General features: G+C 42.0%; 1 protein-coding gene across 1 annotated transcript; it reads left to right on the plus strand.

Annotated features, from left to right (window-relative positions):
* Window positions 1–26,197: 26,197 nt before the first annotated feature.
* Window positions 26,198–51,713, plus strand: LOC145409346 (uncharacterized). The gene is made up of 8 exons (XM_080279817.1): window positions 26,198–26,294; window positions 26,666–26,717; window positions 26,873–26,988; window positions 43,135–43,293; window positions 49,166–50,166; window positions 50,463–50,743; window positions 51,122–51,251; window positions 51,432–51,713. The coding sequence occupies exons 1-8, from the start codon at window positions 26,198–26,200 to the stop codon at window positions 51,711–51,713; spliced, it is 2,118 nt and encodes a 705-aa protein (XP_080135943.1).
* Window positions 51,714–72,089: the final 20,376 nt, after the last annotated feature.

The following is a 72,089-nucleotide window of genomic DNA, read 5'->3' on the forward strand; positions in this document are numbered from 1 at the left end:
ACAAAAAGGAGTCTTTAAATATTCAGTCAATTGGTCTAGTGTCCACTCTTGAGAGTTCCCAGAATTCTTTAACTGAGTTAACTGAACCTGCTTTGAGGGGTAACTTAAATTCTCATGATGGAGCTCCTCTTTTGAGCAGTAACGTGGGTGACACTCTCAAGAGTTCATGTGCTAATTTCCTGTCTGATGGTTTTGTCAGTCCTCTGGACAGTAATGACAGGAAATCAGTTAAAATATATCGTGATACAGGTGCTTGCCAATCCCTTATGCTGACCAGTGTTCTAGGCTCTAATTTTAATTCCTCTGATGAAACTGTAATCTTACAAGGTGTAGGGAATAATTACTTCTCTGTTCCTCTGTGCAGAGTGAATTTAGAGTCTGGTTTTGTTAATGGTTCTGTTATGGTTGGGTTGGTTGAGACACTCCCAATGTCAGGTGTAACTTTCTTACTTGGAAATGATATTGGTGGAAGTCAAGTGTGTCCAGCTCCTAAGTTGTCTAGTGAGCCAGTGGCTGTGTCCCAGGATTGTGATGTCCCTGATGTGTTCCCTGCATGTGCTGTCACTAGGGCTAAGTCTAAAGTTACTGGTGATTTAGAGGATAATGATGATGATGATGTTATCCTAGCTGACACTTTTCTTGCTAATTTGGACCACTCACCAGATGAGGCAGTACCCCGTAGTGTTGATAATTTGTCTCGTCAAGAGTTGGTTGAGTTGCAGGTTGCTGACCCTGAGTTGAAAGGTCTAGCTAACTCTGCTTACAGTGAAGAAGAGTCAGCCGGTGCTTCTACTTGTTATTATGTAAAGTCAGGAGTACTTATGAGGAAGTGGAGACCCCCAACAGCATCAGCCGACTGTGAATGGGAGGTTGTACATCAAGTTGTCATCCCTCGTGTTTGTAGGCAGGATATCATTCGAGTGGCTCATGATTCCAGTTTGGCAGGACACCTTGGAGTGAGGAAGACTGTGGCACGCATTTTGAAACACTTCTACTGGCCAGGTATCTTCAGGGATGTTTCTTGGTATTGTAAGTCTTGTCACACCTGTCAAGTTGTGGGGAAGTGTAATCAGACCGAAAAGGTTGCACCTCTAGTTCCCATTCCCCCTTTTGAGGCGCCTTTCACCCGTGTGTTGGTGGATATTGTGGGCCCTCTTCCTAAGACTTCTTCAGGATTTTCTTATGTGTTGACCATGATTGATATGGCTACTCGTTATCCTGAAGCCATTCCACTTAGGAATATTTCGGCAAAGAACGTGGTTAAGGAAATGCTAGGGTTCTTCACAAAGTTTGGTCTGCCCAAGGAGGTACAGTCAGACCGGGGAAGTAATTTCATGTCAAACGTTTTCAAGCAGTCTCTGAAAGAGTTGGGCATCACCCAGATCACGTCTTCAGCTTACCATCCCCAGACCCAAGGAGCGTTGGAGAAATATCATCAAACACTCAAATCGATGCTCAAGAAATACTGTTTGGAACATCAGAAAGACTGGGATAAAGGTCTTCCATTCGTTGTGTTTGCTGCAAGAGAATCTCCAAATGAATCACTGGGCTTCTCACCTTTTGAACTACTGTTTGGCCATGAAGTAAGAGGACCCCTTAAGTTACTCAAGGAATGCTGGCTGTCGGAGGAAGATGACGTCAACCTGCTGGAGTATGTGATGAAGTTCAAAGAACGGCTGTCCACTGCTTTACAGCTGGCGAGGGAGAATTTAGGAGCTGCTCAGGAGAAGATGAAGACTTGGTATGACAAGAAAGTCCAGGTTACGCCACTTTCAGCCAGGAGATCAGGTTTTGATTCTGCTACCAGTTCATGGGCAACCTCTTCAAGCCAAGTTTAGTGGCCCTTATTTCGTGGAGAAGAGACTCAGTGATGTCAGCTATGTCATCGCCACACCAGATCGTAGAAAGAGCAAGCAACTATGTCACATCAACATGCTAAAGTTATATCACAGGCGGGACGAAAATAATCCAGTCTGCACTGTAGCTGTTCCACCCGAGTCTGCAAGTGAAGCTCTCCCATGCAGTATGAGCCTGAGTGATAGTTTGGAAGAATCCTGATATCATGAATGATCTCCAGACTAAGCTTTCTCATCTACCACCCAAGGAAAGGCAGGAGTTTTCGGTATTACTGCAGGAGTACCCGCAAGTGTTCCGTGCCACTCCAGGAAGAACCACTGTGTTGATGCATGATGTCGATGTTGGAGACGCAAAGCCAATTAAATTGCCTCCTTACCGTGTGAACCCAGTGAAAGTTCCTCTCATCCAGAAGGAGCTTGGCTACCTGTTGGACCACAAGATGATTGAGCCCTGTCAGAGCGAGTGGAGTTCTCCTGTCACTCTAGTCCCTAAGCCAGGTGGGTCACAGAGGTTTTGCATCGACTACAGACGTGTTAATCAGATAACTAAAACAGACACTTACCCTCTCCCTCGTGTGGAAGATTGCATAGACAAGATCGGAAAGGCTAGGTACATAAGTAAGTTTGATTTGTTAAAGGGATACTGGCAAGTACCTATGACTGAACGTGCTAGGGAGATCTCATGTTTTGTAACACTAGGAAAGGCTTTTGCATGTTCTGTAATGCCGTATGGTATGAAGAATGCACCAGCCACATTTCAGAAGCTCATGAATGTTGTAACAGAGGGTTTGGCAGGGTGTGTTGTTTATATTGATGATGTATTAATCTTCAGTGACAACTGGAGAGATCATCTATGCCATGTCAGTAAATTTCTTGACCGTTTAGTTCAGGCTAAGCTTGTAGCTAATTTATCAAAGTGTGAGTTTGGTCAAGCTAAAGTTCAGTACCTTGGGTATGTAATTGGTGATGGACATGTTGCACCACCAGGAGCTAAGGTTCAGGTTATAAGTGATCTTCCCAGTCCTAAAAGTAGGAGAGCTACAAAGATTTTTGGGAATGGTAGGTTATTACAGGAGATTTGTTCTTAACTTTTCTATTCTTGTATCACCACTTACAGACCTACTGAAAAAGGGAGTTAAATTTGTCTGGACCGATAACTGTGAATCCTCTTTCAACAAACTTAAAGCTATTCTATTAAGTCAGCCAGTGCTCGCTACTCCAAATTTTGCTAAGCCTTTTAAGATGGCTGTTGATGCAAGTGATACAGGAGCTGGGGCTGTTTTGCTGCAAGAGGATGATCAGGGTATTGAACATCCTGTATCTTATTACAGTAAGAAGTTCACTCCACCTCAAAAGAACTACTCCACTATTGAGAAAGAGCTTTTGGCCTTGATTTTGGGTTTACAGCAGTTTTCATTTTATTTGTGTTCTGGTTTTGACCCCATAGTCATTTATACCGATCACAACCCACTGAAATTCCTTAGTAAGTTTAAAGATAAAAATCAGAGATTGACAAGATGGAGTCTACTTCGTCAGGAGTATTCATTAGACATACAACATGTCAAGGGGAAAGAAAATGTTATTGCAGATTGCTTATCTAGACTTTAGACAGATTGTTTTAGAGTAATAAGAAATTTCCTTTGTAAATTTCTTTTTTCTTTGTGGGGAGGTGTTACATAGCCTATGATTTCATCATCCTTTGTGTAATTTTAACGCACAGTTGCTGCATGTTTGATCACGAGCGTGTTCTGCCTCAGTCCCCCCCTTCTACCGTTATAGTAGAGTAAGTCGTCCTCTCTGTTATACTTTGCGGGATTGTCATCTCTTTGTCCCCATGGCTTCATTTGCGCGTCCTTATTACAAGTTGTATCAGGCTCTGCTGGCCCCTATATAATGAGCTCAGTCTCTGCATCATTGCCACTTAGATCTGCTTCTCATTTTGTTCACATCTCTGTCCTCCCCTGTACAGATATTATTATTGTGAGTGCTCAAGAAGTCTCCAACCATCTAGCAGCTGTGTGTAATTTGAGTATAACTGTTGTTGCATTTTTCTTGTACTGTATAGCATAAGTTTAATTTGTAGGCCTAGTGAAGTTTGTAATTTATGTGGGGTTCTTTGTCAGTCATTTTTGATAATAGTTTGTATCTGTAATTATTTATCTGGCATTCACTGAGTATTATCTGGTATCTCATTTTATCAGGGCTGACTTAGATCAATTTACTCTTGCTAATTTCGTGTTAATAGAGGCTATTGCAGTTAACCATATATTTAACCTGTTTTTACCATTACATTATCCTTATGAGTCCTGAATGTTTTGTTGTTAGTTTGAGCATTAAACTTTAACTTGTAATTTTACCTAACTCTTTTGTTTTGAACCTGGAACTTTACGGGACAGTAGTGACTCTTCGTATTCTCACTTAAAGTGTACGTTATCTTTCTCTGTTCCGTAACAATATATATATATATATATATATATATATATATATATATATATATATATATATATATATGGAGCCTCCGTAGTATAGTGGTAAAGTGTGCATTTTAGTAAAGTGAAGAAAGAGGGTTCGCGCCCCACCAGGGTAATAAACTTTGGGAACGTTCTTCTGGTCACGTACTGAAATTGACGTACACAAGGGGTGCTGTGGTTGAACCAGAGTCGCATACTGTAAAGTATGCTTGTACCCAGTCGGCTTGGGTGGGCCGATTACACTTGGTTCACAGACTACACACACATCCAAAGCCACTCCAACACTACAATTACACTTACAAGCACTTTTCACCCTACATAGTCTCTACCAGACAGCCTAAGCCACTTGGTAGAGATACATTGGCTGTATCGTCCCCATTTCGGTCGGGATAGGCCGGTCCTGCAGTGGACACTCAAACGGCTTATGAGATATATATACAGAGAGAGAAAGAGAGAGACTATTCGTACTAGGCTTCCTTGATTTGACCTTCCTCTTTTTACCTTCGCACGTTGAAATGGGAAGTTGGTTTGACAGTACTAAAGTACAGTGATGATAATCCATGCCAGTAACCTTTGGATAAGGTGTGAATATTAAATTAGAAACAGTATAAAGCGCATCTTTCATTAGTATAATATTTAACTTCGTTTCCAAGTGGATTTCTCTTCATAAAAGTGTGAAGTGTTAGGGCCTAGTTTTTATTATTATCATTTTTCTCTCGCTCTCTTTTTACCATATTCTGATGCTCTTCTATCTCAGGTAGGTGACGGTTCGGCATTTATTTTTCCTGGAATCTGAAACAACGAGGAAATGGTCTATTTCCAGTGCTCGTTCGCCAGAGAGCAAACTGTTCCACAACTTTTTTACGATTTTTTTTTTCTATGTGTTTAGATTCAGCCACCTCTTCCGACTCATAACAGGGATGCCCCATTTCGGGGATGAGCTACCGACGGGTGACTCATCATAAAACACAAATAAGTAAATTTCTTATACAATCAAAACTCCCTCCAATCTTTGATCAACAGAATTCTTTGCTCATCTGTCACATAAACAATGTGGGCATCAAAATTCCTTGCAGTCCTCTTGCAGCAGCTGTAGGTTACTCAAATTTCTTTTCCATATCAAGGGCTTCATACCGCAAGTCACTTTATATCCCTCATTGTCCCTCAATCATTGCTAAAGGTCTGGTCATAATCCTTTGAGGGGTTCAGCAGATGAGCCCACATCCATATGACCTTGACGTTTAACATTTTGACCTTGCTAACCTATTTAGTACATCTTCCCTTCATTCTGTATTACTGACAAAACGTTGATCGAAATCCGTCAATGATTTTAGGAGATATCATGCCAACACCCATGTGACCTCACTCTTTGGTCCCTTGGGCTTGGTGACGTAATCAGTTCATCACCCCTTCATGGGCCACAAAAGGAGGAACCCATTCACTTGACAATAATTTATTAATGAGGTAAGGTACACTACAAATGACTATATTACGTGAAAAGTGACACAATTACAATTTAAAAAGTCATGAGGTGAAGTCTCCGCCACAAGAGGTGAATTTATTTCAACACATGCTCCAAATGACCACCGTCTCGTCTCAGGCACTCCTGGATCCGGAGAGCGAAGTTGTTTATCACTCTGACGCACTCTTCCTTCTTGATGGCTTTAATCTTGGTGGCGATGGCCTGCATCAGTTCAGCAATGGATTGAGGACGATTCTCGTATACATGGTCCTTCAAGAACCCCCACAGGAAAAAATCTGGGGGGTTCAAATCTTGTGAATGCAGGGCCCACTAGGGTTCGCGACGCCTGCTGATTAGTCGGTCAGAGAATCTCTCGTCCAGCCACTCCATCGTGATGTTTGCTGTATATGGAGTTGTTCCAACCTCCTGGAACCATTGCTCATCCCTGTTCACACCACAGCGAGTTCCAAGTCCCCTCCAGAACTTGTTAAGCACCACAATGTAGCGTTCTTTCGTGACCATGACTTCATTGTTGTCGTCGTCCTCAAACCAGAATGGCCCTATTATGCCATGCTTCGATATGGCTACCCAGCCTGTGCATTTGACTGAGTGCAAGGTCCTCAGAAGCACTTCATGTGGGGACTATTTGCCCCAAAACATATTGTTCCTCCTGTTGACATGGCCGGAAAAGAGAAAGTGGGCCTCATCACTAAACCAAACATTGTCGAGAAAGTCAGGGTCCTCTCTAATCTTCTTGTCGAACCACTGGCACATCACAACACGTTTGCACATGTCAGCTGCTGTGAGTTGATGTTTGATCTGGATTCTGTATGGGTAAAGCTGAAGGTTCTTTAGCAAGATTCCTCGCAAAGTGGAACGGAAAATTCCCAGCTATTGGCTGTGCCTTCGAGTGAACTTCTTCGGGCTCCTTCCAACTGAATCTCTCATGGCATTGACATTTTCTGGAGTTCTCACAGTCACCTTCGCACCATTAGGAGGTCTGACACTCTTGTTAAGGTTGTTTACTGTTCCCTTGGGTTTAAATTTGTTCACCCACCGAATGATTTGGTTCTTCTGGATAGTTGTTGAAGTTAAACTTCCTGCGGTATTTTGCTTGGACCATTTTGTATGATTTTGTCTCTAAATAGGTAGTGACACAGAACGTTTTTTGCTCAGTTGTCCAAGACATTTCTCACTTGATTTCCAATTGTTATTGTCTCCTTAGTCTGAATCTGAAACAGAAGAACAAGATTATAAATTTTCACAGATTTTTCAACCGATACGTGGGTTCCACCTATTGTGGCCCACTCTGTACCACACCATTAACGAAAGTTTGGTCTACGTCTGTCGGGGGGTTAAGGAGATATTGCACTTACACCCATATGACCTTAACCTTTGACCCCCTTGACACTGCTGACCTCATCATTTCATTGCCCTTTCATAGCCTACTCTACACTGACAACAGTTTGGTCGAAATCTTTTGAGGGGTTCTGGAGCTACGAGCCAACACCCACATGACCTTGACGTTTTCCCCCTTGACCTTCGTGACCTTATCAGTTCAGTGTCCCTTAATACTGTATCACACACACAAGAAAACTGGTCGAAATTCATATATGGATTAGAAGATATTGCACCCACACCCATATGACCTTGAACATTGTCCCCTTGACTTGTTGACCTAGTCTGTTCATTATCCCTTCTTACTCTGTCACTGACAGTAGTTTGTTGGAAATCCGTCAATGGATTCAGGAGATATTGCACCTACAATAGTTTTATAGACACACACACCAACAGGGCTAAACTAAGTCGACCCCATATGATCTCGACCTATGACTCCTTGATAGTGCTGACCTAATCATTTCATCCTCCCTTCCTATTACACCATTGACGAAAGCTTGGTCGAAATCCGTTGGGAGGTTTAGGAGATATCATGCCCACTGGGATAAACTAAGGTATCCCCATATGACCTTGACCTTTGACCCATTGACCTTGCTGACAAAAGTTGAGTGGGAATCCATCTGTGGATCCAGGAGATATCACACTGAGAAGAGTGTTACAGATGGTTGCCCACAAGGAAAAACAAAGTCGACCACATTTTACCTTGATCATTCATTGCTTGACTTTGCTGGCCTAGGCAGTTCATCATCCTTTCATCCTATATCAGTGAGAACAGTTTGATTGAAATTCTTCATGGGGTTCAGGAGATATTGTGCCCACAAAGATAAACTAAGTTGATCCCATATAACCTTGATCTCTGAACCCTTGACTTAGCTGACCTAATCAGCTCGTCATCTCCTCATACTGCAGGACTGACAAGAGTTTGGTGTAGGCTAATCCGTCCATCGATTTAGGAGATATTTCGCCCACAAAATTGTTATAGACACATTCATGCACCCTAGCACACACACTACCATGCATGCACGGATGGACAAACCAATCATTTAATGCCTCCTGCACCATTGGTGGGCTGAGGGATAATGAACGTACAGCGATATGGAAGCATTAAATACAATTCAGATATAAATATAAGTTAAGCTCGTTCATCACCAAAGTTTGACATGCCTCTGTTTGCTTCTCCTGAGAGTCCATCCTTCACTCAGTCAATAAATCCCTGAACTGTTTTACAAAGATCCTGTTCCCCTACAAGCAAGCAACACCTGATCATCTATGAGCATGCAAAATCGCATCATCTTTATACGTCTTTTTCAATTTTTCCATCCACTACTTTCCATCACCAGCTTCTGTCTCATCTCCACACCTCTTCCTTAGGTGTGTCATAACCCCATTCATATATACACTGAGCGAGGGTAGGGGGTGTTTTCAAGAATACTCCCCCAGTATCCCTGCTTGTCGTATAAGGCGACTAAAAGGGTTGGCGGAGGGTTAGTGCCCCTCCCCGGAAAACAACTAACTAGAGAGACGAACAAGAAGCCTCGGACAAGGACTGACCAAAAGATGACGGCCAAGGACCGGACAAAGGACATGGTAATTGCAACATGGAATGTAAGAGGTGCAAATGATGAGGTGAAAGAAAGAGAGAGATTGTCCAGGTGCTTGAGGGTGCGAAAGTTGATGTATGTGGAGTATCCAACTATCTATCTATTGCCAGACGCCTCAATCCCGTTCGGGGTGGCCACAAACAAATCGCCTCCACGTCGCCCTGTCCCCCGCCATTTCACTGCCCTGCTCCCAACTCACACCCCCCTCTCTCATATACCTCTCCACCCCATCCCTCCATCTCGTCCTCAGCCTCCCCCTCCCTCTTCCCCCCTCCACCTCACTCATATAAATATGTGAAGTAACTAAAACTAAATGGAAAGGTGAGAGTGTGAGAGAATGGGAGTATGGATGGAGTATATGTGCAGGAGTAGATGAGAATGAGAGGGCAAAAGAAGGAGTGTGTATAGTTGTGAGTAACAGATGGAAGAAGAAAATAAGAGAGTATGGATCAGTTGGGTCAAGGATTGTGTGGGTAAGATTGAAAGTTGGAATACAAAATGTGGGCGATTGTGTGCGTGTATGTGCCAACGCAAGATCGTGCAAGCAGAGTGAGAGAAGAGTTCTGGATAAATGTGGAAGTGTGCATGGAAAAGTTTGGAAGGAATGAGAGAGTCTTTTTGATTGGAGTTATGAATGTAAAGTAGGGATTGTGAAGGTGGATGGAATAGTTGGTGAGTGGGGTGTGCCTGCTGAGACAGATGAGAATGGCGGTGCGTTAGTGGACATATGTGCCGGGAGGGGGCTGGTGATAGCCAATACCCTCTTCAGGCATGAAATGATCCACAGGTATACATGGCAAGTGATGAGAAGGGTGGGTGGTGAACTGAATGAAAGGAAGGCAATGATTGATTATGTGTGTATGGATGAAAGGATTCGAAGATGTGTAATGGATGCAAGAGCTTATAGAGGTTGGAGGAGTGGACTTTCTGACCACTACTTGGTGGCGGCCAGAATCAAGGTCTAAGTAAAATGAAGAAATAGAAGAAGGGAAGCACAACAGGACAGACTAGATGTAAGGAGAGTGGAAAGGTTACAAGAGGATGAGAAAAAGGCAGACTATCAGACAGAAGTGGAGGAATGATTGGGTAAATATGAACTGGAACAGATGAGGGACATGGAAGGTGTGTGCAAGATATTCACAGACGAAATATGTGCAGCATGTGAGGTGGTGTGTGGGGTGAAGAGAAGACAAAAGTGGGTGCAAGGAACAGCGTGATGGAATGAAGAGATGAAACAGGCTGTGGCACAAAATAAGAAAGCATATAATGAATGGATGAGAAATAGGGGCATGGAAGAAGGTAGAAAGAGTTATATGTAGAAAGGAAGAGAGAGGTGAAAAGATTAGTAAGAGAGAGTAAGAAGAGAGTGGATGAGGATTTTGGAAGGAATTTGAGTGTCAAGTGGAGGGAATGTAAGAAAATATTCTGGAAAGAGGTAAAGAGTGTCAGACAGGGTGGCAGTGAAGTTAGCAGGGGAGTGAAAGATAAAAATGGTAGATTACTAGTTGGGAACCGAGAAAAAGTGAGCAGATGGAGAGAACACTTCAGTAAATTGTTGAGCATAGAGAATGAAAGTAATGCGAGCATAAGTGGCTGGGGAATGGCTGGGAGAAGGAGAGAGGTGAGAAAACAGGAAGAAATCAGTAGGATGGAAGTTGTGGAAACACTGAAGAAAGTCAAAAAGAAGGAAGCCCCAGGAATTGATGGAGTGTGTGGTGAAATGCTGAAGCCTGAGGGAGAGATACTAGTAGAATGGATGTGGAAGAAGTGCAGATTGGCCTGGGAGGAAGGTAAAGTCCCGGAGAACTGGAAGTCGGGTGTAATTATTCCCTAGTACAAAGGGAAAAGGGAAAGTGTGTGGTAATCAAAGCGGTACTTGTCTTCTTAGTGTAATAGGAAAAGTATACGGTAGGATACTGTTTGACAGAGTTAGGGAAATAACAGAGGAATTAGTTGGAGAAGAACAGGGAGGCTTTACGAAGGGAAGAGGTTGTGTAGATCAGATATTCATTCTTAGATCTTTAGTGGAAAGTTTCTAGAGAAGGGAAAGAATTTGTATGCGGCCTTCATGATTTTGGAGAAAGCATATGACAGGGTGGATAGACAAGGATTGTGGAAAGTATTAAGAATATATGGAGTAGATGGGAAGCTGTTGAATGCTGTGAAGAGTATGTATGAGGGTGCTAAGGCTGCAGTGTGTGTGGATAATGAACGAAGTGAGTTTTTCTCTTTGAAGGTTGGTTTGAAACAGGGAAGTGTCATGTCTCCATGGTTGTTCAATCTGTATATGGATGGGGTTATAAATTTGATACAAGGTAAGGCAGTGGATGCTGCAGTGGCCCTAATGAGAGAGGGTGATGTTTGGAAACACCCTGTACTGTTGTTTGCAGATGATACTGTGTTGTTAAATGAAGACGAAGAGGAGCTACAGGGCTTGGTGGATGAGTTTGGGAGAGTGTGTAAGAAACGGAATTTAAATGTGAATGTAGGGAAGAGTAAAGTGATGGTCTTCGAGAAAGGTGAAGTCAGTGAATGTACAGTGAGGCTGGATGATGAGGAAATGGAAAATGTGAGTACGTTTAAGTACTTGAGTAGTGTGATGAGCAAGGATGGAAGTTTGGAGGGTGAAGTGCTTGAAAGGGTACAGCAAAGAAGAAATGTTGCTGGTTCCTTGAAGGAAGTGATAAGAAACAGGTAAGTGAGCATGGAAGTGAAAAAGTTATTACATGACAGTATTGTGATACCAACTCTGACGTATGGAAGTGAAGCTCGGACGTTGTTAGAGGGACACAAGTCAAAAGTGAGAGCAGTGGAAATGAGTTATTTGAGAGGAGCCTGTGGAGTCACATGGAGAGAGAGGCTGACAAATGATGATATAAAGGAGCTTTGTGATGTGGATATGGATGTGATAGGAAGCATTGGGAGGAATACACTGAGTTGGTTTGGCTATGTGGAGAGGATGGAGGGTGAAAGACTCACGAAGAAAGTGTATGTGAGTGAGGTGGAGGGGGGGAGAGGGAAGGGGAGGCCAAGGATGAGACGGAGGGATGGGGTGGAGAGGTATATGAGAGAGGAGGGTGTGAGTTGGGAGCAGGGCAATGAAATGGCGAGGGACAGGGCGACGTGGAGGCGATTTGTTTGTGGCCACCTCGAACGGAATTGAGACGTCTGGCAATAGATAGATAGATAGACTGCTGGAACATTACGTACCCTTTTTTGGTGGGGTTACTCACTTGTACATCCATATATCCTTGCACGTGTTTCACTCGCTTGATAAAAGCTCTTAAAAACATTCACCAGCTTTCCATCCATACATGACACTGTACATAATCCATATATGTTTATACGTTCATATGCCTTGTTTGCAGATTCATTAATGCCATAAATGTCTCACACGCCTCCTCACATACTTTCTTCCCTTTCTACTTTATTACTATTGTTGATGCCTATACTTCCTGCTGATTTTGATATTACACTTCATCAAACTGAGGATGTCTTTTAACACTTGTCTTACATTTTCATCATTCTTGTTCCATACACCTTGCTCACATTGCCCAACAGACCTATTCTGCTCTAATATTTGCTCTCACTTCAGTCGACGTCACTTTCTACCACGTACTTTTTATGATGTATTTGCTGCTTCATTCATACCATCACCACACAGTATCATTCAGCCTAGGAAAGATGTCTAGCACTGAAAAAACTGATCGCAGCTATTTCTAACACCTTGAGTTTAAAATGTTCTCTGAATTATAATGCAATCGTAAAAAAAAAAAAAAGTGCGCCAGCGTATCGCACGGGTTAAATAAGGAGTTAATCACAGCATTCTGCCAATTCACTGTTACAACTTGACTCATCCTGACAATGTACTTATGTCCCAAAATGCCGGGTATATGTGAGCAACATTAGGTTATGTTATTCTTCTTCGTATTTAAAACGTCGATATAAACCTACACTCCAAACTAGTCATTCAGTATCACCCATATTTACAGGGTATAGTCTCACTCCTCCCCACTCCTTGTCACACTTTCATTTCATTCCACCCATGTCTTTGTCCTTTTTGCTTGTATCTTGACATCATTTACACTTTCAATCTTGAATAAAATTTTTAAGATAAACCTCCGTTTCTCTCAAATCACTGATCTTACATCACTAATCTTTTTGCACCCATTTTCACTGGGCACGTATTCCTTTAGAAACCCTACCGTCCACCGAAATTCCTGTCGATTCAGATGACCCCACTGGCAACCACTCATATATTTTCCTCGTCTCCGTTTTGATGGTTTAATGGGAGACATTGGTCACGCTGTCGAAGGACGCATTTGTTGGCATTTCTTCCTCAAAACACATAATTATAGTCTGTTCACTATGACATTACTTTTGGACATACCAGTCCACATCCTTGGCTTTCTCTTTCTTCATATATTTTCACAACTCTGTTCACTTATACCACTGACAAACTGTTGGGCGTCAGAATTATTTATTATCGCTGTGCTCCTTCATTTCTCTCTCATCATTTTCTCTAAAATGTCCTTCCATCTGCCCCATTTTCACTATAATTAGTTGTCATTCCTCCTTAGGCCTCCCCTGTACTTACCGTAATCACTTTTTCCTTGTACATATTCATTCATCAATTTTCGCTTTTTTTTTTTTTTAACTAGTTTTTTTTTTTCCAAATTAATTTCATATTTTGTGGTAAGTGGGGGCGCCCATCATCCACCCACTTAGTGTAGTGGTACCCTGTTTTTAGGGTAGCTCTACATCGAGTGGCAAGCCAAATGATTTCTGTAAACCAGGAAATTATTACAACGCTGGGTGGTAACCTTATAACCAACCGACACGTGTCCCTATGTGACAGCAAGTGGGTGGGCGGAGGGTTAGTGCCCCTCCCCGGAAAACAACTACCTAAAAATACGAACAAGAAGCCTCGGACCTGGTCTGACCAAAAGATGACGACTAAGGACCATACAAAAGACATGATACAGATGACGACCTGGAATGTAAGGGGTGCAAATGATGAGGTGAAAGAGAGAGAGGTTGTCAAGGTGCTTGAGGGTGCGAAAGTGGATGTATGTGGATTAACTGAAACTAAATGGAAAGGTGAGAGTGTGAGAGAAAGGGAGTATGGTTGGGGTATATGTGCAGGGGTAGGTGAGAATCAGAGGGCAAAAGAAGGAGTGTGTATTGTTGTGAGTAACAGATGGAAGGAAAATATAAGAGAATATGGATCAGTTGGTTCAAGGATTGTGTGGGTAAGACTGAAAGTTGGACTATAAATGTGGGCGATTGTGTGCGTGTATGTGCCAAAGCAAGATCGTGCAAGCAGTGTGACAGAAGAGTTCTGGACAAATGGGGATGCGTGCATGGAAAAGTTTGAAAGGAATGAGAGAGTGTTTTTGAATGGTGATATGAATAATAAAGTAGGGAAAGTGAAGGTGGATGGATTAGTTGGTGAGTGGGGTGTGCCTGCCGAGATAGATGAGAATGGCAGTGCTTTAGTGGACATTTGTGCCAGGAGGGGGTTGGTGATAGCCAATACCCTCTTCAGGCACAAGATGATCCACAGGTATACATGGCGAATGATGAGAAGGCTGGATGGTGAACTGAATGAAAGGAAGGCAATGATTGATTATGTGTGTATGGATGAAAGGATGCGAAGATGTGTAATGGATGCAAGAGCATATAGAGGCTGGGGGAATGAACATTCTGACCACCACTAGGTAGTGGTCAGAATCAAGGTCCAAGTAAAATGAAGAGATAGAAGAAGGGAAGCACCGGAGGACGGAGTAGATGTAAGGAGAGTGGAAAGGTTACAAGAGGATGAGAAAAAAGGAGACTATAAGACAGAAGTGGAGGAATGATTGGGTAAACATGAATTGGAACAGATGGGGGACATGGAAGATGCGTGCAAGATATTTACGGACGAAATATGTGCAGCATGTGAGGTGGTGTGTGGGGTGAAGAGAAGACGAAAGGGGGCGCAAAGAACAGCATGGTGGAATAAAGAGATGAAACAGGCTGTGACACAAAAAAGAAAGCATATAATGAATGGATGAGAAATAGGGGCATGGAAGAAGGTGAGAGACGGTAGAGAGAGTTATATGTAGAAAGGAAGAGAGAGGTGAAAAGATTAGTAAGAGAGAGTAAGAAGAGAGTGGATGAGGACTTTGGAAGGAATTTGAGTTTCAAGTGGAGCGAATGTAAGAAAATGTTCTGGAAAGAGGTAAAGAGTGTCAGACAGGGTAGCAGTGAAGTTAGTAGGGGAGTGAAAGATAAAATGGTAGATTACTAGTTGAGAACCGAGAAAAAGTGAGCAGATGAAGAGAACACATCAATAAATTGTAGAGCATAGAGAATGAAAGTAATGCAAGTATGAGTGGTTGGGGAATAGCTGGGAGAAGGAGGGAGGTGAGAAGACAGGAAGAAATCAGTAGGATGGAAGTTATGGAAGCACTGAAGAAAGTCAAAAAGGGGAAAGCCCCAGGAATTGATGGAGTGTGTGGTGAAATGCTGAAGTCTGGGGGAGAGATAGTAGTAGAATGGATGTGGAAGAAGTGCAGATTGGACTGGGAGGAAGGTAAAGTCCCGGAGGACTAGAAGTCAGGTGTAATTATTCCCTAGTACAAAGGGAAAGGGGAAAAAGAAGTGTGTGGTAATCATAGGGGCAATTGTCTTCTTAGTGTAATAGGAAAAGTAAACGGTAGGATACTTATTGAAGGAGTTAGGAAAATAACAGAGGAATTAGTTCGAGAAGAACAGGGAGGCATTAAAAAGGGAAGAGGTCGTGAAGAACAGATATTCATTCTTAGATCTTTAGTGGAAACGTGTCTAGAGAAGGGAAAGAATTTGTACGCGGCCTTCATGAATTTGGAGAAAGCATATGACAGGGTGGATAGACAAGGATTGTGGAAAGTATTAAGAATATATGGAGTAGATGGGAAGTTGTTGATTGCTGTGAAGAGTATGTATGAGGGTGTTAAGGCTGCAGTGTGTGTGGATAGTGAACCAAGTGAGTTTTTCTCTTTGAAGGTTGGGTTGAAACAGGGAAGTATCATGTCTCCATGGTTGTTCAATCTGTTTATGGATGGGGTTATAAAAGAGATACTAGGTAGGGCAGTGGATGCTGCAGTGGCCCTAATGAGAGAGGGCGGTGTTTGGAAACTCTCTGTACTGTTGTTTGCAGATGATACTGTGTTGTTAAATGAAGACGAAGAGGAGCTACAGGGCTTGGTGGATGAGTCTGGGAGAGTCTGTAAGAAACGGAATTTAAATGTGAATGTAGGGAAGAGTAAAGTGATGGTCTTCGAGAGAGGTGAAGTCAGTGAATGTACAGTGAGGCTGGATGATGAGGAAATGGAAAATGTGAGTACGTTTAAGTACTTGGGTAGTGTGATGAGTAAGGATGGAAGTTTGGAGGGTGAAGTGCTTGAAAGGGTACAACAAGGAAGAATGGTTGCTGGTTCCTTGAAGGCAGTGGTAAGAAACAGGGAAGTGAGCATGGAAGTGAAAAAGTTATTACATGACAGTATTGTGATACCAACTCTGACGTATGGAAGTGAAGCTCGGACGTTGTTGGAGGGACACAAGTCAAGAGTGAGAGCAGTGGAAATGAGTTATCTGAGAGAAGCCTGTGGAGTCACATGGAGAGACAGGCTGACAAATGAGGATATAAAGGAGCTTTTTTGGTGTGGATGTGGATGTGATAGGAAGCATTAGGAGAAACACACTGAGTGGTTTGGCCATGTGGAGAGGATGGAGAGTGAGAGACTGACGAGGAGAGTGTATGTGAGTTAGGTGGAGGGGGAGAGCGGGAGGGGAAGGCCAAGGATGAGATGGAGGGATGGAGTGGAGAGGTATATGTGAGAGGGGGGTGAGAACTGGGAGCTGGGCGGTGAAATGGCGGGGGACAGGGTTACGTGGAGGCGATTTGTTTGTGGCTACCCCGTATAATGGATTAAAGCGTCTGGCAATAGATAGATAGATAGTTTCATATTTTTAGACAAATCTGAATATATTTTATTCCTGGTTCTCCGTTTAGTTTCTTTCTTGCTTTGCTTAGCTATGATCTTCACACATTTTTTTTATATCTGTAAATATACTCTTTCATCTGAATTCCTCCCATGCATTTATATCACATAGTTCTCAGTTTTTATTAAACCATTTTTTTAGGAACACACAACATATTTTAAACTCTTCTGTTCCCATTTTATTTGACCCTGTTTCCTCTTCATTCTTTGGCTTATGTTTATCAGTCACGTTTTTTTTTTTTTTTTCCGTTTCTTCCTATAGCACCTCATTCTGGAGTTTGGCATTCTGATGTATGGTCAAAACACACTTCTATGCTCTTCTGTCTGACTCACCGACATGTTGTAAAAATACGCCTGCTAATAACACCACACCTTTTGTGAATGAGCCAATCCTAGGACGTCTTTCTTTACCTAGACATAGCTTAACACACGCTTGTCCACGAGAGAGAGAGAGAGAGAGAGAGAGAGAGAGAGAGAGAGAGAGAGAGAGAGCAAGAAAACAAAATAAATGGTCACAGAGATGGAGAATAAAGTCTATATTGTAAAAGGTGAACCAGAATAGAAATAAATAAGGGTAATGGATTTATATCATCATCATCCGGACCTCCTTTCGTACCCCAGGGCAGGGCGAGGATTAGCAAGTCCAGACAGCCCAAGTTTGCCAAGTCCAATGGGCCACGTTTCCATTCACTCATCATTCAAGCCCCTGGAATCATAGCTCTATCTGATACGCCAAAAATTTTACCACATTATGTAGCTTCACATAAACGTATCCATCCATCCATCCATCCATCATCCAGTCCTACATTGCCCCATGAGAAACGTAGGAGCCCGGGGCTAGGCAGTTGGTCCCGACATTTAAGAAGACAGTTACCAGCCTCACTCATCCCTGAGTGGCATTACATGAGCAATCAACCCCAACCACCCTTGGATATAAACCTTCACCGGCTCAATCCGATTGGAGCGCAATAATTACCCACTAAACCACCAGGCACCAAAATTTGGTTATATGGTTACCACCCAGCGTAGTAAATGGTTTCCTGGTGCACAGGAAACCATTTGGCTTGTCACTCAGTGTAGAGTCACCCACAGGCTGAAGGAAGTGGAAAGAATGAAGGAAAGAAAGACAGAAGAGTGAGTGTAAAGTCACCCGTAGGCAGAAGGACAAGGAAAGAATGAAGGAAAGAAAGACAGAAGTGAATGGAAGAAAAGAAGGATGGAGAGGAAAGGGCAGACACCTGAGAGCTGCATTACATCGAGTAAATCCGGACGCTGTCTCGTTAAAAAAGGGTGCCAAATCCCTATCCATGCACTTCTCACAACATTCATCCAACCAGCTCGATCTCATGTCTTACCGATTTCCTTACCTCTCTTCTTCACACATTCATCCCCATGTTTTTCCACCTTCTCCTTGCCCTGCCACGCCACCTTCCTCCTTCAAATTCGCTCAGATAGCCTGTACTTTTTTCAGCACTCTGTTATTATCCATTCTCTCCACATGACCATACTGCCTTAGTACATTCTCTTCGATTCTGTGTCCACAGACTTCCTCACTCCACATCTTTCACGGATCACATTATTTCGTATCCTATCCACTCTGTACTCCACATACGTTCCTTAGCAGTCCCATCTCCACTGCTGTTACTCTTGATTTTTTATTTTCATGCCACACCATAGTCTCACATCCATATGTTTTCCATATTATAATTTAACTCTTACTTATGTTATGTACGGGTTTAAATACCAGGACCATACAGAATGATACTTAACTAGAAGCCATTTGACGATGGGATCTCGCCACCCGCTTCGCCAGATAGTTTTTCCTCGGCACATGACTTTTCACCTCCATTTTTGGTTTGACGGAAATACTGGATGTAAAACACACACAAACAAAGCCAGCCAACCAACCTCACATTTGAAAACATAACCTATCCGCTCGGTTCGCAAGGCAAGGTGGTAAGCTAGCAGGGTGATAATGTTTTCCACCCACGTTGCGAAGCGAGAGGAGTGCTAATGTTTTGAGTTGAGGTTGGCTGGCTGGCTTTGTTTGTGTGTGGTAAACAAGATATCTCATGAACGGCTTGAGCTATCAACATGAAACTTTCACAGTATCAAGAAATGGCCAAAATCTTGGACGAATTCGAAAATGGGCTCTCGGAGTCAAGGTCACCAAAATGGTTGCCAAAGGTCAACTAGTTGATCTTTGGTGACCTTAACCTTGACCCCGAGTGCTCATTTTTTAACTCGTGCAAGATTTTGGTCATATCTTGATCTCCGGAAAGTTTCATGTTGATAGCTTAAGCCATTCATGAGATATCTTTGTTACCCGCACACAAACAAAACCAGGCAGCCAACCTCACAACTGAAGTGAAACATTACCACTCCGCTCACATACCACCAGCACTGCGAAGAGAGCGGAGTGGTACTGCTTTCAATTGCGAGGTTGGCTGGCTGGCTTTGTTTATGTGTTTTACATCCTGAATTTGCGGCACATCATTATATGCCAAGGAAAAACTTTCTGACTACGCGGATGGTGAGATCCCATTGTGAGATGGTTTATAGTTTCATCTGTGACGTTGGCTGGCTGGCTTTGTTTGTGTGAGGGCAAACAAGATATCTCATGAACGGCTTGAGCTATCAAGATGCGGCCAAAATCTTGGACGATTACCAGAATTGGCACTCGGGGTTATGGTCACCAAAGTTCAAACAGTTGACCTTTAGCAGCTATTTTGGTGACCTTGACCTTCACCTCGAATGCCCATTTTCGAACTCGTCCAAGATTTTGGCCATACTTTTATATCATGAATATTTCATGTTGATAACCCAAGTCATTCATGAGATTTCTTCTTTCCCATACACAAACAAAGCCAGCCAGGACACCTCACAACTGAAAACATTACCACTCCCCTCACTTCGCAATGCTGGTGGTAGTCATGCAGCTTGAGGGCATACTGTATTTCTTGCAAATTTGTTTATGCCGCCGGACTTCTGTACAGTATTTTATTCCTCTAATGAGAGACCATACTTACTGGAAGATTTTGGTACAGCCTTCAATAATCCCCTCACTACACGAAGTATCCCTTTAACCTACTAAAATCGCATGCAGGTTGCCAGAATAAACAATTAAAAGCATTATCTGATTCATAAGGTTATGGTTTATGATGCAAAATGAATCGCTTATTTAGAGGTGTTACGAAATATATGAATTCAAGAAGAATAGGAGCTAAATATGGCACTACATTTTCAGTAGTAGCTATTTTCGCTGCCTGAATCTAACACTAACACTAACCTTTCTGTCCACAGGTGAGTGTCACCAGAACTGTGTGTAAGCCAGCTTCATCAGGTAATGTACAGTTGCAGACACTGATATCAATCCATTACCACACGACAAATAACAAGACAGTGAGCTGTGACTTTTAGAACCTATTGCTGTGAGCTTCAAAACCAAACACACTTTCCAAATTATCATATAACAGTTTCATATGAGTTCAACTGAAAAGTGAATCGATGTTATTGTCAGAAACTGTACACCCACAAGCTAGAGTCCTGGTATCCCCCCCTTAATTGTCAAGAGAAAAGTTTGCCTACTGATTCACTGCATTTATTTAAAACGTAGAGGACGTCCATTATTTTCCATCCAGAAGTATTATATCAAAAAGAATCATCAATGGGCAGAGAAACATGCCATTTCTCTCTCTTTCAGAAGGGCAGCCTGCATAGGTAAGTGAGGGGAAAAATATGAGGTGACCTTTTCTCTCCGATTGTATGTGCCAAGATTTGTCATGTGTATCTTTCATTTCATCGTTTTCTCCGACTGAATGACTGTTTTGGTGGTGAAGGTAAACCCCAGTGTCTTGGGTCGTATTTTATAAACCTGAGATCGCTAAGAAGATAAATATCCAGTTTTATGTCAACTTGTTAGACACATGATGTAAAATATTTGAGCTTCGTACTACGTTTCGGACTGCGTTATATACAGTGGAATGCAGTGTGATCATTTCCTATCTTCAAGGACGTAAAAAAAATGACTGTCATCTACACAAGTCTTAGTTACACATTCACGTACTTAGTCATAATAATACTGTTGTATGGACGACATGCGAAAATATTCTCCAACATACATGAATATTGCTTATCGTGTAATATTGCCATCGGTCATTTTCAGATTATAATAAGAGGGTAAGGAAACCTCTTAGTTCTTTACACTAGGTATCGGTGGCAAAAACCACTAGTAGTGCCACTTGTCTGTCAGTAGTGCTATGCTTGTGTTATATATCGGAAGAGAATGAATGAGCATTATTTCTACACAAGTTGTGGGTGCGAGGCTCTGCGACGTTAGCGAATTTATCCATTCAGCCCAAGGACGTAGTTTACATTTGTGTGTTTTTTTTTTAATCGCCAGACTTAGGGAACACTTTTAGCTATGAAAATGGTAATATATCGTGTAGTTAACCACATTTTGTTCAGTTAACTATCACACACACACACACACACACACACACACACACACACACACGACAGAGAGTTTACATAAGTACCTCATAATTTTTTTTTTTTTCTTATGCGAGGAAGAAGGAACCAAAGGCCATGAGCCCGCAGTAACAGTTCCCTCCAAGAGAAAAACAAAATACAATAGAGAGCCAAATTCAAGATCCGATCATTTTGAGATGCCTGGACACACTGCGTTTGAAAGACTGGAGATCATAGGCAGCAGGAAATACAGACAGAGGGAGACAGTTCCAGAGCTGACCTGTTGCATAAATGAAAGACTGGGAGTAACGGTTAACTCTTGCATTAGAGAGTTGAACAGAAAAGGGATGAGAGTTTGCTGCCAGACGGGTGCTACGCGCCCATCGTAGAGGTGGAGGAATGCAAGCAGACAGTTCAGAGGAGCAATGACCATTAAAGTAGCGATAGAAAAGAGATAAAGATGCAACAGAGCGGCGAAGAGACAGAGGTTGAAGGGAGTCAGTAAGAGGAGGAGAGTTAATGAGACGAAAAGCCTTTGACTCCACCCTATTGAGAAGAGCTGTATGTGGGGAGCCTCCCCACACATGAGAGTTGTACTCCACACAGGGGCGGATAAAACCCCTGTATAGAGTCAACAATTGTGCAGGGGTAAAGAAAGAGCGGAGTCGGCTTAGCACACCCAATCTCTTGGAAGCAGATTTTACAAGAGATGTAATATGATTTTACTAAGATAAGTCCCGAGTAAATGAAACCCCAAGCATGTTCAAGGATGATGCAGGATTAAGCTGAATATTATTAAACATTAGTGGGTATACCTGTGGAAGATTTTGTCGGGTTGATAGGTGTAAGAACTGAGTCTTAGATGCATTAAAGACAACCATATTATTTTTACCCCAGTCAGATATACGAGCAAAGTCAGACATTAGGTGTGCCATAGCCTCATCCCTTGTTTCTTGAAGTAACTGTTGAGATGGGCGTTGCGGGAACCGAATGGAAAGGTGAAGGGTGGAGTCATCAGCGTATGAGTGGATAGGGTTAGATGTACAGCTTAGAAGATCGTTGATGAATAAAAGGAAGAGAGTTGGTGATAGGACAGAGCCCTGAGGAACACCACTGTTGATAGATCTAGGAGAAGAACGATGGCCGTCTACAACAGCGGCTATAGAACGACCAGAAAGGAAACTAGCGATGAAGGCACAGATAGAAGGATAGAAACCGTAGGAGGGCAGTTTGGAAATTAAAGATTTATACCAGACTCGATCGAAAGCCTTTGAGATGTCAAGTGCAATGGCAAAGCTTTCGCCAAAGTCCCGAAAGGAGGATGACCAGGAGTCTGAAAGGTAGGTGAGAAGATCGCCAGTGAAGCGTCCCTGACGGAACCCATACTGACGATCGGAAAGAAGGTTGTGATAGGAAAGATGCCTTAAAATTTTTCTATTAAGAATTGACTCGAAAACTTTTGAAATACAGGACGTTAAAGCAATTGGACGATAGTTGGAGGGTTGGGAGTGGTCACCCTTCTTTGGGACTGGCTGAATGAGAACAAACTTCCAGCAAGAAGGAAAGGTACAAGTTGACAGACAAAGGCGAAAGAGTTTGCCTAGGCAGGGTGTAAGCACAGAAGCACAGTTCTTGAGAACAACAGGAGGGACCCCATCAGGCCCATATGCCTTGTTAGTACTGAGGCCAGTGATGGCAGAAAATACATCAACTGAAGAAATTTTAATGTCAGCCATGAGGAAGTCAGAGGGGGGAGTGATGGGAGGACAGCACCGGAATCGTCTAAGGTGGAATTGGAGGAGAAAGTCTGTGCGAAGAGATCTGCTTTATCAGTAGAAGAAATAGCTACAGAACCATCAGAGTAGAAAAGAGGAGGGAAGGATGATGAGGTAAAGTTGTTAGAAAGATTTTTGGCAAGGTGCCAGAATGAGCGGGAAGAATTCGAGTTGGAGAGTTGAGAGCATTTAGTATGGATGAAATTATTTTTAGTAGAGCGAAGAACAGACTTAGCACGATTCTGGACAGAAACATAAAGACGATGTGATTCAGGGGTGGGTTGGCTCCAGTACCTTTTATAGGCCTTCTCCTTGTTGCGGACAGCATTAGAACAAGCGTGATTAAACCAAGGCTTTCTTGCGTTAGTCAAAGGATATGAGAAAGGAATGTATGCTTCCATGCCCGAGAGAATAACCTCTGTAATGCGCAAGGCACACTCAGATGGCTCACGGCCATGGAAGCAATAATCATTCCAGGGAAAATCAAAGAAGTACTACCTGAGGGCCTCCCAGTCCGCGGCTCCAAAATGCCACAGACGACGCTTCCCTGGAGGGTCCACAGGCCGCACCGGAGTGATAAGACAGGTTAAGGTAATAAGGTTGTGATCGGAGGAGCCCAACGGAGAGAAAAGATTAACAGAGTAAGCAGAAGGATTAGTTGTGAGGAAGAGGTCAAGTATGTTGGAGCTCTCTCCAAGGCGGTCAGGGATATGGGTAGGGTGCTGTACAAGCTGCTCTAGGTCATTAAGGATAGAAAAGATGTAGGCTTGCTCACCAGGTGGATCCGTGAAAGGAGAGGAGAGGCCAAAGGTGGTGGTGAACATTGAAATCTCCAAGAATGGAGATTTCAGAGAAAGGAGAAATGGACAGAATATGTTCCATCGTAGAAGTAAGATAGTCGAAGAATTTTTGATAGTCAGTAGAATTAGGGGATAAGTAAACAGCACAGATATATTTAGTCAGAGAATGACAGGAAAGCCGAAGCCAGAGTGTGGAGAATTCAGAAGAATCAAGTTCAGGAACACGAGAGCAAGATAAGTCGTTGCGTATGTATACACAACAGCCACCTTTGGCTTTGAAATGAGTATAGAGAAAGTAGGAGGATACAGAAAAGGGTTTGCTGTCAGTTGCCTCAGACAGCTGAGTCTCCGTTAGAAAAAGAAGGTGAGGTTTAGAGGAGGAGAGGTGGTGCTCAACAGAGTGAAAGTTAGATGAAAGGCCGCGAATGTTGCAGAAATGAAGAAGAAGAGAGTCAGACAGTGGTTCCAGGCACCTCGAGTTGTCACCGGGAGAGGGGCAGATGGCGGGGGCATTTATGGTCCCCCCCCCTGGGGACTCCGAGGCTTGGTGAATCGACGCCATTATGGTGAATTTTGAATAGGAAGTGTAGTGTGTACTGTGCATGTAGATTGGTGAAGATAGTTAGAGAAATTTGTACTGGAGAGCATGCTGGCCTACTCTCTGTGTAACTGAGACACTGAAAAAGTTCAGCAAAGGGGGATGGTCAGGAACTAGTCCTGAGGGCTGATGAAACGGGAGCTCCAGCACTCCCTGTCATCAGCTTTCCATCCACCTCGGGAGTACTGCCCTGCTCGACTGGTGCTACAGTCTACTCCACAAATTGTTCCTAATAACACTAGATCCTCACGAGAACCTTCTTTATTCGTAATACTCATCCTTGTATTCCTCTCATTTCCATCACATTTTGCTTGATTCGAAATTAATTAAGTAATTACATAAATACTGAATACAATTCCCGAATACATGAGTAATAAAGGATGCGACAGGTAACTGCTTTTACTGTGGAATGATGAACTAAATTATTAGAAAACAATCATATTGCCTTAAAATATGTATGGAATATCGGGCAGATGACAGTGAAAATCATCTCTGAATGGTTATGAAGGGAACTGGAGGTCAAGGGTGTAATGAAACGCAGGAAATTATAATGCCTCTTCACACTTGATACAAACTCGTCAAACGCGACTGTAGTCCACCTACATATTACCTATTGGAAGGCACTAACACAGCCAGGTTACATGATTAAATTGCAATAAGCAGAGTATCCAAGATAATTTGGGGCTATTTTCATTCTTCTGCAGTTTATCCGTAGCTAAAATGGAGGAATAACACAATAACATGGTTCTACATTCTATATGGCTCTACATTTCAGGGACTGTTTAGGTCCCAATGGTTCTGGAACCAAGTATTCCTATTGTTCTTACCTTGGATTTCGCAGAATCCCGTAAGTTAAGAACTGTTGGATCCAGGTTCCAGCGGCCAAATCTTCATCACTGGACTTGGAATCCCAATTCTGGAGGGGTTGGTATGGAGATTGATCACTTTCTTGTCGGTACTTGCTGGAGGATACTTACGAACTGCAGGGATTTCAGGAGTGCAGAGGTCCTTTCTCCTGGTCACAGACGTGTTGTTGTTACTCTAAGCTACAAATCAAAACTGAGAGATTCTCATGATGCAACCCCAAAATGGTTCCATCTTGAGAAACTCAGGGATTAGGAGTGTACATATGGGCATGCAGGGGGAGTTTCAAATCGGTCAGAAGTGTTTAATACTGTTGAGGATCCTGTTGAAGGACGGGATACCTTTAAGCGTGCTACCCTGGCAGCAGCTGTTGAGTGTATTGGAGAGTACCTGAAATCAAGGAGGGGAACATTTCGCATGGGATGCTGACCACAGTTGAGGAGAGTCTTCCTGCCAGACTGGCTGGGGATCAGGAACAGCAAAGACTTCTGTCTCGATGGGCAAAGTTTCACTGAGAAGGGACAAGGAGAGGTATGTCAGGGAAATTGCTGAGAAGGAGGAAGGTCGTTTTCATGCAAATAACCTTCGACCCGCCTACTGAGCCCTGAAAAAGTTCCATTCCAGATCCACCTCTCAGGTTAACTCTGTTCGAACATCAGATGGGTGGCTCATGTCAGGGGGCGTGTGAATACAGAGCTCGTCGGGCTGAGCTCTTTGAGCAACTGTATATGGCTGAACCTCCCATTGGAGAGCTTCCATTGGCTGGTGTACAGCTATTGACTGCTGTCTCACCAATTGACAAAGCCGAAAATCAAGAAGGCAGTGGCTAGGTTGAAAAGTGGTAAAGCAGGTTGTGTTTGTGACATGCTAGCCGAATGATCAAAGCTGGGGACGAAGCCATGATCAGGGGGTTACATGCAGTCATTGAAACCGTTTGGCAGACTGGTATAATTCCTCCTGACTGGACGGAGAGTTGGTCACCCCTAACTGGAAAAGAGAAGGAGACCACCATGACTGTAGTAATTACCGTGGCATTACAGCATTCAGTGTGCCGGGCAAAATTCTTGCTAACATTCTCCTGATGTGTATCCAGGACCATTTGCTGAAGTTTCAGAGGCCTGAGCAATCCATATTCCCGCCCAAGAAGTCTACTGTTGACTGTATCCTAGCTCTTCAAGTTCTTGCAGAAAACAGTCTTGAGTTTTGACAAGGTCTGAGAGCAGCCTATGTGGATCTCAAGAAGATGTTTTACTCAATAAATCAGGAGGTACTATGGGAACTAATGGAGTCGCATTAGTTCCCATAGTACCTCCTGATTTATTGAGTATTGATTATCCCCACAGGGGTAATCCAGCTGATTGCTGGCTTGTACCTAAACACTGAGAGTGATGTCAAGTTTGGGGGGGAGGGGGAACATCCCACTTTTTCCCAGCATGTTCTAATGTAAAACAGGGATGTGTCCTTGCCCCCACACTTTTCAACACATGTACGAATTGGGTGGACCTGGCTGTGAATTGATCTCACTGTGGGGTATCAATTGACAATTTCAGGGTTATCGACCTTGACCTAGCTGATGATGCAGTTAACCTAACGGAGTTGCTGGAGACACTACTGAGTGCCGTCGAGGAATTTCACGAGAATGTGAACCCATTGGGCCCAGACAAAGGTCCAGACATTTTCGGGCTTGTTGGTTGAAGCAGGTCAATCTGTCTAAACATGTGGTGAGGATACAGAAGACCTGGAAAGATTAACTTATCATGGTAGTGTGGTCCATAACAATGGTAGATCAGATGGTAAGATCTCTCATCACATTGGTTTGGCCTACCGGGTTATGGGGTCACTCATTTCAGGTATTTGTAACTGTCGTTATTTGTGTAGAAAGACGAAAGTTCGCATCTTCAGGGTGCTGGTGTTCTCCGTCTTACTGTGAGACATGGACATTAAACAGTGACTTGAAGCAGTGAATTGACTCCTCTGGTACTGTCTTCAAAGGATCCTAGGATATTGCTGGTACAACCGGATTCATAACAAGCGACTACTCCATGAGATGGACTCGAGGCCTATTACCCACATAATACGTCAACGCCAACTCCAGCTACATGGGCACGTGGCCTGCTTTCCAGGGGCTGATCCTGCTCACAGGGTGATCTCTGGACGAGTTAACTCAGGGTGAAGGAGGCCAAGGGGAAGGCCACGTAACTCATGGCTGGAGAAGGTTAATCACACCTGTTTTTGTGTTGCTGATGATACACAATAAGTTCTTATTTAAGTATTACGTAATTTCCAAACCAGGGTTCAATATGGCCTACGCGAACATGCAGCTGCCTGACTCCATAATGTTTTCACTGTTAGAAGACTAAAGCAGATATGAGAAGAATCTGGCTTTGTGTACCGTAGGTTCACATATTGTTCTGCCACAGTACCATAGTACCATTATTGTCCTCCATGATCCGCATTATTTTTGTTGGTGCAGTAATCTGAAATTATGTGTTATCGAATATGCTCTGTTCTCTGTTAAAAGAAAGGGAAATTGAGGTCATTCAGACATAATGTATTTGAGCTTACCGCTTGTCTGCAGTGCTATATCGTGAGTGACAGCTGTTTTAGTGCTGATGATGTAATTTAGCACAAGTTTGTAACTCATTCCTCCACCTTAGCTGTATTTCAGGCCACTGTTATTATTTGGCCAGATGAGTTGGTTTGACTTCCTGATAATGGGGGTCGGCCCACATTATCAAAATTTGTGAGGGTTTCCTTTGTTTTTGTTTTTCCCCCGTGAACAAAATACATTAGAAACCAAATGGCAGCTTAATCTTCTGCAATTTAAAACAATGTGCTTAGGTAGTTGCTGCTTATTATTTAGTGTATAATGAGGTTACTTCATTCTTGATACAATTTCTAACTATCTATCTATCTGTCTATCTATAGCCAGACGCCCAAGTCCCGTAAGGAGTGACCACAAACAAATCACCTCCATGTCGCCTGTCCCCTGCAATTTTGGTGCCCTCCTCCCAGCTCATACCCTTCTCTCATATAACTCTCCACTCGATCCCTCAATCTCATCCTCCGTCTCCCCCTCCTTCTTCTCCCTTCCACCTCACTCACATTCACTCTTAACGTTATTTGCCAACAATTTCTCTCACATCCATATCCACACCACAACGCTCCTTCACTTCCTCATTTGTTAGTGTCTTTCCACGTAACTCCACAAGCTGCTCTCAAATAACTCGTTTGCACTGCTCTTACTCTTGGTTTGTGTCCTTCCATGTGTCCTTCCAACAAGGTCCAAGTTTCCCTTCCATACGTAAGAGTTGCTGTCACAGTACTATCATGCAAACGACTTCCATGCTCACTTCCGTATTTCTCATAACTGTGTTCAAAGAACCAGCAACCTTTCTTCCCTGTTGTATCCTTTCAAGCACTTCTTCCTCTACATTTCCATCCTTACTCATCACACTACCGAGATACTTAAATGTATTCACATTTTCAATTTCGTCATCATCCACCCTCACTCTGCATGACTTCATTTCTCTCGAAAACCACAGCTTTACGTTTCCTACAATCACCTTTAGATTCTGTTTCTTACACTATCTCTCAAACTCATTCAGCAAACCTTGCTTAACAATACAGTATCATTGCAAAAAACAGAACTGGAAGTTTCCAAACCCTGCCCTCTGTCATTAGGGCTGCTCCAACACCCACTGTCCAACCTTGAATGTCTTATAACCACCATCCATATACAGACTGAACAGCCATGGAGACATGACAGATTCCTGTTTCAATCCTAAATTCCGTCAGAAAAATTCACCAGTTCACCATCTACATACTCTGCAGCCTTAGCATTCTCATACATACTTTTCACCGCATTCAACAACTTCCCATTTACTCCATAATTCGTTATATTTTTTTCATTCCTTGTCTGTGTTCTCTGTCATATGCTTTCTCCAAATCCATGATGACTCCATACAACTTCCTTCTCTACTCTAGAAACTTTTCCACTAAAGACCTTATGATGAATATCTGATCCACACAACTTCTTCTTTTCCTAAAGCCTCCATATTCTTCTCCAACTAATTTCTTTGTTATTTCCATAACTCTGTCAATAAGCATCCTAACAAACTCTCTTCCCATTACAGTAAGATGACAAATTAATGCCCCTATGATTACCATACGCTTGTTTTTTCCCTTTTCTTTTGTACAAGGGAACAATGATACCTGAATTCCAGTCTTCCAGAACTCCATTTTCATCCCAACGCAACCTACACATCTTCCATGTCTATTCTGCTACTGTGGCTCCCCTTATATTTAACAATTCCTTAAACTGTTTTCTCCATCTTCTCACTTTTTCCCCTTGTCCGCTATCAATCTACCATTATTTATCGTTTACTCCCCTACTATCTTCTTATCATCCCGTATAACTTTCTGTACTTCATTCCACAACATTTTCTTACATTTTCTCCACTTTACTTTTAAGTTCCTTTCAAAATAATCATCCACTGCTTTCTTACTCTCTTACTAATCTTTTCACTTCACTCTTCCTGTCTACATATAACTCTCTGTTCTGTTTCAACGTCCTCCATGCCTCTGCTTCCCATCCACTCGCTATTTGCTTTCTTCTTTTGTCACAGCTTCTCTCACCTCTTCATGCCACCAAGCTGTTCCTTACATCCCCTACCATTTTCTTTACCCAGCACACCACCTCACATGCTGCACAGATTTCTTCTGTGAATATCTTGCACACACATTCCATCTCCCCCATCTGCTCCAAATTATATTTACCCAATCGCTCCTCCACTTCTCTCTTATATTCTGCCCTTTTTATTATCCTCTTGCATCCTTTCCACCCTACTTGCATTGACCATATCTTCCTCCCTTTCACTCCATCGCATTTGTACCTTGACTCTCATCACCACCAAGTTCTGGTCAGAAAGTCCATTCCCTCAACCTCTGTATGCTCTGACATCCAGTACATACCTACTCATTCTCTAATCCACACAAACATAATCAATCATTACTTTTCGTTCTTTCAGTTCACCACCTACCCTTCTCACTTGCCACGTATACCTGTGGATCATTTTGTGCCTAAAGAGGGTATTGGCTATCAACAACGCCCTCCTTGCATGAATGTCCACGTCAGCAGGCACGCCCTACTCACCAACTACTCCATCCACCGTCGCATTCTCTATTTTTCCATTCACATCTCCAGTTACCTGTAAATGGCTGTTAGCGTCGAAAGCTGTTTTACCAAAATATGGCCAGCGTCGTCGATGCGGCACACCCTGTAAAAAGGTACGAACAAATCTGGGATGGGAATGAAGATCTGAGAGATGTTGACACATACCTACTCTAGCCACCAAACCATTTAGTGTTCAGTACATCTCTTGAATCAGTCATGAATGGATGTCCATCTTTTGCTTCCCTCATGTGTCAGTGTAAGTAAGAATAAGAAAGCAAGAAAATCAAGAAAATAATGTGTGTTTTCCAGACAGTGACTGCTTATCAATGTTTGCCTTTGACCTGGGAAGGGAGGAGAGAGAGAGAGAGAGAGAGAGAGAGAGAGAGAGAGAGAGAGATAAGTATCACGTACCCTCTTTCCCTCTCACCACTCTGCAACCCCAAACCCCCAACCCTACAGCGTATAAGATCATTTTTTTTCTTTTACTCATTTTATTTGTCATTATCACTTTTATTATACTGCTTTCCTCTTATTTGTTTTTATTTGCAGAAAAAATATTTGTATTCCTTGTTTACTGTACAAGCAACTACAACTTACATCCTCACCCTCCCCTTATTCCTCCTTCCCCATACCACCGTGCTTATCTCTGGCCTTATCATTCCTTGACCACAACGGTTGTCCCTACACAGCCGCAACCATTATCTTTCTCCTCTCTTTCCTTTTCCTCTCTTTCCTAAACCACTCACAGAAAAAAAAAAAAAAACATACAGGAATAAACATTTTGAACATAAAAAAAGAGGCATAATTATATTATTATTTATAAGTACATATTTTATGTATTGAATTTGATCATTTTACATATTTATTGTTTTGCACAAGCATTTCAGCAGCGTATGAGGTTTTCTCGTGGTGAATATGTGGATCTAAAATCTTCCTTACTCTTCATACTATTTCCCTCGTGTGAGGTGCTAATCTCGGGTCGCATTGAATCTTGGCGGCAACCGTTCAGCCTATACACACACAGCAGTTCCCATTATTTTGAAACATTGAAAAGAGCATGCTTCACTCTTTCCACACGAATTATACCACCCATAGTAAAAAAAAAAAATGCATACAGGAATAAACATTAGGAAAATGGAAAAGAGGACAAATATTCTTAAGATGTTTTTATTCATGGGTACACATATTATTCACTGAGTTTGTTCATTTTACATAGCATTTCAGCAACACAGATGTTCTTGTGGTGAATAGATGGATGTAAAACCTGCCCTTCCCTTCAAGCTAATTCCCTTGTGTGAGGTGCTAATCGCTTGTCGTATCGAATTTTAACTACTGCGGTTCAGCCTGTATACACAAAGAAGGACCCTTATCTAGTTTGGGTCTAAAAATACGATCTCTTGCCTCCCTTTGGGCACAAACCAAACCACCCAGACAACAGAAATAACCCGATTCTCGCATAAACACAATAAACATAAAAATGTTAAAAAAATCACAAATTTTTTTTAATGAAATCTCCCATATTATGTGCTGATTTTGTTCATAATATACTTATCTAGTCATTCAAATCCATTTCAGCACCATTGCCGTTTTTTAGGGTGAAAATATGGATACTTCTTAGTGCAATGTTTTTTCACTTCTTTGCTTAGTTTTCAATGGCCATTTGGCGAAAATTTTCTCACTTCATTAGGAAGCACAGGATGGATCTAGAAAGCAGAAAATTGCATTGACATGTGCACCAGTCGTTTCTCTTCAGTTCAGTAAGGAAAAAAATAGATTTTCGATACTTGAAAAAATGATGCCAGGGCCGGCCTGTGGGTCCCAACGATTTCCAGACCCACGGCTACTGAGAGATTGAAAACACCCTCTCACGCCTCTCAGACTTTTTCATGCACGCTTCCTTATTTGCCCAGAACACTTCTTTCACTGCTCTCACGGTCTTCCATTGGTGCATATACACACACAGTAGCCCACGTTTGTATTCCTACTTTCAATTTTACCAAAACAATCCATGAACCAACAGACCCATACTCTCTTGTATTCTCCTTCCATCTCCTGCACTCAACAATACATACACCTTCCTTTGACCTCTCATTCTCATCTACCCCTGCACATATACCCAGTCCACACTTGCACTCTCTCACACTCTCACCTCATCATTTAGTCTGAGTCAATTCATTATGTCCACTTCTGCATCATGAAGCACCTAGACAATCTCTCTCTTTCGCTTCATCATTCGCACCCCTCACTTCCACGTTGAAATACACACCATGACCTCTGAATGTTCCTTGGTCGTGATCTGTTGGTCAGTCCTTGTCCGAGGCATTAATTTTGTCTTTTCAGTTAGTTGTTTTCCAGGGAGGGGCACTAATCCTCCGCCAACCCACTTGTTGACACGTAGGAAACACCTACGGTACTGGTTTGTTGTAAGGTTATCACCCAACACATTTAATGATTTCTTGGCATACAGGAAATCATTTGGCTAATCACACAATGGAAAGTCATCTGGAGTAGCTCGTATCACTACACTGAGTGAGTGGATGATGGGCGCCCCCACTGATCACTAATTATAAATCAGTTACATTATAATAACAGATGAGAGCCATGGGGGGCAGGTTAGAAACATGTATGTACACCAGTCCTCCAGGCCTGAGGTCAGTGCTATCAGGGCCACATAATTAAGAAGGTGCAATAGAATGTATTTTCATGTGTTCTCCCATGCTTACACTCTTTCGAGATTTCCCCAGTGATGCATAAGACTTACAAATGCGGGCACTCGAACACAAATTTCAACACCTACTTTGCATTTTATTCTCTAAATGCTTTCCGTACCTACACCCATGAGAGAATTCTGGGTAGAGGCGGCCCAGTTCTTCAGTGACAGGAATTGGCGTTATTGGGCCATAATGATCAGTTATCCTCAGGACCCATAAAACAAGGCACTAAAGCATGTGCAAGTGATCTGATATAATGGATACGGGAACATGAATGGATATGAATGAATAGTAATATAGTTTTTTATGCTGATTACTGATCTGGAACAGAGAATTTACAAAAACTTGCAGAAATTTGTACCACACTGAGTTTGTTCTCTGAAAGTGTCGAGAATTGTTTCAAAGAAATTTCTTTGAATGATTACAGTAGTATGTAAAGCTGCTTTAATATAAGATAAAATAATAAATACCTGAAGGTTAATATTCATGATTATTTTTGATATTGCCATTTATAATATACATTTTGGAAATGCAGTATTGTATTTCCTTGCTTTTTCCTTGTTTTTATTTTTGTTGTTTTATCTTCCCAGCACCTATTTCGTCCACCTGCTTTTCAGTCACATGTTGCTTATTCTCTCTCTTTCTCTCTACTCCCCTCCCCTCACTGACCAACCTGGCTGCACGGCCTGAGATAAACAACATTGTTATTGTTTGTCACACGCACATAAATCCCTCGACGATGGAGAGAGAGAGAGAGAGAGAGAGAGAGAGAGAGAGAGAAATCAGTCTGTACTTGGAAATATCCAAATTTCCGGTGCATCTCAGAGAGAGAGAGAGAGAGAGAGAGAGAGAGAGAGAGAGAGCTAATAAGCAACATGTGACTGAAAATCAGGTGGACGAATTAGGTTCTGTACTTGGAAATATCCAAATTTTCGGTGCATCTCTTATTTTAATCGTTTCCCCTGATGAGGTGTTAGTGCCAGACTGAAAGACAAATAAAATTGTGTGTGTGTGTGTGTGTGTGTGTGTGTGTGTGTGTGTGTGTGTGTGTGTAATAAATATAAATCCTAGGATATTTTAATATAGGTACAGAATATCTTGTGTGTTGATTAGTGAGCATAAAATAGAGTTAAGATGTTATGGCTGATTTCCCCTGTGCTTTGTCGGCAGTGTCAGTAAATTCATCACAAGCAGCTAATAATACAACGCAGATTTTCTTTGATTTTTTTCTCAGGTTGTGGGAACAGGTAATGCATTTACTATTTCATCCAATTTGAAATTAACCCTTTGAGATTCCGACGACGCAGTTTTGCATCGTCATAAACTCAACCATTGAGATTCTGATGACTCGAATTCGAGTCATACGAAACAGTATATATATATATTTTTTTTTGCATGTTTTTCATCTCCTATCTGGCCTTGTTCCACAAACACTATCCTGTATATCCTTTTCCAACTATTTGTTTTTACACTGATGAGTACATCAGATAGATATCCATAATAAATAGGTTTTTACCATGAATAATATTGGTATTACCAACATGGGTACAGTATTTTGCCAGCATGACAGTGAGATCTTTTGCTTTCCTCTGTGAAAACTAACATAAATTGCCATAACCTATATATCAATAGAAAGGGAATTGACTGTAGATTGACATGGTGCTATCAAATTTCACACGTCTCACACTTTTTATTTTACAAATATTTTTCTATGGAAGGGTTTGCAATTTTTCCTTTTTGGCTAACTTCTACTCATCCTGTTAGGCTTTAGTACTACGATAAAGAGCAACTATTCAGCTTTAAAACCTCACCACATTCATTAATCTACCATGAAAAGTTAGTGAACAGTAGCCGATTAAGTACAAAAATCGCTGCGCAACAGCGCGCTCTCTGTGCACCTAGCTGAATCTGGCACAGACACAATCGGCAGAGGGCCAAAAATCTCAGAGTTAAAAGAGCCCAAGTTCGGTTCTCGGACCATTCAGGCTTTTGGATGGAGTCTGTTTCATCATGGTCCATGTTCATCTTGTGGTACAGCTGGAGACCCGGATGCAAAGTTGACCGTTGTGGTTTGTTCTGCAGGGGAAGATCTGGAATTTTTTGTTGTAATGACCTCCGTGCAACAATAAGAACATGAACAAACCTAAGTCCTTAAAATTACAATTTCTTATTTCACTTCCCAGTTACTAGAGATACAACTAAACCCAACATCAAGCAGTTGAAGGTAACTAATAATGATGTCAGAAGACTGTCAGATAAGAAACACGAGTGTTATATGTTCTTCCTCTTGTTTTTGTAGTTCTCACCAAGGAATTCTGATTTTGGTAAAAACGTCCAACCAATAGCACCCATTTTCATAGGGTTTGATCCCCTCAAGTTTTTCATCACTTAGCAGCTCATCCCACTTTCAGTATTCTCCCCGTCTTACCCATTTTCAGCTCTACCAGGTGGAAGTGCTCGGAAAATTGACCTACACCTTCACACAGTCCTATACACAAAGCTTATCTCTTCAGTGATGGTACCCCCACTACACTGTATTAACCGTCTTCATCCTAAATCGTATTGCCTACTTCTGTCTGCCTAGTCCACACTTTCTGCTCTATTTCGGCTTGCTAACGCTTTACCATATCCAGCTTTACCTTCCATACCTAACTAGCGGATACTTTTTAATGCCTTCTTGCTGTTTTAGGTTATTCTATTCAACATAGGAAAGTCTCTAGGTACCTGTCCCCACCCCGGAGGGGCTTGGGGACGAGTATTGTTTCACTCGGTTTGTTTGTTTGTCTGTCTGTCTGTCACTTAACAACTTTACACCAAAAGTACTGGTGCGATTTTGATAAAAATAACAGGGATGACGGGCTTTCACCCTCTGATCACCTGTTTAAATCTTGGGCCTAAATGGGCAAAGGCCCAGGCTGTAAGCCAAAAAAAAAAAAAAAGAAAAAAAAAAAAATCATTTCTTTTCATGAGAACTACTTTCAAATTCGTCATATCGACATGAAACCAACACTTAAAGTTGCATCTTTTAAATCTGCATCCTATAACATGCCTCATTACATCAGGGGGGTCATCACTCAGTGAGTGGTAGGGAGGCCAGTGTCAGGGTGTTTGGCCTAAAATTTCAAATGGGCATAAAATCGTCAACTTTCACCGGATTGACTCCAAATTTGATATGTGACATCTTTGGCTAGATATCCTGTTGTGTTTATACGTTAGCACTAAAATGACTGCCGGAGACGGATTTGCTGTGTCTTGGCCCCGCTTCTTCTTTTGAAGTAGTTAATGAAAGCTTTATATGAACCCCAAGTTTGTTTTATTTAAGTAAAATACACAAAGATTTTCAGGTTTAGAACTCTTAGCCACGCACTGTAAACAGGAAAGAACTGTGCCAGACTGGAGACCCCAGGACGAATCCAGCAATCTTCCCTGGGCCCAACTGGATATTAGGGGATATTTCCTAGGGGTTTGATTGATATTCACAAAGATTATTAATGTTGGCCTAGAGTCCCCAATGGTATGACAATAAAGAACTTGGTTGTTCTAATTTAAGTTTATGTTACCCCAATAGTTCGAAAAGTTCGGACAGTTTTATTAATTGTACTATTCGCCTCTAGTTTTTAAGAAATTGAGTAAATCTATATATAACCAGTCTAGGTGGAAAAGCCTCCCCAAAGTATTCAAAACAGTTTTGAGATAACAAGAACAGAACTACAATTCTGAAATTGCTGAAGCAATATTCAGAGAACTCCGTATTGCAGATGAAAATACTTTTGTTGTCATAGTAGACTTAATATTAAGGGAATTTTGGTTCATCTCAAATTTTTTTTTACAGGTTTTGACCTGTGACCTTGATAACAAGACCAAGGCCATTCATGCTATGCTGATCATGTTCATTTATGACCCACTACATTTCCACTGAGTTTGGTTAAGATCGGCCAAATAATTTCCGATTTAGCACTTTCGGGCATGAAGTGGCCATTTTGATTCTCCTCAATATCTCAAAAAAGTATTTGTTGGATCTCTATATCACTACCCAAGCACACTAGTATAAGTTGACTGTTACATACTGGAACATTTGCAAAGCAATTGATTCAATGGTTTTTGCTGCACAGGGGAACAAATAATGGAAAAAAAAAAAAAAACATAGAGGGCGCTAGTGCGGTGCTAGTGCTAAGGAAAATAAAGGTCCAGAAGAAGCTTGCAGGCAATAAACATCACTCCTGAAAATTTCCAGTCCACCTTGAACAGTCTTGGAATGCCAGCTTTCTAGACCTACCCTCCCCATACCCCACAAAAAAGAAGTAATGTCTACAAGATAAATAAGAACTCCATAGGATGTGGAGTTCTTAAAGAAGTCTGAAGTTGTTGATGCAGTATTCAAAGACCTCCACATTACAGATGAAAATACTTTTATCATTGTAGTCGTAATATAAAGGGACTTTTGGTATGACTTTTTATTTAACCCCTACACCGCGGTCATGTTTTTGCTCTCCTTGCATGTCCCGCGAGGAAATTCGCGCTCCGACTGACTTTTTAAAAATATTTGCCAAAAATCTGTTATTAGTCCTAGAATATTATAATTATATGTGCATATGGCACATACCTTCAGCTTTCTCTGGGATGTTTGTTGAGCCCTCGTCGAGTACCGTAGGACTTGTGGAGACTTCTGAAGTTGGGTAACGAATTCTCCACTTCACACTTCCCGACACCCCGTAATATGATTACCACAGCCTGATATTATCACTAGAAACACTATTCTATGATTTTCAAGAAGTTTGGAATCCATGCACCAAAAAAAAAAAACACTGTGAAAGCAATGAAAATTACGAGTGCGTACGAGCTTCCCACTTGCGCTCATTCCCTGGTGGTATTCTGTCATTTATTATTCATAAACATACTCGCACTTTATATTCCTATTACTTTATTACACTTATATATATATATACAGTATTTATCTACACGTTTCCTTCCGTAATAGTAGTTTATTTTCACTCCAGGTAACTTTCTCGTTCAGTAAACTAGAGCAGAGAGCAAAGCTTTGACTGTCATTACTCCAAGTATTTGTACTCATATTCTTATATTAGTAATTATTTACATTTCTATTTTATTTACACTGTTATACACTGTCACTTCCAGTAAATAAGGGCTCCTTTTCCTTGGAGCCAGGATGAACTTGGGACACTGAAACACTTGGAGTTATTCACAATTTCCTCCACTGGCTCATCACACGATTCACCAGAAAGATTGTAGTCACTGTCCATCATTATCATGGATAAATTAGCCAGTTCACGCTCCACAACAGAGTCATTTAGTCCTTTACCCCTTCCCACACGAGGTTTAGTAGGGGTAGAGGTCACAGGGCCCTCTAGAAGTGGCAGAAATGGTGGGGAGTGCTACGTGCTTTCATCTCAAGAAACAACACTGAACTAAATGACGAGGTGGATATGGGGCTGCCAAGGGTTGACAACATCAGCGAGGTGACAGCTGCTAATTTATATGCTATGAAATGATAGGCAGGAAATTAGGTAGCTCCAGGTGAATGTAAATATCACTTAGGCTTCTCGCTTCCTTTCTTATATATATTTTTATTACAAGACTAGATTATACGGCATATTTCAAGGGGAAATTACCAGGGAAAATTAGCGAATAAGTGCACATGGTGTGTTGCCAAGTGATAATTAGCCAACTCCCGGTGTATGGCACTATCAGTTACTTTATATTTTTTTGGTATATATTATTTTGTATAAGAATAGGGCATAGGGCTTATTTCAATGGAAGAAATCAGTGGAAAATTCCGGGGAAGATTTGTTTAGCAGAGCACAGCTGGGCAGGCTAGAGGAGACGGTAATGGAGGGGAGGTAGGGAGGGGAGTCAAGAATGGGGATAAATAGCTAAATTGTCAACAATGGATGGGAGTCCAGATGACATTATCAGTGCTGACTATTGTTGGACACCGGCAGTACTGATAGATGATACAAGTCACCATTTGAAAGCCCAGGAGAATTCAAAATAACACAGAATCCCAAAAGTGACCCCCCACGGTACGATCCATTGCGCCTGAGTGTCACGAAAGTGACGCCCCGCCGTCAAGGAGTAAATGGATATTGACATGTGATCTTGAGATGAAGGTCAACATCACTGATACTATGCAAATCACGTTCAAGCATGACCCATTACATATCCACTGAGTTTGGTCAAAATCGGCCAAATACTGTACATTCCCATTTAGCACTTTCAGTCATGGGGCTGCCTTTTTTATTTTCAATTTCTCAAAAATTATTTGTTGAATCTCAGTACCAATACCAAGGTACACCCACATAACTAAGTTTCTTAACCCAGTCAGGGTTAGAGAGAGGACAGGAGAATGGACAACCGTGAGTGGTAGTTTGGTACTGAGCTACGAGGCGAATGGTGAGAAACTTAATGAAACTGGATTCGAAACATTTCCGTGCTATTCACCTGCAAAACTTTATGCGTCTGTAACATACATAGCATATACTGTAATATAACAGACTAATTTGTTATCATGGAGTCCTGTGAAACTGGTCCAGACACGACCCATCAGTTTCAGATCCTCATCATACAAATAAAGCACCGTGCCATTTGAATATAAGCTGCAACTGGCCATTATCATTGCAGTGATATTTTTGTGAATATGTTATTCCTGGATTGATTATACCTGTAATATAGAAAGATTGTAGATTTAATGCTGATTCCCACAGTAGCTGTGCAGATGGTTATAAAATAATGTTAAACTATAGATGAATAAATCACATTGTGATGGGCAGCGGAGAGCATTCACCAGTATTTAACTATAACCAGATGAAATTAGAAGCAAGCAACACAAAATGAGTCGACGAAGATACAGCTGTGGTATCCTGCTCTGCCTTGTTATCCATGTCTTAACTGTTGCTTGACCTCACATGTGCATTATTTTCCTTCAGTCTCTACCTCTTCTATTACTCTTACTTCCCGGTATCCTCTTACTGTGAGCTGTCATGTTCTTTATGGGGTTTCTAGTCGTCCGGTCCTATAACCCCTACTGTATTACATTATTCATCACATCATCACTCCCCGACAACGTTTGCACAAGACTGCTGAATCTGTTACTACCATTATTGACACTGCCATTGCTAACCCCCCTTTTCCCCCTGACTCTGTCTAATTTCCCCCACAATACTATTACTGCTGCTTCTACTACTAGTCCACTATGTTCTTGTGTCTGCGTATCTGCTAACCACATTGTCCCTGTCCCACCGTCGACAGCTCGTCACTAACTCCCTACCACTACCCCAGTTGCACCCCCTCTCTCCCAGCCACTAGCGACCCGACTCCTCCCCCCGTCCGACACCACACTACCCCTCACCTCATCCCTGGGCCACCAGGCCTGTTGTCCACCCCTTTACTGCTGAATATACGTTGTATGCTTTAATAAAAATAATGATATCAACAACAACATAGATGTGAAGCATCCCTAACAATACATATAAAAACTGCAGACCCAAAACGTGCCTTTGTTAGGGAGCTCTGATATATTAACCACAGAACCGACCACAGATCGTTCTTATCATTGCCACTGGACCTTCCCTATAGCATATCTCCATGATAATACAACCCATTGTTGTTCTTTGTGGGATCACTATAGCTTTCTGCAAAAAATAACATAGCGCAAGGCATGCCTACAAACCACTAACATACACATGTGACGTTTCACTGACGTCCATCAAATAATAATGACGTCCTCAGGGAGAAGGGGTGACTGAACCTGTCTACAATAATGAAAGCCTGTAATAACGATGTCATAACAAGAAGTAATAACTAGATATCTTAATGAGTGCAATAACGATATGCCCTAATAACTAGTGTAATAAGGTGTTTTATTAACAAGCGTAAAAACGAGATATCATAAGAGTGTAATAACGAGATAACTTAATAACGCTTAATAACGAGACGATATAATAAGTGTAATTAACAGGGGTCCTAATATTGAATAATTACGAGATACCTTAATAATCACATGTTCTAATAACGAGTGTAATAACGAGATACTTTGATAAGATGTCCTAAGAACGTGTGATAACGAAATGTCCTAATAACGAGTGTGATCACGATAGACCTTTGTAACGAGATGACCTGATACAAGGGGGTCCTAGTAACGAGTGTAATAATGAGAATTCATAATAATTAGTGTAATGACACACTTTAATAACGAGAGTACCTAATAACGTGTAATAATGTGGGTTCATAATAACGAGAACAATAACGAGATACATTAATTATGTGTAATAGCTAGATATCTTAGTAACGAACGCAATGACGAGATATATTAATAAAGAGTGTAAAAAAGGTACCTTAATTACGAGTGTAATAATGAGAGGTCCTGATAACGAGTGTAATAACGAAATACCTTAATAACAAATATATTCACAAAATATCTTAACAGGAAGTGTAATCAAGAATTACCGTAATAACGAGACATCCTAATAACGAGTATAATAACGAAATATCTTGACAACGAGTGTAATAGCGAATAACCAGATACTTCAAAATGGAGATATCAAACGAGACATCTAAATAACGAGCTGTTTTGATAACGAATGTAACAAATAATTTCAATAATGAGTGTAATAACGAGATTTCCTTAAAAAACGCATGTAATAACGGGGTGTAATAAAGTGTGTAATAATAAGATATTTTAATAACGTGTCTAATAACGAGATGACCAAATAACGTGTAATTAGAAAATAACGAGTGTAACAGCGAGATTCCCTAATAACGAGAGTAATAACGTGATATCTTAATATCGAGTGAAATAATGCGATATCTTAATAACGTGGGGCCTAATAACTAGAAGTGTATAAACGAGAGTTCCTAACAACCGGAATGTAATAGTGTAGTAACAAGGGGTTCTAATAATGGGTGTAATAACGAGGGATCCTGATAACGAGTGTAATTACAAGAGTCTAGAAGAACGAGAGTATTGTAACAACGGGATCCGTAATAACGAGTGTAATGACGAAGGGTGTGTGTATTAACAAGTGAGTGTAATAACGAGCGTGTGTCAGTAATTGGCTTGTGTCAGTGCTCCGGTTCATAATGGCAGTCTTTGAACCAGGGCAGCAAGGGGTAAAAAGGCGTGTTTGAGAGTAAATAGCAAACATTACGCTGCAATAAACGGCAGACCGGGTCATTATTTCCCCAGATCCTAGCTCGGTACGGAAATTTCATAGCAACTCTTCCTTACCAATATACTTTCCCTATAACACATTTAAATGTACTTGAATGTTGCTAATAGAAACTAAGTCCGTACTGAAATGCTGTAAATGTGGTATAAGAGAATAAAGGTGTACTGACCGTGAAGCACCGCTAAGGATTATGTGTACAAAACTTCCTTTCAGGAATATATATATATATATATATATATATATATATATATATATATATATATATATATATATATATATATATATATATATATCAGTGGCTTTTGGTGATGCTTAAACCGGTGACATAAAGATCTGTATTCACCAGCAATATTTATAACGTTTGGAGTATGGGGAAGATTAATTTGCCTAGCTCTTTTCTCTTTTGTGTTTCATTGTCTCATTGTAATTATTGTAAATATTATTAGCTTGTATTATATTAGGTATTTTTCATTGTGTTTATTTTTCACTTGCTTACGTCAGCTAACTTTAATTTACTCTCTGACCTGTGTTGCGAAATTGGGGTTAGTGTTTTTTTTTTTTTTTATCACTTAACTGTTTGTTCAGTTCCCTTTTCACTTAGCTTTTCTCAGTTTTTACGCAGTCAGATTTATTTATCTTGTGTTGCCTACTCCCATCTCATAACAAATAAACTGGCTTTACCTCACCAAGGTAATACTGATATTCTGTTTATTACTGATTCATTGTGGTTGTCATCATAGAGAGTAGAACTAGTGATGTTACTGTTGCGCCCCTACATATTGTGAGTCAGCAAGATGCAGTTGACTTCAACTCAGGACCAACGGAGGATAAAGTTGGGAGATTGCAGAGGCAGGAGCTAACCTTAGTTGCCCAGGCTCTTGAAATTCAGAGTGAGTCAGGTAATGTCTTCCTGTTAACTAACTTAATCTGCCACCGACTGTTTGGCACAGACCCATATTGTTACGTCCCAGTCCACACACTGCCACAGGCTCAACAGCAGTCTTACATTACATACCACTCTAAATCATTAACCATACGAACTTAAATTACATAATTTAACAAACAATTACTTAAATAAAACATTATAAAGGAAAAGAGCACAAAAATAAATGAATGTTTAACTTACCAAATAACTACGCTCACAAACACCAGGCAAACTGGCAACACTGACTCGTACCGAACTTACGGTACGAGAAACGTCTCGAAGGTACGAGACTACCTAACTGGCAAATCCCCCTTCATAACACTACCCCCTCCCTAGTTCTTTGTCGTCCCGACAAAACTACACAGTATACACAAACATAAACATAAACCCTAATTCTAATGAAACATCTAACTATACACAAGATAATCTTTCAACTTATCAGGTCTTCTTCTATGCCGCTTCCGACGATGTCCTTGTTCCTCCACATAATCCACTCCTCCAGGAAGGTCTTGGTCCTCTTCTTGTTTCAATTCTTCCCTCGGGAAACTGTCACCATCTTCATGCACTTCAGCTCCTTGGTCCTCAACATCCTCGGCTGCAGGTGAGCACAATTCCTCAGAGACATCCCAGCTGTACTGTCCTGGCCCATGGTACTGCCTTAGACGATTCACGTGTACCACCTTTGGGCAAGACATCCTGCCTCCCCGAATCCGATATGTTACGTCTGATAGGCGGTCCAACACAGTGTACTGTGTACAGGAAGGACGTTGCCCAGTGAGTTGTTGTTCTTATGGTAAGCCTTTAGGTGTGCAGTACACAAGATCAGCTGAGGCAAAAATAAACACTGGCTCCTTAAAGATCATTGTCTTTATTTTTCAAATAATTCCACTTAATGCTTTTCAACTTCAATGTTCTCACAAGCACAGGAGCTATACACGCTTTATAGATTGCAGTTACACTTAATGTTTAACAACTTCACAGTTAGTACACTTTATGCTTGCTAACACTTCACTTATTACACAAGTACTGAAAATTATCTTCACTGACAGTAATTACACTTAATACACTTCACTGTCTTCTCAAGTCCCAATGATAAACAAACTTCAATAACCCGTCACTGTTTTCACAAGTACCAAAAATATACAACCTTCACTGACACTGACACTGCAGCAAAACCGACTGCACTTCACACAACCTGACCTGAAACCCGACTAAACTCCAAACTGACTTGACACCTCACTAAACTTGTAATAATCTCTACCCCATCCTTATATAAGCTTGCATTGTTCTAGAAACGTCCACTTCTCCAACATTCTACGACATACTGTCTTGCATCAGCCCCTAGCAACAACAGTTACCAACTACGAGACATCAAAACATTCTAGAGTTGTCTTACATTACATACCACTCTAAATCATTAACCATACGAACTTAAATTACATAATTTAACAAACAATTACTTAAATAAAACATTATAAAGGAAAAGAGCACAAAAATAAATGAATGTTTAACTTACCAAATAACTACGCTCACAAACACCAGGCAAACTGGCAACACTGACTCGTACCGAACTTACGGCACGAGAAACGTCTCGAAGGTACGAGACTACCTAACTAGCAAATCCCCCTTCATAACACTACCCCCTCCCTAGTTCTTTGTCGTCCCGACAAAACTACACAGTATACACAAACATAAACATAAACCCTAATTCTAATGAAACATCTAACTATACACAAGATAATCTTTCAACTTATCAGGTCTTCTTCTATGCCGCTTCCGACGATGTCCTTGTTCCTCCACATAATCCACTCCTCCAGGAAGGTCTTGGTCCTCTTCTTGTTTCAATTCTTCTCTCGGGAAACTGTCACCATCTTCATGCACTTCAGCTCCTTGGTCCTCAACATCCTCGGCTGCGGGAGAGCACGATTTCTCGGAGACGTCCCAGCTGTACTGTCCTGGCCCATGGTACTGCCACATATGATTCAAGTATACCACCTTTGGGCAAGACTTCCTGCCTCACCAAATCCGATATGTTACGTCTGACAGGCGGTCCAACACAGTGTAAGGCCCGCCCCATGGGCTCTGCAGCATTGGTGACTGTCCCTTCTTACACTGAGGATTGTATAACCAAACTTGGTCACCGTCCTTGAAGCTCACTTCACTTGCCTTGGCATCATACTTTCATTTCATCACTTCTCCTGAAAATTTGAGGGCTCCTCGCACTTGATGATGTACCTTAGCCAGCTTTTCCTAAAGGTGCTTCGCATAGCCGGTGGTGTCTGTAGTCAGCTCTTCACCAGGTGGTCTTTCCATTAACAAGTTGACAGGTAAACGTAACTCGTGGCCCAGCATCAGTTTTGCAGGAGTGTAGCCAGTAGACTCGTGGGATGCAGACCGATATGCCATCAGCAAAGCAGGTAATTTCTGGTCCCAGTCTGTTTGTCCATCAATCCAGTTCTTGCCCCAGGGTCCAGTTAAATTTCTCCACCATCCCATCTGACTGTGGCCTTAGGGGGGTCGTCTTGGTCTTCTTCATCCCCAATAATTTGCAGCACTCACGGAACACAGCAGACTCGAAGTTTCTACCCTGGTCTGGATGTAGCTCTTGTGGCATCCCAAAACGACAGAAAAACTGATCAACCAACACCTGAGCAATTGTCGCAGCCTCTTGATCGGGGATGGCATAGGCTTCTGGCCACTTTGTGAAGTAGTCCATGGCAACACATATATACTGGTTTCCTCTCTCAGTGAGTGGCAAAGGTCCAGCAATGTCCACCGCAACTCTTTCCATCGGTGCACCCACTTGGTACAGCTGAAGAGGGGCACAACCACGTTTTTTGGGTCCCTTCTTGGCACAGCACACATCACAGGCCCGACACCACTCTTCAACATCCTGACGCATGCCAATCCAGTAGAACCCCTGTCGCAGCCGGCTTAAAGTTTTCTTCACTCCCAGGTGCCCACTAGTGATCTTGTTATGGGACTCATCCAAGATCTCAGACCTCATTTTCTTCAGAACCACGAGTTGCCAACACTCACTGAGGCCATTGAGCATCTCCCACTGACGCTCCAGTAGTCCATTCCAATGAAGGTCCCACTGACTCCAGCAGCTTTTGGTCCCAGGGCCCAACCTGGAAACTTCTCCCCATGATGGTCGCACTGCACTCTGCTGCAGCCACTCCAGCACTGGTTGTAAATCTGCACCCTCCATCTGCATCCTCCCCAGGTCTTCTTCGTCCGACTCCAGCCCCGTCACTACAGTACAGTTGCATTTCTTCCTATGATTCCCATTCCTACTATGCTGCATGTCATCTGTCCTGTCTTCTCGCACACTATTAATCAAGGTTCTCTTGCATTTCTTCAGTGATGGGTCTTCTGCACCCTTCCTCTTATCATCCCAACCATTCTGATCCGCAAATAACTCAAACTGTGCACGGTAAGCTTCCCAAGATACACTACCAGCACTTTCTTGAGGTTCCTTCTTAACGGGATCCCTATTATAGCCATGCACTTCACTGGTTTGGGGCCTAATAACTGAGGCATCATAATTAAGTCCGGGACTTACAACTTCTGCATTCTGATTATTTAGTCCTGCAATGCCATCTTCAGATGCCCGGGATCCGTCAAGATTCACTATACACTGTCCATTCCTTTCATATGCTTCCTGTACACTAACCTGAGGCTCAGCAGTGCAATATTTTTCTACAGCCTCAATTTTCTCACTAATTATTTTCACTTGGTCGACTACATGCTTCAACTGGTTATCTACATGCCGTCTGCACTCCGTCACTATTTCCTCACTAATTGACTTCAACGGGTCGTCTACATGCTGTCTGCACTCTGTCACTATTCCCTCACTAATCTTCAGCTGGTTGTCCACATGCTGTTTGCACTCCGTCACTATTTCCTCACTAACTGTCTTCAACTGTTTGTCTACATGCTGTTTACACTCTATCACATTATTTCTTACCTCATACTTCTGCTGCCGTAGCTCAGCATATAGCTCCTCCTTCAATTGTTCCTGTTCTTCCTTCATTTCCCCCATGAAAGCATCTAGCTGTCCTTGCATTCTCAGCTGTAATTCCTTCTGTTGCTGCTGTAGTGCCTCCTGAAGCTGTTCATATCGTTCTTTCTGTTCTTCGTTCTGTGCCTGCAATTGTTCTTTGATTTCTTGCTGTCCTGCATTCTGTGCTGCCTGTAGTTGGGCGCTTTGTGCTTGTAACTGTTCTTAAAATTCATTCCTGAGCACTTCACTTTGGGCCTGTAACTGTGCTTGGAGTTGTTTCTGTCCTTCACTCTGTGCCTCTAAGTTTTTCGCTCTGTGCCTCTAGTTTTACACTCTTTGCCTCTGGTTTTACACTCTGTGCCTGTAATTGTCCTTGGGGTGCTTGTAAAAGTTTCATAATTCCTCCCAGCGATACCTCTTCCTGCCTAGCTTGGCCTCTTGCCTTGACACCTTCTTGCTCCATGTCGAAGATTAGACTCACTGCAGCCCTGAATAATAATCCTCACTCCTGACACCAGTGTTACGTCCCAGTCCCCACACTGCCACAGGCTCAACAGCAGTAGTACAGTACAGGAAGGACGTTGCCCAGTGAGTTGTTGTTCTTATGGTAAGCCTTTAGGTGTGCAGTACACAAGATCAGCTGAGGCAAGAATAAACACTGGCTCCTTAAAGATCATTGTCTTTATTTTTCAAATAATTCCACTTAATGCTTTTCAACTTCACTGTTCTCACAAGCACAGGAGCTATACACGCTTTATAGATTGCAGTTACACTTAATGTTTAACAACACTTCACAGTTAGTACGCTTAATGCTTGCTAACACTTCACTTATTACACAAGTACTGAAAATTATATTCACTGACAGTAATTACACTTAATACCCTTCACTGTCTTCTCAAGTCCCAGTGATAAACAAACTTCAATAACCCGTCACTGTTTTCACAAGTACCATAAATATACAACCTTCACTGACACTGACACTGCTGCAAAACCGACTGCACTTCACACAAACTGACCTGAAACCCGACTAAACTCCAAACTGACTTGACACCTCACTAAACTTGTAATAATCTCTACCCCATCCTTATATAAGCTTGCATTGTTCTAGAAACGTCCACTTCTCCAACATTCTAGGACATACTGTCTTCGTCAGCCCCTAGCAACAACAGTTACCAACTACGAGACATCAAAACATTCTAGAGTTGTCTTACATTACATAGCACTCTAAATCATCAACCATACGAACTTATGTTACATAATTTAACAAGCAATTACTTAAATAAAACATTATAAAGGAAAAGAGAACAAAAGTAAATGAATTTTTAACTTACGAAATAAGTACGCTCATAAACACCAGGCAAACTGGCAACACTGACTCGTACCGAACTTACGGTACCAGAAACGTCTCGAAGGTACGAGACTACCTAACTGGCAAATCCCCCTTCACAACAATATAAAGTCCCTGGATCCATGCCAGACCTTAAATCAGTTTCTAGATCAGTTCATTCATCCCATGATAGTTCAGCTGAGGACACTATTATCCACCAGAAAGAATTTTTTGATGCAGAGCAGGCTAAGCACGATCATGAGTATTAGATGTTACAGCTTCAACTACAGCTTCAGAGGGAGAAGAGGGAGGAGGAGAATAGGACATTACAACTTCAACCACAGTTTCAGAGGGAGAAGAAGGAGGAGGAGAATAGGACGTTACAGCTTAAACTACAGCTTCAGAGGGAGAAGAAGAAGGAGGAGAATACCAAACTGCAGCAGATAAAGCTTGACTATGAAATGCGAATGAATTGCCCAAGTGCCCCAACCAATTTTCCCCATTCTTTTTCAGAATTTAGGACCGTTGAACCCACTAAATTAGTTCCCCCATTCGATGAGTGTTTAGTCATGGAGTTCTTTGACCGATCTGAGAAGATTGCTACAGGTAACGAGTGGACCAGAGATAGCTGGTCATCTTTAGTTCAGCCAGTAATCAAAAGTAAAGCATTGAAGGCCTATGACAGTCTTAGCCACCAAGAATCACAGGATTACGAGGTATTAAAGAAAACCATACTGCATGCATACGAGATGAGACCTGAAGCTTACAGGCAGAAGTTTAGGAATTGTAGGAAGCACCCTCATGACACTTTTGTAGGGTTCAGTAGGCAGATGACTGATGCTTTTAATCAATGGATGCGAAGTGAGGATATCTCAGAAACTTATGTTAAGCTTAAGGAACTTGTTATCCTCGAGAACTTCCTTGATAAGACTGATACAGGTTTAAGAACTTACCTGGCTGATAAGAAAGTTAAGAATGCTGCTGAGGTGGCAGTTTCTGTAGACGATTATTTTTTGTTTAAGAATTTGAGTAAGGGTAAGGAAGTTCCTAGGAGTGTTCCTCAGAAATGTTACCTCTCTCAGTTCCCCAAACAACCATCTCAGAAGCCCAACTCCACAAATTACTCCTCACCCAAACCTGATACACCTCACATTTCCCCAAAAACTACACACCACCCATTTACTTGCTCATATTGCAAGAAGCCAGGTCACACTGTAGATAGATGTTGGCAAAAGTCAGGTGCTGAGAAGCCAATGAGCTTTGTTTCTCGTGGAGCTCCCGTGGTTACCCCTTCAGTTGATTCCCCAGTTGTTAGTCAGGGAAACTCTGATATTTTACTCCCTTTTAGGGTTGATGTTGTTCCGGAAGGTGGGAAGAAGGAGGCCAAATTTGTGTTGGAGCCCACTGTTTTAGGAGATGTGGTACAGGCGGTGATGAGCAGTGTTACCCCTGCTTCTTCGTATGCCCCCTACCTGTATTCTGGTTTGGTGAAGGTGAATGGCGTGCAGCATCCGGTATGCATTTTTCATGACACTGGTTCTTCAATTTCTTTGTGGGTAAGGCCAAATAATGAAGTTCTTGATGTTGCAGGAGGAGAGTTTGTTCTGATTAGGGGAGTAACAGGTGCAAAGACTGTGCCACTAGTTTCTTGTGAGGTAAATGCCAGTTGTTTGATGGATTGGCACGATTGGGTGTTGTAGATTATTTATTAGAGAGTGGTGTTCATTTAATTCTTGGCAATGACCTAGTGAGAGGTGAGATTACCACTCCAGTTTTGTCGGAGGTGCCAGTGCCCGAAGTTCCTCTGCAGGTTGATCCCATTGATGCAGAGGCATTCCCAGTTTGTGCAGTGACTAGGTCCATGTCACGTGCAAAGAGGAGTCGACAGGAGAAGGTTGCTTGTAGTGTGTCCTGCATTATCGTACCAGAGGCAACAGTTAGTCCTACGTCCGAGGACACGAAACAATCGGACAATGAGACATCTTTGGCAGATACATTTCTGGGTTCTTTGGAAGATATTCTACCTGTTGCATTGGAGGAGAACCTTCAGAAGTTAAAGGAGTTGCAGTCTGGAGACCAGGAGATTCAGAGGTTGAAGTTGTGTGCAGTGGATGATTTTGAGAAGGAGAAGGGTGGATGTTTTCATGTGAAAGACGAGATTTTGTGGAGACAGAGACCTCCACATGTGAATGTAGATGATGGGATGTGGGACTACCATAAGATTGTAGTACCTAATGAGTGCAGGCAGGAGTTAATTCAACTGGCCCATTCTACTCCATTTGCAGGTCATATGGGTGTAAGGAAGACCATGGAGAGGCTGCATGCGGAATTCTGCTGGCCCTACATGGCAATGGATATGGCAAAGTTTGTCAAACATTGTCATAAGTGTCAAGGAGTGGATAGGCCAAATCAGTCTGTCCCTAAGGCCCCACTTGTCCCCATTCATGCCATTGATCCCCCTTTTTCCAGCTTAATTATTTATGTGGTGGGACCCTTTCCCCCAACTTCTAGTGGTAACTCATATCTGCTCACTATCATTGACCCCTCCACGAGGTACCCTGAGGCGATACCTCTACGTTCTATCGAAGCTAAGGCAGTGGTTAGAGTTTTGCTAGATTTCTTTACAAAGTTTGGTTTGTCCTGGGAGGTTCAGTCAGATAGAAGGTCTAATATCCATTCCAACATCTTCAAGCAGTCATTTCCTCAACTTGGCATCACACACATCAAGAGCAGTTCCTAACATCCAGAGACGCAAGATGCCTTGGAGTGTTGCCACCAGATGCTCAAGAATATGCTCCGCAAGTACTGTCTGGAGCACTCTGTTGACTGGGACCATGGTGTGCCGTTCCTCCTGTTCGCTACGAGGGAAGTACCACAGGAAAGTTTGGGTTTCTCTCCTAACGAGTTCGTGTTTGCCCATCGAGTTCGGGGTCCTCTTAGCTTGATTAAGGAGACTTGGAGCAGTAACCTTGCCAAGAGCAAGACCTTACTCCATTACGTGCAGGACTTCAAGACCTGTATGAGTGAGACTCTGGAGGTGGCCAGGGAAAATCTCAAATAGGCATAGGGAAACATGAAGGTGTGGTACGATCGAAAGGCCAGGCTGAGGGAGTTTAAGGTCGGCAACAAGGTTTTGGTGTTGCTGCCACTGCAGGGTCAGCCGCTGGCCGTTAAGTTTAGTGGTCTTTACCCTGTAGTGCGGTGTATTGGAGACTGACTACCTGGTGAAGACTCCCGATAGAAGGAAGAAGCACCGACTGTGCCATGTGAACATGTTGAAGCCATACCATCGTGCTCCAGATTCTCCGGCTCCTGTACACCTTGTCGCTGCCACTGCTGCTGCTGCTGAGGAGGGTGTTGATAGCAGCTTGTTTGAGGTGGACTGCGAGCTTCCAGTTTGTAGCTGGGTGAAGAACGATGAGGCAGAGTCCACTCTCAACTCCAAGTTAGCACATGTGACTTGGGACCAAGCATCTCAGTTGGTTGCCCTCTTGTCAACTTACAAGGAAGTATTGAGCAGAACCCCTGGGAGGACCGATTGGATTCAGCATGACATGGATGTTGGTGACGCCGTTCTTGTGAAGTTGCCTCCTTATCGGGTCAGTCCACAGCGTGTTGGTGTGCTGCATCAGTGGCTCAATTATATGTTGGACCTCGGGCTTATCTCAACCTGTGTTAGTCCCTGGAGTTCCCCTGTGATGTTGCTGCATAAACCAGATGGCACCACAAAATAATGCATAGACTACAGATGAGTGAACGCACTAACCAAGACTCATATGTACCCAGTGCCCCGGCTTGAGGACTGCATTGATTGCATCGGCTCATCTAGTTATATCACCAAGTTAGATCTCAAAAAAGGCTTCTGGCAAGTGCCTTTGACCGAACGGGCTAAGGAAGTCTCGTGTTTTGTGGCAGATGGACAAATAATCCCGATCATAATACCCGTCTCTTGGATTTATTCTTGACAAAAAAATACAGATCAATACAGGATAGAGGTACTGTCACCACTTGCATCCTCTGACCACAATCTCATCAAAGCCTCATTAGTTAACCCCCCCACACCTCCCCGTTCTGAACCTGTCAGGATGACCTGATGGCACTTTGATAGGGCAAACTGGGATGGATTTAGAAATGATCTTGCTGACATTCCATGGCAGTCTTTCTTCTCTAGTGATCCCAATTCTACCGAGTCCCTCATTTGCGACTTAATACTAGCTGGTATGGAATTATTCATATCAAGTCAACAGTTCACTAAAAGATCGAACTCACCAAAATGGTTTGATGGCAACTGTGCCAGAGCAACAGCCCAAAAGTCATTAGCATATAACTCTTACTTAAAAACAAAAACATCTGAATCAATCTCTCAATTTAAATTTGCAAGACATCATGCAAGAGATGTCATAAATCTAGCTAAATCAAACTTTCTTCACAAGCAAGCATCAAAACTACTTAACAACCCTAGTGACAATAGAATATTCTGGTCAACTCTTAATTCTTTCAATAAAAACCTTAACAAATCATCATCCATTCCCCCACTGAAATCTTCAGATGGCAACATTACAAATGACCCACTTGCGAAAGCAGATGTTTTTGCCAGTACATTTGCCAGAAATTCTGCCATGGATGATGCCAGCCAGAACGTCCCAGTACTAGAACTTGACTCTCCTGAGATTGTTCCACTTAAAATACAGACAAGATACGTATAATCCATCCTAGACAATTTACCCACCAACAACTCTCCAGGCCCAGATGGAATTGCACCAATTTTGAAAAAGTGTTCCCCTGAACTTGCCTCTTTTCTAGCTAAAATTATTCATACTAGGCATACGTACTTCTTCATTCCCAAATTCATGGAAGAAGCCAATATCCACCCAATTCCATAGAATAGAAGTTCCTCTGACCCCTCTGTTTACAGACCAATAGCAGTCACATCTTCTCTTGGTAAGGTATTTGAAACTTTAATTAATAAGAACATTGTTAAACATTTTGAATCCAACAAATTAATTAGTGATAGACAATATGGTTTTCGCCACGAAAGATCCACCATTGACATACTCAATCTCCTAACTCATACCATCCATCAATCAATCAACCTACATGGAGAAACTCATGCAGTAACCCTTGATATTTCTAAAGCTTTCGATAGAGTATGGCACCATTCCCTGCTGTCCAAACTCTCTTGCTATGGACTAACAACTTTTGTTCCTTTGATCTCCTCATATCTCGGTGACAGGATAATAAGAGTAAAAGTAGATGATGTATATTCCAATTTCCACTCCATTAACGTCGGCGTGCTGCAGGGATCAGTTCTGTCCCCAACCCTGTTCTTGGTTCATATTAATGATCTCATATCTGTCACCCACAATCCCATCCACTCATATGCAGATGACTCAACATTACATAGTTCATTCACACTCAGACACCCATTTACAAAGTCTAATATCTCTACCTCTTAACTCAGTAGAGCCATCTCCATAAAGCAAGACCTATCTACGATCAGTAAATGGGGACAAAACAACCTTGTCTCATTTAATGCTAGTAAAACTAAGTACAGTATATACAATTTACTAATAAACAGATATTGCCAGATTCGTATATTACCTTCAGTACTACTAATATTCCCATCTCCAAAAGTATTGAAATTTTCGGCATCTCACTTAACAATGCCCTCAGCTGGACCTCTTATGTCAGATCACTTGCTAAAACCCCTCAAAGAAACTTGGATTATTGTACATAGTCCGTAATTTCTTCACTGACAAGCAGTTAGCTATAATTTATAAAAGTCATGTGTGCTCTCAGCTTGAATACTGCTCACCCTTGTGGAATGGATGTGGAGAGGTTGCATTAAAACAATTAGACAAAATTCAGAACAAGGCTGTTAGAATTATTAACAACCCTGCCATTACAAATAAACTACCTCCCCTACAAGTAAGAAGGAATGCTGCCTCCCTTGCATTATTTTACAGATTTTTTTTATGGCAAATGCTCAGATGAAGTCGCATCCATGGTGCCACCTCTCCATGCCTTCCCTTGTGCTACACGGGGATCTGGTAGTGCTCATGACTGGAATGTTCCTCAGCCATATTGCAGAACTTCTGCCCATCAGAATTCTTTCATTCCTCGTACTGCATCTCTTTGGAACTCACTTCCCCAGAGTTGTTTCCCTCCAAACTTCAACCTACAGCTGTTCAAGTCTAACTGTTACAGGTATTTTATGAACAGAGGACACCAGTAATCTGGTGTATGGATTACTATTTTTTATTCATTTGTTTCTCCTTCCTCTGTTCTGTTATTTAAATATATATATATATATATATATATATATATATATATATATATATCAGTGTAATGTGATGCCACATGGTATGAAAAATGCCCCAGCAAGGTTTCAGCAATTAATGAACATGGTTGTCAGTGGTATGAAGCATTGTGTGGTATACTTGGATTATTTAGTAGTCTTTACCGATGACTGGGAAAGCCACTTAAGAGAACTAGGTGTTTTGCTGTCCAGGCTTTCCAAGGCTTTCCTTGTAGTAAATTTAAAGAAGTGCGAGTTTGTTTGTGCACAAGTTCAATACCTTGATTATGTGGTGGTCATGGTTGTGTATGCCCCCATATTCTAAGGTGGAGGCAATAAAGAGTTTTAAGGCACCACAAAACAGGCGCGAGCTTCGGAGATTCCTCGTCACTATTGGTTACTACCTTCGTTTTTTGAAGAACTTTGCAACAATAGTGGCCCCTCTCACTGAATTGCCTAAGAAAGATAGAAAATATATCTGGACTGATCTGTGTCAGAATAGTTTTGATGCAGCAAGAACGTATTACGTACACCCACTGCAAATTGACTTAGGACCTACACACAGAATTGCTATGGGAGAGTTGTCTGCCTTTGCTTTGTGTTTCCACCTCTACCAAGTGAATTTTGGGGGCAAGAAGTAACTGGCAACTCCTCTGGTGTTGGTGGGAGGTAGTGAAACACTCAGCACGTCAGTGCTTGCCCAGAAGCGAGAGTGAGAGTATATATTCCCATCACTCCGAGCTTGCACCTCCCTCTTTTTTCGTATGCATTACTGTTTGCCCTGTTATTTTCCTAGAGTCGAGTTGTTATGTCTGGAAAGTACTGCTTAAGGGATGAGAGGGTCTGTATCATTGCACAGAGGCAGGATAATGTCCCTATCAACACGAACTGTGAACATACTGGACACGCAAAGTCGACCGTCATGAAGATTCTTGCTGCAGCATGCGGCCTGCCATCTGATGTCATACCAGATCACAAGCATGACGGTGGAAAGAGAAGGACGACTTCCAGAGGTACTGATATGCTTCTGAAGAGGGAAGTAATCAAGAATCCTCGACTGACAGCAGCAGAACTGAGGAGAATGCATCCCCAGCTGTTACAAGACGTCTCAATTTGAATCATCCAACACTGCTTGCAGAAGGAGCTGGGTTTCCCAAGCCGCACTGCAGCCAAGTGACTGCTTCTCACTGACCACATGAAGAAGCAGAGCATTCAGTTTTCAAAGAAGTATGCACACTGGACATCAGATGAATGGAGAAAAATTATGTTTTCCGACAAAAGCACATTTCAAGTGTTCCAGGTGCTTTCTGCCAAGGTTCGTCGCCCTGCCTCCTATAGTCGATATGAACCTGCTTACACGGTGCCGAGTGTTAAGCATCCACAACAGTAATGGTATGGGGGTGTTTCTCAGGTGAAATGGGAGGGGGAGGCCTCTACTTTCTTCCTAAGAACTTGATGATGAATGGTGGCTGGTTCATTCAAGTTCTGAAAGATCATTTGTTAAACTTTTTTGTTATTCATGGGTGCGACTTTTTCATGCATGATTCAGCTCCATGTCACAAGTCAAGAAAGGTGACAAAATGGCTTCAGGATAATCGGATTGAGGTCCTCGACTGGCCTGGCAACAGTCCGGATCTAAATCCGATAGAAAACTGCTAGGTAAAGATGAAGAAAATCATGGCAGAGAAGAAGACACCCAGTCTGGACAACCTCAAGACTGAACTGACAAATGTTTGGTGCAAAGAAATGTCCTTAGATTACTTTAGAGAGGTAAGTGATTCCATGCCAAAACTCATCCAGTTGGTCCTGAAAAACAAGGGAAACATGATTTCATATTAATGAATGGGATTTCATGAAGAAGACAGGAAGAAATCAGTAGGATAGAAGTTGTGGAAGCAATGAAGAAAGTTAAATCGGGGAAAGCCCCAGGAATTGATGGAGTGTGTGGTGAAATGCTGAAGCACGGGGGAGAGATAGTAGTAGAATGGATGTGGAAGATGTGCAGATTGGCCTGGGAGGAAGGTAGAGTCCCGGAGGATTGGAAGTCAGGTATAATTATTCCCTTGTACAAAGGAAAAGGGGAAAAAGAAGTGTGTGGTAATCATAGGGGCATTTGTCTTCTTAGTATAATAGGAAAAGTGTATGGTAGGATACTTATTGACAGAGTTAGAGAAAGAACAGAGAAATTAGTTGGAGAAGAACAGGGAGGCTTTAGGAAGGAAAGAGGTTGTGTAGATCAGATATTCATTCTTAGGTCTTTAGTGGAAAAGTTTCTAGAGAAGGGAAAGAAGTTGTATGCGGCTTTCATGGATTTGGAGAAAGCATATGACAGGGTGGATAGACAAGGATTGTGGAAAGTGTTAAGAATATATGGAGTAGATGGGAAATTGTTGAATGCTGTGAAGAGTATGTACGATGGTGCAAAGGCTGCAGTGCGTGTGGATGGTGAACTAAGTGAATTTTTCTCTTTGAAAGTTGGGTTGAAACAGGGATGTGTCATGTCTCCATGGTTGTTCAATCTGTACATGCATGGGGTAATAAAAGAGGTACAAGGTAGGGTAGTGGATGTTGGAGTGGCCCTGGTGAGAGAGGATGGTGTTTGGAAACTCCCTGTACTGTTGTTTGCAGATGATACTGTGTTGTTGAGTGAAGACGAAGGGGAGCTGCAAGGCTTGGTGGATGAGTTTGGGAGAGTGTGTAAGAAACGGAATCTAAAGGTGAATGTAGGGAAGAGTAAAGTGATGGTCTTTGAGAGAGGTGAAGTCAGTGAATGTACAGCGAGGTTGGATGGTGAGGAATTGGAAAATGTGAGTACATTTAAGTACTTGGGTAGTGTGATGAGTAAGGATGGAGGTTTGGAGGGTGAAGTGCTTGAAAGGTACAGCAGGGAAGAAAGGTTGCTGGTTCTTTGAAAGCAGTGATAAGAAACAGGGAAGTGAGCATGGAAGTGAAAAAGTTACTACATGACACTATTGTGATACCAACTCTAACGTACGGAAGTGAAGCTTGGACGTTGTTGGAAGGACACAAGTCAAGAGTGAGAGCAGTGGAAATGAGTTATTTAAGAGGAGCCAGTGGAGTCACATGGAGAGACAGGCTGACGAATGAGGATATAAAGGAGCGTTGTGGTGTGGATGTGGATGTGATAGGAAGCGTTATGAGGAACACACTGAGGTGGTTTGGCCATGTGGAGAGGATGGAGGGTGAAAGACTGACGAAGAGAGTGTATGTGAGTGAGGTGGAGGGGGGAAGAGGGAGGGGGAGGCCGAGGATGAGATGGAGGGATGGGGTGGAGAGGTATATGAGAGAGGGGTGTGTGAGTTGGGAGCAGGGCAGTGAAATGGCGGGGGACAGGGCGACTTGGAGGCGATTTGTTTGTGGCCACCCCAAACGGGATTGAGGCGTCTGGCAATAGATAGATAGATAGATTTCATGAACAAATATTGTGATATACTATGATTTCTGTGCTTTTTAAAACCTTGGGGGGAGGAGGTCCTCAGTCAATTTCCGGTAACTATTATCCAGTTTGGCTACATCAAAATTTATTAAGACATTTAAACTTCCTGTAGATGCTAGTAATGTGGGTACAGGAGCTGTGTTGATGGAGGACAAATATCATGACGTAGATCATCCCGTTTGTTATTTCAGTAAGAAGTTTTCTGTTCCTTAACGTAATTATTCAGTTATCGAAATGGAACTATTAGCCCTGATCCTCGCCCTGTGGCACTTTTCTTTGTATGTCCCTGTATTTGTATATATGGATCATCACCCACTCAAATTCTGAATATTTTGAAGATGAAGATCAGCGATTGACGTGTTTGGGTTTGTTCCTTCAGCGGTTTCATTTGGTTGTTAGATGTATTAAGGGTGTTGACAATATCATCTCTGATAGTTTGTCACGTTCTTAAGAACGAATTTTCCTAAGGGAAAATTCTTCCTTAGGTGTGGGCATTATGTGTGTAAGAATGTTTATATTTTTTGTGTATATTGTGCATAGTGTGTGCATGTCACTGGGTGTGTGTTGTGTGTATGTATGTGTCGTTGCTGCGTATGCCAGCATCTATGCACATGCATTCGCTATCATGTTGTTGCCTATTTAGTGCATACACATTTATAAAGTCTTAGTTAATTCTCTTTGCTCTCTCGACACGGGTGGGACTAAAATTGTTTTTATTATCAGTGACTTTTGCTGGAGCTTAAACTGGCGACATAAAGATTTTCATTCACCAGCGATATTTATAACGTTTGGAGTATGGGGAAGAGATTATTTTCCCATCTATTTTCTGTATATTTCTCATCTGGCCTCCAGCTGCGTGTTGACAAGTGCATGCAGCCGGAGGGTATGTAAGAAGGAAAATTTTGAATGAAGAGAGTATTTGTAGGATTAGCATCGGGAGAGGGAGTGTTTGGACTGGAGATCAGAGAGGGAGGAGAAGCAGTTTCTTGTGTGTTGTATATATTTCTGAACATCTTTTCACTTCGTATCAGCATCCAGTCGCAAGTATTATTGTTATTGTATAATTATTACTTGTGGTAATCGAGTGCAGTTAAGTTATCTCATTTTGTATGATTTTCTTTCTTTTGGCTGGCAAGTTTGTTCCCAGACTTTAGGGTAATTATTCAGGGTATTATCAGGTTACTTGTTTTTCTCATTCTTTTGTGTTTCATTGTCTCATTGTAAATATTGTAAATATTTGTAGCTTATATTATATTAGGTATTTTTCATTATGTTTATTTTGCCCTTGCTTTTCATTCATTCATTGCCAGACGCCATGTATCCCAGACGGGGTGGCCAATGGTTTAGAGTTAATTGTTTTACAGGGAGGGGCACTAATCCTCCACCAACCCCACTTGACACTTAGGGATGCCAACAGCATCTGGTGTTCCCAGGCGGTCACCCATCCAAGTACTAACCAGACCCAACGGCCATACCACGTTGAGTACACCGCTTCCCGTCCGATCAGCGAAGTTAAGCAACGTTGCCCTTGCTTGTCAGCTAATTTTAATTTACTATCGAACCTGTGTTGCGAGACTGGAGTTAGTGTGTTTTTTTTTTTTTAATCACCTAACTATTTGTTCAGTTCCCTTTTCACTTTGTTTTTCTCAGTTTTTACGCAGTCAGATTTGGTTATCTTTTGTGGCCCACTCCCGTCTCGTAACAATATATATATATATATATATATATATATATATATATATATATATATATATATATATATATATATATATATATATAATTTGTCACAATTGGCTTTAATAAAGTGAACATATCAGAAGGTATTCCTAGGATCTCTCTCTCTCTCTCTCTCTCTCTCTCTCTTTCAATTATGATCGGCGCAGTCTGTTGGTGAATGATAGGAAATTAGTTGATGAGAATAGAGGTCGAATGAAAGGCATGAAGGAGACAGTGACAGTATATTAATGATGGAGAGGAAATGAGAAAATGAGGAGCAGGGGAGCAACGAGTGGAACAGAAGAAGCAACTTTTAAGTGCATAGGTAGTTAATGAGAAGGGTAGATTAGATGTATTATTTATCCTAGGAGAGAGTTTGCGAACTGGAAGATTTAGATATAGCCTTTTTGACCCCTTCTTTACAGCATTGTTTCCTTACCCGAAAATTATAGCCAGGTGGGAGCAAAAATTAAATTGAAAATAATAAGGCAACAGAGGGATTGTATAAACAGATAGACAGATAGACACACATACAGAAAGACAAACAGACACAAAGACAGACAGATAGATCGATAGGTAGATAAATAGAAGGATGACAGTTTGATGAGGAGAGAGAGAGAGAGAGAGAGAGAGAAATGAAGTGATAAACAGATAGATACAGAGCGACTGGTGAAAAGAATTGGTACACAGCAAGCATAGACAGATGTACAGTACAACCGTCAGCCTGGGTTCGCTGCTTATATTATGCAGTATTCTTGCTGCTGCCAGATTCAGCTTCTGAAAGTATATTGTGATTAAGAGGTTACTGAAGACTCTATCGAACGGTTCTCACACAGACTCACGGATCGAATTTTGATCGTGCCTTTTGACGTTTACCTCTGACTGATTGCTATAATAACTGGATCCTTTTGTTCTTTCCTGACTCTTAGCATTTCCATCAAATATGGTTCAAATAAGAGGCAAGGGTGTTTGAGCTGACCTTGCAAGGTGACCTTGGATATTGACCAGGGGCAGTAATCTCGTTGCCTTAGGGTGATCTGTATCATCTCATCCTTAGCTGTTCATTTTGCGTATTGTACCTTAATACTGTCTTGTACAATATTTAGGTCCTAAGCTCTTCACTCTAAAGACTTATTCCTGATTAAATATTTGCTGCCGTTGCAACATTTCATAATATTCTGCTAAGGAGAGACACTCCAACGAGTTGGGTCAGGTACAGCCTCCGCATGCCGTTTTTTATCATTGTCTCTTGGTACCAATAATAAATCAGTAATTGCATCGCCGGATTGAAAGGATTATTATCGATGAAAATTGCGACTATTATCGTGACATAAGCAGAACTTTTCAGGTAAAAACAAGATACAAGATACCTTCCACGAAAGCTGGTGAGAATACATACACAGGCCTACAATTTCCTAATAAGGTCTCCCACGCTGCCCCCCTGCTACGGTACGTATGTACATATTCAAACCTCACGAAGATCTCCAACACTTTTCAATACAGTTTGTAGTCAGGTGTTGTCAGATTGAAAGATTAATTTGACTAGTAACTGAGGAGACTCATTCCTCTCTCATAAATTTAGATAATCGAATTACATGCAACTGCGACTAAATACTCAAATTTTAGAACTGATCCACTGCTATCGAATGAAAACAAACCACCTATAGTTGCTGCCCTCAGTCGACGCACAACGACCTACAACACAGCATTATGAAACATGCCACATATCGCAGCCATCATACGAAAGCCACCGAACACCACATCCGTATATGCATACACCATTAACATTCTTAACCATATACTACAGTACCCTTCCTCCACACACCAAAAATCCTTACTGGTTACCACTCATCAAAGCCATTACCACTCATCGTCATTCATCGCTACATGCCACACCGCAGTACGCAACTATTACTCTAAACTGGCATAAAATGACTATCTTTTCATCTACAATACTTAGCTATAACAATATTTTAACACTACAAGAGGATGCTCGTCACGATGAAGTGCTATGCTTTCACTGAGCGATGTGGAAAATGCTTCAAGAAAGAACGAAAACCTGGGACGTCTTTAGGTGGAAAGTGTATATCTCTAACTACCAAACACCCCCACTCATCCCCACACACCATACCTTCATAACACAGTTCATAACACCCCTACACCTCACATCACATTCATTTACCACCACATTACTGCCATTCACTATAATCTGCTAAGCACCTTTCCCCAAATTACATTACCATACACCACAACTTATCACCACACAGAGCCACAACCACGCACCACCGCGCAAATACCCATTGCCAATTAGCACACAGTGTCACACACAAAGCACCACTCACCTCAGAATACAACACACTAAACCTCCACACACCACAATCAGCACACACCACACATCACACTGCCGCCAACCACAATCACCACACATCACACCACCGTCAACCACAATCACCACACGCCGTACCATCAAATACTTCATCACACTTCACCATCAGGGGCCTCCAAGACAACGTCACCACCAATCCCCACAACGTACCACCATCACACACCACAAGTCAGTCTCCACTCCAGCTAACTCAATCAAGTGGCATCAAAGCGAAGTCGAAACATGACTCAAACTTTTCGGGGGGAATGTCAGGGAAGCCGAGGAGTACACATTCAAACTCAGCGGCAAAAGAAAAAAAAAAGTATTATATTTGTTTATGCGAAAAGTATAAAGGGAACGATAATGGCGATACTTGTGTGTGTGTGTAATTCACCTGGTCGGTCAGGATCACTTGATGGTCGTGATCGTCAGCTTTTACCCTCCCGGAAGGGAGCTGAGAGCTCATATAGTCCGATCTAAGGGCAAGGCTGGACCTTCACACACCCACACACCCGTCCCCTTGCTCATGGGGGACAGTAACCACCCACTTCGTCAGTGAAACTTTTCGCAACCTGAGCGAGGCGCGAACTCCCGTCTACCAGATGGCAAGCGAGAACGTTACCACTGCACCAGCGAGCGGTGTGTGTGTGTGTGTGTGTGTGTGTGTGTGTGTGTGTGTGTGTGTTTAGAGATTCAAGGATGGAAGAGAGAGAGAGAGAGAGAGAGAGAGAAGAGAGAGAGAGAGAGAGAGAGAGAGAGAGAGAGTGCTGTGACTGAACTATTTCTTTGAGAACGAGAAAAGTCAAGTATTTTCCTGTCTTCATCCTGGCTTTTATTCACTACAGTAGTGGCTTCCTATTCTCTCTCTCTCTCTCTCTCTCTCTCTCAAAAAAAAAAAAAAAAAAAAAAATCTATTATTTCCTTGGCTGTGGTGAATTTCTCAGTGATCCGTAAACAGCGCTCTACTAGAAAATAATTCACGTGACAGTATCTTATGTGGTGCGAGGACGACTCAGTCGGCTAGTATTGGCGTAGACTGTAGCGCCTGTTGAACAAGGCAGTACTCCCAAGGTGGACGGAAAGGTGAGGGCAAGGAGAGCTGGAGTTCCCGTTTTATCAGCCCTCAGTACTAGCTCTTCAGTGTCAGGAACACAGAGAGTAGGCCACCATGCTCTCCAATACAAGTTCCTCTAACTGTCAACACTAAACTACACATTACACACTACATTTCCTATTCAAAGTAAAAAAAAAAAAATGGCTTCAGTTTACCAAGCCTCAGAGTCCCCGGGGAGGGGGGACCTCAAAGCCGGCCCCCCCCATCCGCCATTCTCCCGGTGATGACCAGGCGAGATGCCTGGGACTACTGTCTAACTTACTTCTTCATTTCAGCAACATTTGTCACCTTTCTTCTAATTGTCTTTCTGCTGAACACCACCTCTCCTCCTCTAAACCTCACCTCCTGTACCTCACTGAGACAGCTGTCTAAGGTGACTGAAAGCAAACCCTTCACTGAATCCTCCTACTTTCTCTGTACTCATTTCCAAGTCAAGGGGGGCTGTTAAGTATGTGTACCTAACAACATATCTTGCTCTCGTGTTCCTGAACTTTAATCTTCCGATTTCTCTATTCTCTGGTTTCGGCTATCCTGTCGTTCTCTGAATAAATATATCTGTTGTGTTTACTTATCCCCTAAATTAACTATGCAAAAATTTTCAGCCATCTTACTTCTCAGATGGAACACTTCCTATCAGTTTCTCCTTTCTCTGAAATCTCCATTTTAGGTGTTTCAGTGTTCGCTATCACCTTTGGCTCTTCTTTCACTGATTCACCTGAACAACCTTAAATAATTTCTCTCCTTAATGACTTAGAACAGCTTCCACAGCACCCTACCAGTATCTCTGACTGCCTTGGAAAGAGTTCCAACATACTTGACCACTTCCTTACAGCTAATCCTTCTGTTTATGCTGTTAACCTTTTTTTCTCCTTTGGGCTCCTCTGATCACAATCGTATCACCTTAACCTGTCCTATTGCTCCAAGAAGGCCTGTGGAACCTCCTAAGAAGTGGCAGCTGTGGCACTTTGGAACTGCTGATTGGCAGGCCCTCGGGCAGTGCTTCTTTGATTTTCCCTGGAAAGATTATTGCTTCCATGGCCGAGAGTCAGTTGAGTGTGCCTTTCGCATTACGAAAGTTATTCTCTCGGGCATGGAATCATTCATTTCTTTCTCATATCCTGTGACAAATGCATAAAAACCTTGGTTTAATCACGTTTCTTCTAATGCTATCCACAACAGCGAGAAGGTCTACAAAAAGTACCGAAGCCAACCCACTCCTGAATTTTATGTCTTTTATAAGCAACGTTGGGTCTGGTTAGTACTTGGATGGGTGACCGCCTGGGAACACCAGATGCTGTTGGCATAACGTTCTCCCTACGTGTCAAGTGGGGTTGGTGGAGGATTAGTGCACCTCCCTGTAAAACAATTAACTCTAAGCCCTTGGCCACCCCGTTTGGGATACATAGCGTCTGGCGATGATGATGACAATCCACAACACACTGGGGAACGTGATGGGATAGGAAAAAAAAGGAAACTGAATGTAGGTAAGGGTGGGTTGATAAAGGAGGTGTGTGTGGCACCGTAGGTGTACTCTGTTTATGTGTAATATTTCCTTTTAAACTGCTTGAGCGTAACTAATAACAGGGAGACTGAGAAGATGGTGTGATAGCAATAGGTAAAGACTGAGTGTAAACTATATGAAAATTCAATGTTTATCATCATCATCATCATCATCCGGGCCTCCTTTCCCACCCAAGGGCAGGGTGAGGAGTAGCAATGTCCAGACAGCCCCAAATTGCCCAATCCAATAGGCCACGCTTCCATTCACTCATCATTCGAGCCCCCGGAATCCTGGCTCTATCGGATACGCCAAAAACATTCACCACGTTCTGTAGCTTCACATATCTTATCCGACAGACTCAATGTTTAAAAGTAAATTATCTGAATAGAGTAAAGGGTGGGTAGATGAGCGGGTTGGGGGGGGAGGGGGGCTGGATTATTGTTTTTTGGTACATATCACTGTGATACAAGTAACCATGAAACAACAATACTGAACTTACAACAAAAAGAACTTTTGAATGGTAGGTTGCAAGGGTACGATAATGACAACCTCAGAGTCGTGCGCCGCGACTATAACAGTACTATATGGACGTGTCTTTACAACTTCACATCAACATAATGGTTGTGGTTAATGAATTCAAATCCTCAGTCATAAACTATAAACGGCAACACTACAGTACAGTTGTTGGATATGCACAATAAATTAGGTACGGATCTTGCTGTAATAATAATTTTGTGTATTAAACATCATTAAACCCATGTAGGCCAGTAAACAATTAGTTTTCTTACAAACACCCGACTTACATTCGTATAGTCTTTGCTGCATATAACCATATTATCATGCATTCACATAATGAAGCATTTACATACATGTAGAGAAATACACAAAACGCTTATTAAAAAAAAGGGGGGGGTTATCCTTAGTGCCAAATTAAGCTATATTTACACTGATACCCCCGCTAATACCAATACACCACTCATGTATGAGACAGCCCTAGCATGTATTTAATATGGACGCTGGGTGTTAGCACAGAAGTGGTGACATGTAGAGGTGTATGGTAAGTAGGAGGACTACTGGGCTTTGGAAGCAGGCTATGAAACCTATGCCCAGAGTCGGACAAATAGAAAAAAAATAATAATAACTCCTTGGTTTATTTTTTTAAGTATTAATGGAGAAAAAAGTTTCTATTCCGTCAGCAAACGAATTTCAAGTTACTGAACCGTTGTATATAAATGTTTTATGAATTAATGCTGTCCTACCTTTAGCGACACAAAGCTTATTATAACTTCTCATAAAATGTTCGAGCGTAAGTAATGGTGTGTAATAAGGTGGTGAGGGGCAACAGTAGGGGGGGGGGGAAGACAAATAGCGCGCTGTGTGTGTGTGTGTGTGTGTGTGTGTGTTAAGTGGAATCATGAATAAGTAAGGCGTAAACGGAATTCGCAGTACACAAAGTTCCAAGTTGGATACTGGAATGTATAAAAATTCATAATGCAGCAGACTGGAATTATGAACGCAGTTTGTTTGCAAGAGCGAACAATTTAGAGCAATATTAAAATGTAAATTACTACTTTATACTAAATAACAGTGCTGCTGTTTATTTGAAAGCATGTGAATTTGTTTTATTGCTTTATACAATCTAAATATTGTTCATATGAGGGAATATTCATGAAAGCAGTAGGGCAGTGGCTCCCAAACTGGGGGCCATATATCAGAATGTAGGGGGCCATAACCTGAACCTTTAGCGAGTAGATAGTCAGTGGAGAGAACTTACACAGGTTCAGTACAGGTTTGTGCAATGCCTTGCTGCCAGTGATTTTTTTTTTTAATTGCTGAATCAGCTTTTCGCAATAATGCAATTTTTAATCTAAGTATGGATTTTTTTAATGTGCATTTTTATTATTCCTTTAGTACCATTTCAATAATTATATAAGATTCAACTGACAAAATACACATTTCTTTATTATTACTTAACAAAAGAGAAAATAACAAATGGAATCAATAAAATTACAGGATTTGCTAGAGTGATTTTTATATGGACATGAGTGTAGGACTGTAGTGTAGACAGTCACTGTAGTCATGGGTTAAGGTTGGGGAAGGAGGGCCATGGACAAGGATCATGTACGAGTATGAAAAGTGGGTAACGACCAGAAAAAGTTTGGGAACCACTGCAGTAGGGGAACGACGATGCGGGAAAGAGAATACGTACTTAAACCCTTCACTAGTACGGCGTATTTTGGGGGTTTTATTTTTGTTGCCACTAGACCATCTTATTCAGTCTGGCAAAGTCCGCCAAAATCAGATTGTTATGGGAAGCTATCTGTATCCACTGGCTCTTGAATAATCTCTACTAAGATTAATAAAATCGCCTGGAGGCAGCAAAAATAAAAGTATGAAAAGGCTACCTTCGAGTTAAAGCTGTTAATAAAAGGAGTGATGTTTGAAAGGATGGTGGTGGATGAGTACTTAACGTCAAGGAAAGAGTACTGTACTTCTGTGTCTCTGTTTCACAAGTCATCTGTTGCGGGTAACAGTTTCAGTACTGCATTACGCTCCAGCAAACATGCTGAAGTAATCATAGCTGATATCGTCACGTTAGTGCTGAAAATAAAAGGGCATGGTTAGCATCAGTGGTCTCGTTCGGTGTCGCCTGCTGTAAGCTCGTTTTCTCGGCGATTAATGAGGCTTCCAAATACCTATTCCTTAATTATTTTGCATGTGGCAGACTAATGTCGTTTTGTACGTTATTTTTCCAGAAGGTGGTGATATTAGAAGGTTTTAGGTAACATATAAGATTAGAATGATTTAGGTAACACATAAGAGAACGTTAAGTGTAATAAGCAAAACAAATCACCCAGAAAAGGGTGTTGGAGGTCGTTTCCTAAATCGTAAATCGCTTGGGAAGGTGTTGGGGCATTTTTCGAGAATACCGGCTCTTGTTCAATGACGTCCCCAAACAAGAGACAGTTACTATTTCACTCACATGCATTTTCTTACCTGCCGAAACAATGGTCTCAGTGAAATAAGAGGTCATCCAACATAGTGTAAGTGGTGCTTGTTAGACCTATATCCTCTACAGAACAATGGCATATTTCTTTGTTTATTCTTTCTACCTCGTGACGGTTTAAGCTGTAAAGAAATATTTGTCCCAAGGTTGAGACGGTTAATATTGTTAGTTCGGTGATTCCCTTCAGCGTTATTTATCATAATGAAGCTTCTTTTTCTCATTTTATTGAATAGATATATTAATAAAAGTATACTTATGAACGAAGTGATAAAGGAAACACAAAATATTAGTTTAGTTGACAGCCTTTTTATATTTCAAATTAACTTATCATGTGAAGACTGGCAACTTTGGGGAGTTCGTGAACTCTCCAATTGTAGCAGACACTTCTTCCTTTAATATGAACCGATTCCACCCAAATCTGGACACAATGGCAATCCTAACACCGAATTGTGTGCTCAAGGTTTTGGTTGCTAGGCAACTACTCGTTCCCTTGCAGCGGCCGAAACCCGGCTTTTTCGTACTCATAATGATTTAAGCTGTATAAGCATTACCAATGGGTGTGGAAAAAATTCTGACTTCTTTAGACATAAGCTTGAGGTCACTCCCTAGCGGAAGTATGCCATCCACTCGACCCTCCATTTCCCGTACCCCAGTTTCCTGGATTTCGGACTTCACGGACATGGCCTGAGGTCGGGCAATATTATCAAATGCCTGACATATGCCCGTACAAGTCCGGGATTCTCACAAAAGTCCGGCCATTATTCCCTCATATAAAACTATAAGCAGTCTGCTGTACAACACAGTATAATTTTAGTAAGCTTTAGACTCAATAAAGGCCATTTGTAACACACACAAAAAGATATTTTCATACATGAAAAGCATCATGGCCACCATCCTGCTTCACCCCACAGTTCCTTCCAACTCGGGGCATCATTTATATTTATATATATTTCAGTATGTCTATCTATCTATATATAGCCCAACGCCCTAATCTCGCAAAAAGGTGGCCGCAGACAAAATGCCTCCAAGTTGCTCTGTCACCCACCTGTCACGAGTCGGCTAGTGACATTGGCTTTTGTGGGAAACCGCGAAATTTAGTGGAATCCCAGTTTATTGTTCAGTTAACCTCTCATTCGGTCGGGAGTCTTTTCAAATCAATTTTTCATTGTCATAAGTAATCGTCTTTGTGTGAGACATTAGCGCTTCCGCTGAGCGATTTGTTTTGGGCGTGTTTCGCTCACTCTAGCCGTTAAAAAAATGCGGCCATAGCGCTCCCTTTCTTTCCCACGAGTTAGTCAGTCAAGTGTCTGTTGTGACGGAGTGAGGTTCTGTGCTCCAGCAGTGAGAGGTCAGCTAGCACCCAGACTCCACTAGACTACAGTTCTCCAGGCTCCCACCCTTCTTGGTGATACACCACATTCATTGACCAGTATTTTCTTTTCGTTTTCCTAGACTTAAGAGTTTAGTTAAGGTGCTTTTCCTAGGCGTAAGAATTTAGCTTTTGAGTGAGTGAGTGAGTACGATCTCTTTATTCGAAATCATTTTGTGATGTAACGTTAAATTTATTTTTGTAATCAATAAATTTAACAGTTCTTTTTCTTGAGCTTAATGTAATGTAAACTCGTGTTTCATTTCTCGACAATTAAGCTTATTTCCCTTATAGCTCCTAGCTTGCATAAACGTTTGCCATTCATAACTGGTACTTAGGCCAGTCTTGTTGTATTAAGCTTAAAATCCGTTGTGCCTCCTATGAGTTACGCATCAGCAAGAACCTGATATTATTAATAGTATTAGTTATTTATTGTCAGGGGTGAAGTAACTTTCTCCAGAGGCTAACAGTACTAATAATCAGCATTTGTGAGTAATTAGTCTCTGCTGTGTACTGTTGAGAAACTTCATAAATTCTCGTTCTTAGAGAATCGTGCGAAGCAAGCCAGCGTAAAATAATCATTGCTTGATTTAGCAAGACAATTCTTGTTCCTGGTGTTCAGTATTATTGAACATTATCATTTAAAATTGTATTTATTTAAAAAAACCCGTGACACCACCATTTGACTACCCTCTCCCCAGCTCAGCCCCCCCTCCCTCATATACCTCTCAACTCCATCCCTCCTCCTCATCCTCGGTCTACCCCTCCCTCTCCCTCCCTCCACCTTACCTACTTACACCCTCTTAGTCAGTCTTCCATTCCATTCTCTCCACATGTCCAAACCACCTCAGTGTATTTCTTCTAATCTTCTCAATCACATCCACATCCACCCCACAACATTCTTTCACTTCTTCATTCGTCAACCTGTCCCTCCATATCACACCACATGCTCCTTTCAAGAAACTCATTTCTACTGCTCTCACTCTTGACTTGTTCCCCTCTTGCAGGGTCCACGCCTCGCTTCCATATGTCAGGTTAGGGATCACAGTACTATCATGCAGTGACTTCTTAACTTCTATACTCACTTCCGTATTCCTCATCACTGCTTTCAGTGAACCAACAACCTTTCTTCCCAGCTGTACCCTGTCACGCACTTCATCCCCCAAAGTTCCATCCTTACTCATCACACTACCCAAGTACTTGAGTGCACTCACATTCTCCATATCCTCACCATCCAACCTTACTGTACATTCTGTGACTTCATTCCTCTCAAACACCATAACTTTACTTTTGTTACATTAACTTTCAGCTTCCAACTCCTACACACTGTCCCAAATTCATTCACCAAACCTTGCAACTCCCACTCATCTTCACCCAACAATACCGTATCATCAGCAAACAGCAACACCGGAATCTTCCAAATCTCATCCTCATTCATCAGAGCCACTCCCACATCCACTGCCCTACCTTGCACCTTCTTTACAACCCCATCCATGTATATATTAAACAGCCATGGAGATATCACAACCCTGTTTCAGTCCCACATTGAGATAAAAGAACTCACTCGGCTCACCATCCACTCGCACCGTAGTCCTAGCTCCTTCGTACATACTCTTCACAGAACTCAACAATCTCCCCTCCACTCCATATATTCTTAATGCCTTCCACATACCTTGCCTATCTATTCTGTCATAAGCTTTCTCCAAGTTCATGAAGGCAGCATACACTTTCTTTCCCTTCTCTAGATACTTCTCCACTAAACATCTTAGAACAAATATCTGGTCTACACATCCTTTTCCCTTCCTAAATCCCCCTTGTTCTTCTCCAACTAGCTCCTCTGTCATATGCCTAACCCTGTCAATGAGTATTCTACCATATATTTTACCAGTCACACTAAGAAGGCAAATACCCCTATGGTTACCACATACTTCTCTCTCCCCCTTTCCTTTGTATAAAGGAACAATTATACCTGATTTCCAGTCCTCTGGAACCTTCCCTCTTCCCAAGCCAATCTACATAACTTCCATATCCACCCACAACAATCTCATCCCCATAGGTCAGCATTTCACCACACACTCCGTCAATTCCTGGGGCCTTTCCCAACTTGATCTTCTTCATTGCTTCCACTACTTCTGCCCTACTGATCTCTTCCTCCCTCCTCTCATCTTTTCTTCTCCCAGCCATTCCCCAACCACTTATACTCGCACTGCTCTCACTCTCTACATTCAACAAATCCTCAAAGTGCTCCTTCCATCTCCTCAATTTCTCTCTCTTCTCCACCAACAATCTATTATTCCTGTCTTTCACTCCCCTACTATTTCCCCTTTCACACTACGTTATTTTCTTTACTTCTTCCAAAACAATTTCTTACTCTCCCTCCATTTCACACTCAGATTCCTCCCAAACTTTTCATCCACTTTCTTCTTACTCTCCTTCACCAGTCTCTTCACCTCCCTTCTCCTGCACACATATACCTCTCTCTTCTCTCTCTCATCTTCTTCCCTACCTTTACTCTCTAACCATTCACTATATGCCTTCTTCTTTTACTCTACAGCTCGTTTCACCCCATCATTCCACCATGCTGTCCCTTGCACACCCTTGCATCTCCTC

This window comes from Coenobita brevimanus, chromosome 80, assembly GCF_032717465.1.
Source record: "Coenobita brevimanus isolate Jiangsu-jjx chromosome 80, ASM3271746v2, whole genome shotgun sequence".
Lineage (NCBI taxonomy): Eukaryota > Metazoa > Arthropoda > Malacostraca > Decapoda > Coenobitidae > Coenobita > Coenobita brevimanus.

Coding starts and splice junctions, on each gene's coding strand:
- LOC145409346 (XM_080279817.1), top strand. CDS start 26,198: ATGATCAAAGCTGGGGACGAAGCCATGATCAGGGGGTTACATGCAGTC. Junction 26,295..26,665: donor TCCTCCTGACTGGACGGAGA/GTTGGTCACCCC, acceptor TTATCCCCACAG/GGGTAATCCAGCTGATTGCT. Junction 51,252..51,431: donor CTATCGAAGCTAAGGCAGTG/GTTAGAGTTTTG, acceptor TGTTGCCACCAG/ATGCTCAAGAATATGCTCCG.